This window comes from Euphorbia lathyris, chromosome 2, assembly GCF_963576675.1.
Source record: "Euphorbia lathyris chromosome 2, ddEupLath1.1, whole genome shotgun sequence".
NCBI lineage: Eukaryota > Viridiplantae > Streptophyta > Magnoliopsida > Malpighiales > Euphorbiaceae > Euphorbia > Euphorbia lathyris.
Window position 1 is genome coordinate 134,546,418 of NC_088911.1, and position 72,089 is coordinate 134,618,506.

At 35.7% G+C, this 72,089-nt stretch overlaps 3 protein-coding genes and 1 non-coding gene across 5 annotated transcripts; 3 read left to right on the plus strand and 1 right to left on the minus strand.

The window, feature by feature from the left end:
- Nucleotides 1-6,878: 6,878 nt before the first annotated feature.
- TRNAV-AAC (transfer RNA valine (anticodon AAC)) lies at nucleotides 6,879-6,952 on the plus strand. The gene has a single exon. It is a non-coding gene; the product is annotated as a tRNA-Val (tRNA).
- A 2,943-nt stretch (nucleotides 6,953-9,895) lies between these two features.
- On the minus strand, nucleotides 9,896-11,674 carry LOC136216938 (pathogenesis-related protein STH-2-like). Its single transcript, XM_066003486.1, has 2 exons — nucleotides 11,443-11,674; nucleotides 9,896-10,307 (listed from the first exon to the last, which is right to left on the minus strand). Exons 1-2 carry the CDS (start codon nucleotides 11,627-11,629, stop codon nucleotides 10,009-10,011), a joined length of 486 nt encoding a protein of 161 aa, XP_065859558.1. The 5' UTR covers nucleotides 11,630-11,674; the 3' UTR covers nucleotides 9,896-10,008.
- A 12,169-nt stretch (nucleotides 11,675-23,843) lies between these two features.
- LOC136216939 (major allergen Pru ar 1-like) lies at nucleotides 23,844-25,989 on the plus strand. The gene is made up of 2 exons (XM_066003487.1): nucleotides 23,844-24,087; nucleotides 25,371-25,989. The coding sequence occupies exons 1-2, from the start codon at nucleotides 23,910-23,912 to the stop codon at nucleotides 25,664-25,666; spliced, it is 474 nt and encodes a 157-aa protein (XP_065859559.1). The 5' UTR covers nucleotides 23,844-23,909; the 3' UTR covers nucleotides 25,667-25,989.
- A 4,651-nt stretch (nucleotides 25,990-30,640) lies between these two features.
- Nucleotides 30,641-32,529, plus strand: LOC136216940 (major pollen allergen Bet v 1-L-like). 2 transcript variants are annotated; one of them, XM_066003488.1, is made up of 2 exons: nucleotides 30,641-30,903; nucleotides 32,120-32,529. In XM_066003488.1, exons 1-2 carry the CDS (start codon nucleotides 30,720-30,722, stop codon nucleotides 32,407-32,409), a joined length of 474 nt encoding a protein of 157 aa, XP_065859560.1. In that variant the 5' UTR covers nucleotides 30,641-30,719; the 3' UTR covers nucleotides 32,410-32,529. The 2 variants fall into 2 exon arrangements, with proteins under 2 accessions (XP_065859560.1, XP_065859561.1); XM_066003489.1 differs by having other exon boundaries at nucleotides 32,126-32,529.
- The last annotated feature ends 39,560 nt before the right edge of the window (nucleotides 32,530-72,089 follow it).

Sequence of the window (72,089 nt, forward strand, 5' to 3'; positions counted from 1 at the left end):
GTTGCTTTTGAGCCATCTGACTCACGGTCGCAGATCGGAGTTGCTTTTGAGCCATCTGACTCACGGTCGCAGACCGGAGTTGCTTTTGAGCCATCTGACTCATGGTCGCAGACCGGAGTTGCTTTTTAGCCATCTGACTCTCGGTCGCAGACCGAAGTTGCTTTTGAGCCATTTGACTCTCGGTCGCGGACCGAAGTTGCTTTTGAGCCATTTGACTCTCGGTCGCAGACCGAAGTTGCTTTTGAGCCATTTGACTCTCGATCGCGGACCGAAGTTGCTTTTGAGCCATTTAACTCTCGGTCGTTGACCGGAGTTGCTTTTTAGCCATCTTCACCGTAATCGTAAAATAGGGTAGCTGTTTAGCCATTATCCCCGCAATCTTGAAATGGGGTAGCTGTTTAGCCATTATGCCCGCAATCTTGAAATAGGGTAGCTGTTTAGCCATTATCCCCGTGATCTTGAAATAGGGTAGCTGTTTAGCCATTATCCCCGCAATCTTAAAATGGGGTAGCTGTTTAGCCATTATCCCCGCAATCTTGAAATAGGGTAGCTGTTTAGCCATTATCCCCACAGTCGTAAATCAGGGTAGCTGTTTAGCCATTATCCCCGCGATCTTGAAATAGGGTAGTTGTTTAGCCATTATCCCCGCAATCTTGAAATAGGGTAGCTGTTTAGCCATTATCCCCACAGTCGTAAATCAGGGTAGCTGTTTAGCCATTATCCCTGTGATCTTGAAATAGGGTAGCTGTTTAGCCATTATCCCCGCAATCTTGAAATAGGGTAGCTGTTTAGCCATTATCCCCACAGTCGTAAATCAGGGTAGCTGTTTAGCCATTATCCCCGTGATCTTGAAATAGGGTAGCTGTTTAGCCATTATCCCCGCGATCTTGAAATAGGGTAGCTGTTTAGCCATTATCCCCGCAATCTTGAAATAGGGTAGCTGTTTAGCCATTATCCCCGCAATCTTGAAATGGGGTAGCTGTTTAGCCATTATCCCCGCAGTCGTAAACCAGGGTAGCTGTTTAGCCATCATCCCCGCAGTCGTAAACCAGGGTAGCTGTTTAGCCATCATCCCCGCAATCTTAAAATGGGGTAGCTATTTAGCCATTATCCCCGCAGTCGTAAATCAGGGTAGCTATTTAGCCATTATCCCCGCAATCTTGAAATAGGGTAGCTGTTTAGCCATTATCCCCGCGGTCATAAACTAGGGTAGCTATTTAGCCATTATCCCCGCGGTCGTGAACTAGGGTGCAGCCCGAAGCAGAGTCTGATGCAGACAGAGAGCAACGCCGGAGCGCGCAACGCAAAGGTCAGGTATGTTTCCTCCTACTCGTTACGTGTCTTTTACTTTTATATGTTTTACATTGCATGTGTTACGTTAGCAAAAACGTTTTCGAACCACATACATCACTGTCAAAATAGAAAAGTAGGGGCAACTGTAGACACCGAGTCGGAGGACCTGTGACGAAAACCTGAAACAAGACGGTCGAAGCGATTGATTCCGGAAGTTTTGAAAAATATATAAAGAATAATAAGCTGAGGAAAATTAACGGCACGGCGCGGGCACACAACGGCATCCCGCACGCGGACGACGATGGTCGAACGCCCGCTTGACGGCTCGAGACGTGCGCGCGGCGTCCGTCGGACGCACCGCGAGTGGCACGCTCTCGACGCCCGAGCAATGCCCGGGACCGCTGGCGGTGCGCGCCCTCGTGGGCCGTTGAGCACACGTGCCTGGCAGCGCGAGGCGCGCGTTCGGCGGCCGCGACGTGCGAGCGTCTAGCTGCGCGGAACGCGCGCTCGGCGGCCACGGAGTGCACGCGTCCGACGGCGCGGGGCACGCCCCGAGGGTCGCCGGGCGGGCACCCAACCACGTCGGGCGAACGCCCAACGCGTTGGGCGGACGCCCGACGAGGGTTGGGCGCGGGCGTCCAACCTCGCGTTGGGCGCTCGCCCAACGCCGTTGGGCGGCCGCCCAACAAGGTTGGGCGGTAGCCCAACACTAGGTTGGGCGGCCGCCCAACCACAATGGGCGACGCCCAATTTTTTTTGGGCGTCGCCCATTGTTCCGGGATCCGTTTCCCTATATAAGGGCACGGATCCCAAGGTAAAAAAAAGAAGGGGGCCTTTTTGGGGGAAAAACTTTCTCACTCTAAACATTTTTAGAGAGAGAGAGAGTGGATTTTTTTTGAGAAAAATATTTTTTTTTCTCAAAAATTCCAAATTTCCTAAGTTTAATTTTTACTAAATTTTTATTAAAATCGGGAGCTCGCGGTTCGTGGAATCAATCGACTTCGACTGTCAGATACCGAATCAAAGGTATTATCCGAGGACTAGACTCTTTATTTTATTTAATTTATTTCTTTCCTTCTATTTATTTATTTTTATGCTATAGTTTTTATTCCTTTAGTCATTTATTTATTTTGTCACGTTTTATTTAGTTAGCGTATTTATTTAATTTTCACTTCATATTAAATAAAATTCGGTTTTGTTTTAAAATAAAAACCTCATTTTGGATATCCCAATACGAACCGTGATCCGATAAAAAGGTAGTTCGGGTATCGAAAATGTTGTAATTATAAGTTTCTGATTTAAAAGAGGTTTCCAAATAACGTTTTAAAATAAAAACATCGTTTTAGGAATTTCCGTTTTCGACTATGATCCATTTTTGGTAGTTCGGAAGTCCAAAACGATTGAATTAGATTTAATTTAAAGCTTTTGAATAAATCTGGAAAATATTGGAGTGCTGCTGTAATTTGCCAATTCTGTCACTAAATGCTGTTTACCGACGGATTTTCTGTCGGTAAATCTGCCAAAATGTAAAAAATGCCATTTCGGTCCCTTTTTCTTAACTTTTAGACTTTTAATCCTTGGTATATATATATATAATTATGTAATATATTCTTTTCAAATTGTTTTAAAACTTTAACATATATAATTATTTTAGGAGATTGGTATCCATTTTTATTCTAATTTTTTATATATGTACATATTACTTTCTTTTTTATTATTATTCATTTAAATTACATTAAATTCTATTTTAAATGTTATTTACTTGGGCATTTTGGGAGATAATTAGTAGATATTGGGGGATGAACATATAGTCTTTTTGACATTAGGATTATATTAGTTATGTATATATATAGTTTTGGGGTATATTTGGGTTATCTTAATTATTGTTAAATAAAATTATTTTGAGTGATAAATGCTATTTTCTTATTTATGAATTTTCATTCACTATTTTCTTATGTTTAAAGTATAAATATATTATTTTCATTTTTCTTTCTTATATATGTATTAGATAGTATATTTTCTTTTGCTCTTATTTTATGTCTTTTGGGCTAAAATGTGTAAATATATATCTATATTATTTTCTTTATTTCTTTTGGTCATTTATAAGTCCATGTTTCAAATGGGCTTCACTTGGAAAAATTAATTTTTGGGCCTAAATGTGTTTATTGATGTAATTATAATAGTTAGAGAGTCCATTAAATAAGTGGGGAAAATAAGTCACAAAAAGAGAGTTTTCAATTAAATTATGTAAGCTAATGAGCTTTCTTAGATCTCTAATGTAGATAAATAGAGTCAGTTTGGTTGATATTTCAAATCGTCTTCAAAACACCACGTTTTAAAACCTTAGTCCGTTCCAACGACGGATTAAGCGAACATTGTAATCAAAATCGTTTGCTTCGCTAATAATGGAGATTTTGAATCGCTTTCTTAATGAATTTGTACAAAATAAAATTGACTTGTATGTTTAACCACGTTTTCTTATTAAAAGGCTTTTACTTTAACGTTTTCAATTACTCGAGTCGTTCCAACGGCGATTCGGGTAAGCTTCATCAAACGGGGTTTTAAAACGCACCTAAATCGTTCCAACGGCGATTAAGGTGCGAACCATGTAATAAACATCGTTTTGGGGAAATAAGTTAATGTAGAATAGACACACAACATAAACATTTAAATACGGTTGTAAATAAATCACTTCTTTCTTCCCCCTCTCTGTGTATGTATAAACATAAATGGGTGATTCTTTACTGATGTGGCTTTTCAATATCATATGCTCAAAATGGTTTCCAAAAAGAGAAAGAAAAGGGTTTCAAATGAATTTTAAACTTAAAGAAGTATACGATTAGTCCGTTATCGCCTAACATGCTGAGTAGGAGGCCGGTGGTTCATAACCGGGCGATGTCGGGGTGCCTAGTAGCCTTTCTCCGGAAAGGAGCTAGCCTTCTCGGCTCGTACCTAAGTTTCCCGAACCCACACCGGTCTCCCGCAAGGGATCAGTGTTCATTTTCCCATTCGTAGGTGGCGACTCTTCCATATCTCCGAGCTCCGGTCCTGCCGAGCAGCTTGATTCCACGATTGGTTGCTTTCGGCGCCAATCACCGCTTACGTCGCCATGAGGTTGTCCACCCCCCGGTCCGCCCGGGAGATTAGGCCGCGGCACCTCGTCTAACACCAGCTATATTCTTTGCTGTTTAAGTTTTTGCAACTTACATTCATAAATCGGGTATTATTGTAATTCCGGACTGATGACTCTTGATCAATCTTCTGGTCACCTGAAATTGCAATAGACGTCAGAAAAGGGGCTGGAGTTCCGATGAACCCTCTCCGATGATAAAGTCAGTGATATTGTTGATAATATCGAGCTAACATAATTAGAGAAATGAAGTTATGAGAAGTAGAGTTCAGATCCATGAGATCCTGGAGTACCTTTGTTATTTATAGAAAAAATAAAGTGCATTTGGATACGTGGCAGCTCATGATAGGTATTTGGACCCTATCTTTTCGTGCTATTGTATTTCTGAAAACGAGAGCGTGTGTTTGGAATCCAGTGTGCTGATTGGTCCACATGTTCCCAAACACTTCTCTGAAGACAATCTTCGGTTACTCAAGGTGCTCGAAGCCTTGACTTGGTCAAGCTTCGGCCAAGACTAACCATCATAACATGTCTGAACTGGCTTAAGCCCATCTGAGGTATTCAGGCCATGACAGAGCTTTCTGGCAAAAGTCCAAATGGCTACCGTATCATCGGGCAAGATAAATGGGCAAGCATTCACATTAATAGCATACAAACATTCCACACCAATCACACATAAGAACAAACAACAATAACATAAAAGGAGTACGCCATTTGAATAATGCACTGATGATTTTATTAATACAAAGACATCAATTATGCACCCTCAATGCCCCATTAGTAGTAGTAAGGGGCAGTACTAAAGATGAGAAGAACTAGGTCGATCCTAGTGACAAGTTCCGAGGAGACTAGTCACTCTTCCCTATTGTGTTTTTTTACACCAAGTCGAGACCCAGGATTAGTGGACGTTACAATGTTTCATTCACTACTGACCTGGTTGCCTACACTCTTTCCCACTCTTTCCCCATTACTTATATACACTCTTCTTATTACAAGCTTGACATTACATCGACTTTGCCTCATTGCACTCTCCCTTTTAGTTTACCATTCAAGTTGAAATTCATGTTATCGTATTAAAAATTGTCATTCTTTATGAATAATATGACATAATCTAATAATTGTATAGAGTACTAATAAAGTAATTATTCAATTAACCAATTCAAGGAGGTTTGTTAGATATTTCTTGATATTTTTCTCAATAAGGGGGTATTTTTTTTACTCAATCTTCAATTTTCTTATTCTTAGGTGTTTGGTTAGAAAACTAACATTTACCTTTTATACATAAAAAGGAAGTTCATTTTTCAACAGCAAACAACAATAACAAACATTAGTTAAAACAAACAGGCCCTAAAGAATATTTGGTTTTATAGGTGTTTGATTACTTATTTGAAGCGATTTCAATTTCATAGGAAATATGGTTTATCGACCAATGTGATTATATAATTTAAGGTTAATACACGAGGGGCTTCTTGTGCTTAGCCACAAAAATTTGATTAGTTTTCCGAGCTTTGAAAATATTTTATTAGTACTTTAAATATTTTTTAAAGTAATATATTGATCTTTTGAATTTATTTAAAGTAATACACATTCTCTCACATGTTCAAATCTCCACTGCATAATTCTAAAATATGAAATTGGAACTATGTTACTCTCTTTCATATGATAAATAAAACCGAACTTTTTAAGATTTTTTTTACAAAACATTTTAAGATATTTTAAGATGTTTTTTGGAATGAGTTTGGTCGTTACCGTAACGTCATGGTTTAATATCACGTAGATATTGTCCATTTTGACCCAAATCCAATATCTTGGACCTCACGGTTTTAAAATGTATCGCCATGTATTGAATCTCACCTTATTAATAAACTCCGGTCACTCTTTCTCAATTTTCGATGTGTGATTCACTTCATTCCTGACCCGTCATCACCTCTTAGGGCGCTCCTTGCTCGGACCTTCTATCCTGATGCTACCCACTCCGGACCGGATCGTTTCAGTTACTAACATGATCAACATTTATAAGCATGCTAGGACTGAGTAGATTTCGGCTTTAACTGAAAACTGAATACATACCCGAATTATAATTGTGGTTCGGTGGTTTATATTTTGGTGCAATTTTAGTTATCATTTCATAGAATTTCGATGAGAACTATTGAACTGAAACATAAATTTATTTATAATTTTTACATGTTTATAATTTGATTTACTTATCTACTATATTTAATAACAATATACTACTATTTTCTATTGTTTTCATTTTTGTATACATTTATTTTATTTTTTATGATTTTTATCTATTATAATTTTTAAATTTCAGCTATCAATTAATAGGAAACTAATGGAACCGAACTGATAAATTTCAATTTAGTTTATATCTGGTTATATGATTTGTAAAAAACCTGAACCATTTACAATTGACTATTGCAAAACCTCATTCTCAACAACATTACTATCAATTGGTTTCGTGGTGTAGTCGGTTATCACGTCAGTCTAACACACTGAAGGTCCCCAGTTCGAGCCTGGGCGAAGCCATTATAAGTTATTTTTTTCCTGAAATAAATGACATTATTTTTTTTCCTGAAAAAAATTGTCATTTATTATAATGTATTTTTTTTTATCATATTTTTTTTATAAGAAGTTCAAAGTTTAAGTTTGTTTTTAAAAAAAAAATTGACACTCAACCTTCATCGAGTAGGAATAAAGGTTAAATTTCCTGGTAAATAACACTCATGGCCACTGAATTGTATTCTTTTTAACGTTATGACCACTGAATTTCAATTCTTAATGTTATGTTCACTGAAGTTTACACGTTTTAACACCGATAACCACTGTAACCATTGACCATCGTTTCTTACATTTTTATTGTATAAAAATGGTTCACTGAACTTTACACGTTTTAACACCGGTAACCACCGTAACTATTGACCATCGTTTCTTACATTTTTTATTGTATAAAAATGTTCCAATAGTAAGAAGTTCAAAGTTCAATGTTCCTGAAAAAAATTGTCATTTATTATAATGTATTTTTTTCTATCATATTTTATTTTATAAGAAGTTCAAAGTTTAAGTTTTTTATATAAAAAAAAATGATACTCAACCTTCATCTAGTAGGAATAAAGGTTAAATTTCCGGTTAAATTACACTTATGGCCACTGAACTGTATTCTTTTTAACGTTATGCCCACTGAACTTCAATTTTTAATATTATGTTCATTGAAGTTTACACGTTTTAACACCGGTAACCACTGTAACCATTGGCCATCGTTTCTTACATTTTTATTGTATAAAAATGGTTCACTGAACTTTACCGTTTTAACACCGGTAACCATCGTAACTATTGACCATCGTTTCTTACATTTTTATTATATAAAAATGTTCCAATAGTAACCTCATAATAGATACATTTGTTAAGATAATAAATATTAATTTATTATTGTAAGGATTTAATTGTAATTAAAGAGTTAACTTATATAAGGAGTTAATTGTAAATTCGTGGATTCTACATCCTTCCCTAGCTTCCTTGATTGTATATAAATCAGTCTTGATTATATGTACCTTAATGAGCATGTAGAATTTGCTCATTCACCGTTAGATCTAAGCTTATTAGAATCCTAAGGTGGAGATTCAAAACATCCTGATGCTTAGATTTAATAAGCCTATATCTAACGGTGAATAAGCAAATTCACTTGCTCGTTAAGGTGCATGTGAAAATTCCTGGTGTACAAATAGGGATTATTTTATCAATAAAGTAATTTAAGCTTTACAAATTTTAATTTTATATATGTTGGATAAATTAATAAAATTGTTTTTATCTTTTTTTTAATAGAAAATTGTTTTTATCTTTATTTTAAAAGAAATCGTTTGTAGTATAAGTTTGATTACATCACATTGAAACATATGAAAAGTTGCATCATATAGTATATATTCTTAGTTTTGTATATATATTTTAAGACAGAACAAAAAATAGTTGAGTAAGTTGGAAAAAATTTGAAAAAGTTATATACTACCAGCATCGTTCGCCTAGACTCTAAATGACCAAATGAATTTGATCATTCACTGTTAGATCTAAACTCATTATAATCCTACGATGGAGATTCAAATTTAATGAGCCTAGGGTCCAGGTGAACGTTACTGACTATACTACCATTAGGACTGTCAATTATTTGGGGATTCCCGATCCCCATTTGGGATCCTCATGGGGCGGAGATGGTTTTTATTTTATTTCCGGTAGTCGGGGACTGGGCGGGTATGGTTATAAGTGTCCCATCCCCGTCCCCGTCCCCGAATGTCCCCAACAGATCCCGGACTAAATATCTGAATATAAAAAAAGTAAACTAAAAAAATATATATGTGATTTAGATAAATTAAAAAAAAAAACTAAAAAGATTGAGTTGTAACCTGGTTGCTTTGAAATAGATTCTTAAAAATAAATTAAAATAGATTAAGTAAGAGCTCTAACTAGGTTGGTTTAAAATTAAAACGGAACCTATGCAATTAGGAGTAGAAATTAGAAAATAAAAAATTGAAAGCTAATAAGTAATGTATGCTTCGGGGATCGGGATTCCCCGCGGGGATGAGGATTTTAGATAATCAAAACCTTGGGAACCTTAAAAAAAGAGTAAAGAAATTAAAAATTTAAACAGCGATGGGGATTCCTCGCGGAACGGGGATGGTAGCAAAAACTTTATCCATATGTTATTCGGGAACGGAAAATCCCTGATAGACCAGTGGTTGGGGATGGTTAATGCAATCTCCGCTCAGTTTACAACCCTAACTACCATATTAGTTGCGATTTTGGTTGCAACTTTTTACTTTTATTTATTTTCATTTTGTTCCCTCAATTTTCGTAGTTGTGCTTCTATTCGATATGTGGTCCTATTCCGGTGATAATTTCTACACACGGTTAGAGTTTGTTAATATTCCTATTATATCTTGGAAGACGATAGCCAATATCGCTAAATCTATCTTAAGGAAAGTATTAATACAGAGCTCATAATACTATGTACTTTCGGTTCATCTGGCCAAGTTTTCTATAATTCCATTTGTATTACTGCAATCAGTGGCGAATACAAGATTGTTTGGTGGGAGGGGTGATTTTAAACGTGTTGTGTAATTGTTTTTTTTTTTTGCTAAATCGAATTTGTTCAATTTTTTTAATAAAGTCCATGATTGCTCTATACATAGGCAGAAAAAGAATTATCTACCCATATTTTGGATACAAAAGTCTTTGTTGTTTAGCTAAGTCAATGTATGGTAGATTTTTTTTTAAATTAATTTGGGCTACATGTTTTGATGGAGCTCTTATATATAGAGTCCTTCAGCAATAAAAGTTTGTGTATTTATCATTTTGTTTTTTTTTTATTATATTCGGAAAACTATTAGCCTTTGAAAATTACACACCAAATCCATTCTAAATTACAATTTCGGTCCCTTAAATTTCAACAAAGAATTCAGTCTAATTACCCGATGGTATTGATTGAACGATAAGAGAATAGAATCGAACTTTCTAATTAACGTTACGAGTAAATAAAATAAAAATAATTAGGCATAGAAAAATTGTAAATAAGTATAGTTTGTTTATTTAATAAATTAGGCATAAACTTGAGGATTATCCAAAAGGTAGGCTTCAACAACTTTGTAGATTCCAATAGATTTGTCTTTGCCATCCTTAATTTCATCTTCTGAAATGGTAAAATCACCAATTGTGATATAATTACTAGTGATTTTACAAATGCACCCTCCATCATTTGCTGCCTCAAACTTCACCTCATAAGCAATGGAATCAAGCTTGTCTCCAAGTGGGTACCCCTCAATTAAAGTATACTTGCACATTAGCTTTTCTTTGTCTAACTCTTCTATTCTGTTCCTCACATATTTCAAGTTGCTAGCTGAAACCCAAATCATATTGTTAAAAACAAAGAAAAAATTATAGCATAATCAAAACAAATTGATGTAACAACTTATTCTAAATATATGGGAGTGTCAATCTAGTTGGAATGCTCGGTTGTTTTGGAAACTCAGCTTTTACTTAAAAAAAAACCATTCTAAATACACAAGAATCTAGTCAGTAACAAATTCAGAATTTACAATAGGAGGTGCTTATGGTGGTCTATGGATGCTAAATAGATATTGTTTGATGTTTTTACATAAATCCGTACACAATTTTCATTTAGGGTTTTCCGGTGACTAGTGGGTGCTCGAGCCCCTCAAACCCCCCACTGGATCCATCTCTGAATCTACTTATCTTGATTTGTGTCGCTTCTATGTATAAATACCAATTTTTATTTTATTTTATTTTTGGTGCCGAATTGAATATATTAAACTCGAATAAAAATATATTTCCTGTTTTATATACATCTACAATTACATCTTTTACGGTTTAAAATAAAGTTTTCACGGTTTATATATATATTAGACGTATAATAAATTGTTTTCAAACTATTAAAAATATACTGTGATATCAGTACGGCATGTCAAAGCCCATCTTTAGTAGTTTGGATTGGAACAAGAGAGAATAACATTAAGCCCACCTCTCTCTCTCTCTATATATTTTAATTAGTAAATATAAAAATATATACATCTAAAGTTAAAATTCTAATTTATATTTAACTTAAATAATATATTTAGATTTTATTTTAATTAAAAGACGTTTTTTTCCAAGATAGGTTTATGCAGGATAGGCTTGAAATTTGATTTTCAAGTTCAAACCCGTTTAAATTAACAACGAATTTGGCTGAGTTTAAATTAAGAATTTTAGATGCAAGTTTGGCTCAACCTAACCTATGAGTAGGTCTAGAAAAATAAGTAAAACACATTTTAATCAAGTTCAATATTCACAACGTTTCTTGGTAATTAGTGAGTTAATATGAGTAAATTGTAATTAATCGATAAATTGATGTGTCAAGTTGAACAATTAAGAGATTCTGATACAATATTAAACTTCGCAACTAACTCAAATGGTATTGGATTATCTTACACTTATAAATAATTCATTTTTTTAACGCGGATACTTAAAAAACGTACCTTGAGTGAAATTGAGTTGCTCAATAGTACCAGGAGCACCATCAACACCTTGAATAATTTCAACACTTTGAATGAATTGAGGTAAGAGCTTTGGGATCAAAATGTTAGAATCTAAAATTAAGGCTTTGAACATACGAGATGGAGAAATTGGGGATGAGAATTCTTGTGTAAAGCTACTTACACCCATTATGATTAATTACAATATGGATTCACTAAAATTGGGAATTGAGTTTTTGTGTTTCAATAGCTCTATATAAATCAATAAAATTAGAATTTAAAATCATGAAATTTCAAAGTCCAAGATTAGTTTGGAATGCTTTGTCTTAGGCCTGAAAAATGTTGGGGCACATGGGCGGCTTTTAGGCCACTTTTGAATTGTCAAATTATATGGGCTATACCATATAACTTTAGACTAATTCTGGCCTTCTAATATAATCAACAACATAAATATATTGAAATCTTGGTTAATTAGTGATGGAGTACCTGAGGTAAGGTGATTATTATGTTCATTGAATATGCGTTAGAAATGGTGTAACGATCTGGTTTGGAGTGGATGACACTGAGATAGAACGCTTGAGTAAGGAGTGGCCTTAAGGGATGACGATCGGGGTAGGAATGAATTGCATCCTACATCGGAAATGGAGAAAGAGTGATTGAGGCTTATTAGTAAGTTGAGAATCAAGTACATGCAGACGCGTTTTAAAGATGTGAAACCCAAGGTGTAACAATCCGGTCCGGAGTGGGTAACACTTAGATAGAAGGCCTAAGCCAGGAGTGACCTTAAGGGATGACGATGAAGGTAGAAATGAACTGAATCCCACATCGAAAATGGAGAGAGAGTGATTGAAGTTTAATAGTAAGGTGTGAATCGAATACATGCAAATGCGTTTTAAAATTATAAGGCCTAACAAGGTGTTGGATTTGGACCAAAACAGACAATATATACATAGTAATATAGGGCTAGATTGTTACAAATGGTGTCTTGGGTAAACTCTGATATTGGTTAAGACAAAAGCGTACGCAAGATAAAGTCTCACAGGGCCAAATTTAAAATATTATTTTTATCACATATAATAAAGAGATCAAAATATATTATATTTAATGTATCAAAATAGAGATCATTCACTTTTTAAATCATGAAAATCATCTATAATAATTAAATCTATATTAACACCAATATCGGTTTCTCTCTCAATATACGACATTAAACAATATGAAAGATATTCATTTTTCATTCTGTTTCAAAACTTATTTTTTACTATACTCAATGTTGAAAACGCCGCTTTGTGGTTACCGTAGAAACATGAAAGTAAGAATAAGAATCACCACTTTACAAGCAAATAATGTTTAATAATCTAATATTAAATCTTAATGATTAAGAATCTATAATTCCAAAATCTAATTGGTCATGCAAATCATTAGAACATAAATATGTAATTATAAAATTGTAAGAAGAGTGAAAAACAATGAAAATATCTTAACAGAATTGAAAAGAATATAATGGGGTTGTTGAAAAAATTGAAATTTTGAGAAAAAATGATGACATTGCAGATAGTGAATAAAAAAATGATAAAAAAAAAAATAATAGGAGAAACAATTTAATGAGAAAGCAAGCAAAAAAATTAAAATAAAAGTGAAGTTAGACCATTTTTTTTTTTTTGAAAAGAAAAAGTGAAGTTCGACTTAATAAAGGAAACTATTGGACTGGGATGAGCTGCTAGGAAACTTACGGGGGCAAAAAAAATTCACCAATTATTTCTTTAATATTTGCTTTTCTCAAACTTATTGGGGGGTTTGAGAAACTCATTGTCTAAAGTTTTACAAACTATATTGGGAAACTTACAAATTTAAGCTCCACGAATGCTTAAAAACTAAAAACTTATATTTTTCGAAGGATCTAGTAAGAACTAAAGATCAAACTACACATTTGATCTTTTTATAAATAATTAAACGAAGGATTTTTGAATAGTGTCTAGGCAATCGAGGACAGTGGTGAATGGAACATTGTAATGTCTATATATTGCCCCTGAGCCTCGAGTTAGTGTAGAGAATTAACAGTGATGTAACACTGGATTATAAACTCCAGCCCACTTGTCAAGTTGTTAATTCAGTTAGATAGTATGTTAGATGGTTAGACAGTTTATCTTCTTGTATAAATAGAGAACTAATACACTGAATTCATTAAGTTGTTATAAACAATATACAAAAGTTTAATACAGACTTTTCTTCCCCATTTTCTTTCTTTCATTCATCCTTCTATTTTCTGTACAGTTAGTGTAAGAAACACTATATGGTCTGAAACAAGCTGTCCGCATGTGGAACAAAGAAATGTCCTCTAAATTGCTACATTTTGGATTTGTTAGATCTAAACATGATTATTGTTTGTATACAAAATCCACAGGTAAAGTTTATCTTGCCATTGTGCTTTATGTGGATGATCTTTTAATCAAGACATCTTAGAAGAGGAAATGGCCAGCCTTAAGAAGTTCTTACACTAGGAATTCACTATCAAAGCCATTGGATATGTGAAATACTTCATTGGTATAGAGGTGGCAAAATAAAAAATTGACATGGTAATTTCACAAGTGAAATATGTAAAAGACCTCATAGCAGATGCTAAGTTAGAACTAGCCTTAAGTGCAAGTTCACCTCTACCATCTGGTTTTCAAAATCACACAACTTCCGAACAATTGCAATCACCAGATAGTTACAGAAAATTGATAGGAAGATTATTATATATAAGGCTTCACCAGACCTGATATTTGCTTTTCTACTCAACAACTTAGCCAACATATGGGCGAACCCACTAAAAGTCATATGAAAGCTGCTTTGCATATTCTAAGGTATCTAAAGGGTACTATGGGTAGAGGCATATTCTATCCTACAATCTTCATTGGAAGTTCAAACATACTGTGATGCTGACTGGGCAGTTTGTAGAGGAACTAGAAGATCTACAACTGGTTATTGTGTATTCATTGGGAAGTCAATGGTAGCATGGAAGAGTAAAAAGCAAACTATTGTGAGTACTTCTTGAGCAGAAGCAGAGTACCGAAGTTTGTCAACAACAACAAGAGAGGTCAAATGGATATCTTACTTAATGAAGGAGTTCAAAATTCCTATTAAGTTCCCAATTCCAATTTTCTGCGATAATACATCAGCTATCGCTATTGCGGCCAACCCTATTGATCATGAAAGAACAAAACACTTTGATATTGATATTCATTTCATAAGAGACTATATTGAGCAAGGATTCATTAGAACACCTCATATCTTTACAGGGGAGCAGCTCGTAGACTTAGTCACTAAAACAATGACTAGGGCTCAACTTGATACTTTCTTGTCCAAACTTGGTATTGTTGATCACATACCAGTTTGAGGAGGGAATGTAGAGAATTAACAGTGATGCTGTAACATTGGATTATAAACTCCAGCCCACTTGTCAAGTTGTTAATTCAGTTAGATAGTCTATTAGATGGTTAGGCAGTTTATCTTCTTGTATAAATAGAGAGCTAATACACTGAATTCATTAAGTTGTTATAAACAATATACATAAGTTTAATACAGAGTTTTCTTCCCCATTTTCTTTCTTTTTTTCATCCTTCTATTTTCTGTACAGTTAGTGTAAGAAACACTATAGGGGGGAGTGACTAGTCACCCCGAGACTTGTCACTAGGATTGGCCCCGGATCCTCCCATCTCTAGTAGTGGCCCTCCTACTACTACTAATGATGGAGCATTCTCAATGTATAATTGATGCCTTTACATTAATAAAATCATCTGTGCCCTGTTCCGTGTTGCTTACTTTTATGTATGATTGTCGTGGATTGTCCATATACTATGAATGTGAATGTTTGCCTCTATTTAGCCCAACTATGACCCGTTTCTAACCCATATACTATGTGGCGTTTACTTTTTCTCTGGAAGTAAGCCAGTTAATGATTAAATCTCATAATATCTGCGATAGCTAATTAGTAGAAGAAGAATATAGAAATATGGCACAAACCAGATCTTAGATAAAATGGATAAGTTGTTTGGTTGGAAGAGTTTAGAATTAAATGCCAGTTGCCAATACCATTATACTGCGACAATTCAGTTCCTATATATTGCTATAACCAAGAATATAGTTTTTCACGAGAAAATCAAACACGTGGAATATGATAGTGAGGAATTATGTTTCACTAAGCAAAATGAGTATAAGAGCATCTCCAATAGGCTCTTAGTACACTCTCTAAAAATAATATAAATAATTGACTCTTAGTGATTTAAGAGTGACTAAGACATGTCATTTCTAACAATACTCCTTATATTCACTCTTTATTTATTATTTTATCATTATATTTACCAATATTGAGAGGAAAGAGAATCTTCAATAATAAATTATTAATAAAAAATGAATTAAGAGGCATTAAGAGGTGGAGAGAGACTCTTAGTAATTTGAGGAGCCACTAAGAGACTGTTGGAGTTGATTTTTCATTCTTTCTCCTCAAATTTTAACTTAAGAATCAACTTAAAAGGCTGTTGGAGATGCTTTAATACATGTTAAGAAGCTTCATTTTGAGGGGAGTGTTGGAGTAAGTATCAAAATGAAAATTATTAAGGTAATAATATTACATAATGATTAGTCATCGGAGATAGACAATTATAGTTTTGCTTCTTATTAGCTAATACATTATAAAATATCTACTACTATAAACATGCATTGCTTAGTATGAATAAGAAAGACTATGACCCTGTTTGGTAAAGAGCGTTTTGGGATAAAAAGAGCGGTTTTGACCAATTTTAGAGGTTTGACCACTGAAACCGCTGATTGGAGTGTTTGGTGGAGAGAGGTTTGGGAGAGAGTTTTGAGATGAAAACGCTAATTTAGAAAAAGCTCTTAAAATGAGCTTTTTCAATTAGCGTTTTGGAATATTAAAATTAATGGACTTCTTTAACGAGTAAATTACACCAATGGTACCTGAACTTTACCCTAATTCACACTTTGGTACCTAGATTACATTTTGTCTCAAAAATATACCTGAAGTAATGATGACTGGACAATTAAGTATATTTTACCGGTTAATGGCCGGTCAATGCGATTTTGACGAGTAAATTACACTGATGGTACCTAAACTTTATCCGAATTCACATTTTGGTACCTAGATTTCATTTTGTCCAAAAAATACACTTCAAGTAAAGATGACTCAATATTTTAGTATATTTGAACGATCAGTGATTGATCAACCCGAGTTTGACCATTTTAAATTAAAAATTGAAACCAATCATACACTCAATTAACATAAAATTATAATACTGCCATTTAGCTCATAAATAACAATATTATAATTTTATATTAATTGAGTGTATGGTGAGTCCCAATATTTAGTTTATGTTACCCGGTCACTAACCGATCAAATGAACTAAACCTTTCAGTCACCTTTACTTGTGTTATGTTTTTAGAATAAAATAAAATCCAGGTACCGAAGTGTGAATTATGGTAAAGTTCGGGTACCATTAATGTAATTAACTCATGAAACTCATGTTGACCGGTCATAACCGGTAAAAATATACTAAATTGTCCGGTCATCGTTACTTCAGGTATATTTTTAAGACAAAATGTAATTTAGGTACCAAAGTGTAAACTATGTAAAGTTCAGGTACCATTGGTGTAGTTTACCCCTTCTTTAACCCTAATAGATAGACTCCCTCTTCTCCTGCGCCAAAATTAATGCCCTTATTCGTCTTTTTGCACAAACCGCTATTATCAATCAGCTAATTTTTACCAAACAGGTCTACGCAAACAGCTAGTCAAATCAGCTAATGTAATCAGCTAACAGCTAACAGCTAATGTAATCAGCTAACAGCTAATTCTCAAACAGGGCCTATGACGTTTTCTCTTAGTGCCCTGCAACTTTTCACACATCCAAAAAAAATAAATAGAGTAATCAATGATTACGATAGAAAAGAATGAAAGGACTTTAAATGTAACAACCCGATTCGAAATAGATATTGTCGGAGTAAAAGTTCTAAACAAGGAGCGGTTCAAAAGGATGATGATGAAGGCATGAATGAACTGAATTTCACATCGGAAATGGAGAGACACGGTGACTGAGGTTTATTAGTAAGATGTGTATCTAATATATGTAGATGCGTTTTAAAACCGTGAAGCCCAAAATATTAGATTTGAACCAAAATGGACAATATTTACATGATGTTGGATTAAAGTGTTATAATTGGTATGAGTTCTAACTCTTCACGTACGATGTGTGGTTTGCGAACGAACCAAGTGGAAGTTGATGGGCCTGTATGAACTGAATTCTACTCGAAAATAGAGGAACACTGACATGTATCTAATATATGTAAATGAATTTTTTGGCTCACAGGTCAAAGATATTAGATTTGTGCTAATACAGATCAAATCTACATAATATTGATCAGAATGACATTAAATTATTTAATTTTTTATATAAAAATGTCACATATCAATTAACTTAAAAAGTATAAATACAGTACGAAAATAAAGATGAATAAAACCTTCATTCCATACAGGCTACAACCAATACAAGATCCACAAAGAGAATAAAATAGGGTACAAAGAGCAATAAAAGACTACAAAAAGCAATAAAAACCATAAAAGGTACAAATACAACAAACATAGAAATCATATCATTCTCGTAAGTTGAACCCTATTGAAAAACCGCTGTAATACATACTTCATCATTTAGGCTATTCCGGACGTTCGGATCTAAGTCCTTTCTGTTTGTGCAACCACGCAGATCTATAGATTTATGGACAAGATAAACTTTTTCCGCTCGTTCTAAGACCAAAAAAAGAATAAAAAAAGAAGTATAGCTCACAGGTGTAGATCTGGTGGAAAAAGAAGTTAAAGAAGATATATAGACTTCAAACTAATAAGAACAAGTAAGGCCTTGTTTGATAACCTATTTAATCACTTAAATTAAAATATTAAACACTTATTTCATTTAAGTGTGTTTGATAACAATTGTTTCTTCACCACTTAAATTAGTTAATTAAGTTAAAAATCACTTATTTTGATAAGTCAAAATATTTAACTTAACATTTTAAGTTAAATATTATCAACTAATATTTTTATAAAAATTAAATCATTTAATATTTTCACCACTTATAATATTTAACACTTAAAATTCAGTGCTTATTTTTTCAACACTTAATTTTAAGTTTGATCAAATAATATCTAAATCTAAAATTAAAAACGAAGACTAAAATATAAATAGAATGAGAAAAAAGAAAGATACTTTCTCTATTAAATCTGAAAAAGTGACAGTGACAGTAGTGATAGCAGAAATTATCGGATTTGAAAAGAAAAGCAATGAGAAGAAATGACCGGATCTAAATAATACTCCCCCAGTTTTATATTACATGTGTTTTTAAAGAATTGTATAGAAATTAAGGATACTACAGAAAAGACATTGTTGCCCCTTAAATATTGATTCTAATATTTATTTATTCTATAATAAGTTTATTATTTTAATTAATTTCCATAAACTTGCGTTTTATTACAATAAGAAAGATAACTTAATCATATAAAATGACATATAATATAAAATAAAAAAAATCTTCTAAAAGGATATGTAATATGAAATAGAGATAGTAATAAATAAATTGTTTATTTCTTTATAGACAAGTATATAAATTCATATCGATAGCGAATAAATAAAAAATTATTATTTTGTCTTTATTGATTGTCGACACCTAAACTTTAATTTGGTGAGATATTGGGGCATTGAATGAAATCGACACACTTAACGTCACACGTCGTGAAGTCCACATTCAAAATAAAGAAAGTTTAATGTCCGTTTATTAAGAGTATATTTCCATAAATGTTATGTGTCACGATTCCATCAACTAGGATTTTTATTTGAATGTATTTTTCTATAAAAAAGATATTTATTTGAATTTAATTATTTTGGCTTAAATGACTATTAAAAAAATTGTGTTCCCACCTTTTACCATCTGAATTGGGCTAAAATGAAATGTAAATTAACATCATCTCCAATATATAATTAAAAACTCAATCAATTTCATAGGCTTTTTTTCTAGAAATGAAGAGTCAGATCTATATGAACGTTTACTTTCAGCAGCCCCTCATTCGAAGGAGACCAACGAGTAGCAGACGAGCAATGGGCAGGCGAAGGGAGACCGAGTTAAAGAAATAGTTGACATTGATTGAATCTGCACCTTCAAAATTATGATCGCGGTAGAGCAATAGTTGACGGTACTTGAAGCTGTTGTTTAGCACAACAACAAGAAACACACTCCATCCATAATCAACTTTATAATCTTTTTCTCCAAGAACGAGGAGTCAGATCTATGTGATGATGACAAAAAAACTCTTTTGTTTTTATGCGGGAAAACATGATAACACCCATATAGAGAGATGTACTACAACCAGACATAAAGGGAGAAATGATAAAAAAACTACAAATAAAAAAGAAACTACCAAATCTAACATAGAGATCAATAAAAAATTTACTTAATAAAAAAAAAGCAGAATAAAACAAAGGATGAGCTTATCTTCCGACTAAAAGCTGGAAGAAAACCTTAAAATCTGGATGGAGAAAAGTCTACCGCTTGTGTTATACTACTTTTAAGTATTATTAAAATAGTATATTTATATACTGATAACATTTTACATCTTATTTATTATAAAGAAAACAACAACAAAGAAAAATAGATTCCAATTCCGAATCATATCAAATAGAATGATGATTTCGATTTTGATTCTCTATGATTCTGATTTTAATTTCAATTTTGATTTCAAACTTTAAACAAAACACTTTAGGGTTTGCGAAAAAGAGAGAGTAAAATATAATTATTGAATTGATAAAACAAATAAAGCAAAATAAATAATATATTTTCTTTTTTTATACTTTCTTAAAACTCCAAACCAAATGCCTCATAAGACCCTAATATTGACAAGTTAATCAAATTTCGAACATTATTAACAAAGTTTTCTTCTAGATCATGAATCTCATACCACTCTCTATACATGTCATGTTATTATTCATCGGTAACAGATAAAAAATACGAGTATATTATGGTATTCATTAGATGAACAAACAACAAGGAATAAAATCTTATAAGATCCATAATTAAGAAGACTAAAACGGTTGCAAAGAGAAAAGAAATATATACTTCTCGTAAATCAAAATCCATGGAAAAACAATTGAAGTCAAATCTTCAACACATGTTGAACATTCAGATCTGAATCATTTCTTTTGATGTAACCACATAGATCTATCGATCCACGGACAAGATAAACTATTTCATCTCTTACTAAATCCAAAAAATAGATAAATAAAAATAATAATAGAGATCAGATACAATTTAAATGAATAAAAAGATTTGAAAAAATATATAAACAATGACTAAAAAGAAAATAACAATACCAAAAAAAACATATAAATTTAACTCAGTGGGAAGATAAAAAAAGAAAAATTTCATTCTTTCTTCTAAAATAGATAATCAAAAAAATAAAAAAAAATTGAAATTTGATAGATTATAAATTTTGGATAGAAAAACAGAACTTTCATTCTTCACTTGATGTTCAAAATTTTGGACATACTTTACATTCATAATATTTAAGCCCATTACATTTAATTATTAATTTAGAATAGTAAAAAGTATCACAAACTCTTTAATTTTTTTAATTTCATTATGCGGTTGATGTTTTTTAGAATAGAGCATAAAATTAATCCAATGGTGAAAACCACACCAAGTAACGGTACTTTGTAAAAAACAAAGTAACCATAGCGAATACCATTAAACTATTAATTATTAAAAAAGCGAATTTATCGTTACTTTCTTTTCCCTACAAAAAAAATTAAAAAAACCAAATTTATACATAAAACTTGATTAATGATTTATTTCATATGCATTTAAAATTTATAGTTTTAAAATAATTTTTTATATCTATAATGTAATTATAGAGAACTTATAAATCTTTTAGTTCAAATTATAAAAACTATCATTTTAAATACAAATAAAATGAATAATTCATTTTTAAACTAAACTAAATATTTAAAATTAACTAAGTAATGATTTAAAATATGACTCCAAATAAAAATATTAATGTGAAAAAGAATGAAACATAACAGTGATTTTTAGGATCAAATACATGAATATTATAATTAAGTATAAAATTATAATTAAGTCTTATCACTAAACTTAATTCTTAATATGTTATTATTCTCTATACAATATGATTTTACATTATAATTTAAAAAAATCTAGACTCCAATTCATAAATCACAAACCCTAAAAATATATCCTAGACTTTTAATTTATAAATTATAATCCTTAAAATATATTAAAATTACCGATTTTACTAGTTTGACATAATATAAAATTATAACTTGTAAATAGTTTTTAGAATATGAATTTCTGTGTAATTTTCCCTGATTTTTACCATTTATAATTATAAAAGAGAAGAATTTTATTAAAATCACAAATTTTTTAGGGGATTACCACCATTTCATGGTGTTGTCAAAAAAATAGACATTTAGGATAATGTTGTTTTTTACCGTCAAAATGGACCATCTAGAAACTGCATAAATAAATAATAAAATGCTCTTCTTTTCCACTCACTACCCATGAAATTTGAACCAACAAAATATATAAAAAGAAAAAAAATATTTTCCTCATAATGCCAAGAACTTTTTCTTAATTCTTATTTAATTCACTTTTAATATCCTCCTAATATTAAAATATGTTAGAAGTCTAACAAATGAAGGTCAAATTGATTTGGTTAATTAGCTTAAAATTAATGTAGGTTGTTAATTTTGTCATTAACTTAATATTTTTAATTAAATTAATTTAGATGGACACATCTTAATACTAAAATTAGTATATATTAACTAATTATATAAAAATTATTCCTTACTGACATGTAAATTTACAGAACCAATAAGTCATTCTAAATAAGTTAGACAAGTTCACAAGACTGTTAGAACTTGTTTGGATGAAGTATAATTAAAATAAGGTAATGTAAAGTGAAGTAAGTGACGTGTATAAAATAAATAACTTTTGTTTTTGAATGAAAGGTAAGTTAAGTGAAGTAAGTTACATATAAAATTACTCTCGCATCCTTTCATTTATATAAATAAAAGGGATAAAATACCAAAATGGGCCTATGGTTTTTGGGTTAGTATCAATTTAGGCTCCATGTACAAAATATCACCAATATAAGCTTAACGTTTAAAAATAGGTACCAATTTAGGTCTCGATAACAGAACGAGACACGTCATTGATATTACTCCGTTAAGTTCTGTCAATTTTACGTGGAGGGAGAAATCAGAACTTAACGCAATAATATCAATGACGTGTTTAATCCGTTATCGAGACCTAAATTGGTACATTTTTTAAAATTTAGACATATATTGGTGCTATTGTGTATGAGGAGCCTAAATTGATACTTCCTCAAAAACCATAACCCTATTTTGGTATCTTATCCTTAAATAAAATAAAAGAAAAGGGCAATTTTGGAATAAAAATATATATACTATGATTCATCTCCAATTAGGGGTGTAAGGAAAATAACTCAAAATTCACCCCCACATATCCTCACTTAATATACTCTTCAATTACACCTCAAAACAAACAAGGTTACCTAATTACACTTACCCTTACATATCTTCAAATATCATCATCCAAACAATCTCTTAAAGTATAAGGGAGTGTTTTGGCTGTTCATTTTCATGCTCATGTTTGCATTTTCATTTTGAAAGAGAGAGTTTTTGTTTGGTTATTGATCTCATGTTTGCCTTTTACATCTGACAAGTAAGAGCATCTCCAACACTAACTAGCTATTTGGCTCTCTAAAATAAAATAAAATAAAATATTAGTTTAGTCAAATTTATGTTTTGCTCCAACCATGCTAGCTATTTGACTCTCTATTTAATTATTTTATCATTAAAAGTGATTAAATTAAAAAAAAAAATTAGAAAAAAGATACAAAGAAAAAAGAGAAAGAATGATTAAAAAATAGAAATAGCTAGCCAAAGAGACTAGCCAAATTTAGCTAGTGAAAATGACTAGCTATTTATTTTAGAGAGCCATGTCACATTGTTGGAGTGATCACTCTCTAAATGGCTAGCCAAATTCGACAATTTAGAGAGCCATGTCACCATATTGGAGATGCTCTAACCTTTTATAAAAATAAAGAATCACTGCTTTTTGGAAAAACAGCATTTTTTAACAGCAAACAGCAAACGTAGAATCATAAAACTATTGTCTTCATTTGTGATAAGGTTGGATATTTGGTGTACATGAGTCACTCCAAATTAACTATACATTGTTTGACCTTAATAAATGTAAGTTTCATCCTAATTCTTGCAACATATCATTATCACACACTTTCACCTATAAATACATACCTTAGCTCTTCCATTAATCTCACTCACATAATCTTATTGTCTTCATATATAATTTAGAAAAAGATTAGAAAAAATGGGAAGTAGAGTGAATGAAGTAAGTTCAGCAATTCCTCCACAAAAGCTATTCAAGATCTTCCTCCTTGATTCTCACATCACCATCCCTAAAATTCTACCCCAAACCATTAAAAGCATTGACATCATTGAAGGAGATGGAGGCCCTGGAAGCATTGTTCAGACTAATTTCGTTGAGGGTTAGTTTCTTTTTCTTTCATTTTCAATTTTCAATTATGTTTTTTTTTTTTAAATTAGTTCAAAATTGACATTTGTCGTCATTTGGTCGGTGGTTTTTTTTTATTATTATTGTTAGAACCGACTGGACATCAAATCGAATTATAATTGGATCATGGGTCATTTAGTTCAACCAAATGACTCGAATTGATTGGACTGATGACGTGATAAATAAATAACAGCATATATAATTAATTAATTTAAAATCATTTTTATAAATTATAGGCATAATACCCATTTGAGTCCCAAAACTAAAGATTCAAAATCAATTAGGATTTAAACCATCAAAATCATCAATCAGGTCAGGAACTAAGTAAAAATCATCAATTGAGTATCAATCCTAAGCAAAAACCATCGATTGAGTCCTTATCGAAAATTATTCGATTGAACAGTTTTAGAGTCTTTTCCCCAAATCCATTTTGAGCCAACACAGATATCAGTACAGTCCATATCAAATAGTCACATTTTCTGATTTTAGGATAAGATAATGACTCAATATGGACGGTTCCGGACCCAACCAACTAGTCCAGTTTGTTTGGATGTGAAGATATTGTTTTGGGTAAAATAATTTATTATTTCCTACTTTTTTACATAACACACTGTTTAGTCCCCTATTTTGAAAAATACATTATAAGGTCCATATCTCTTATCATTATTAACCCTTTGGTTCTTTTTATTTTTATTTTTTTATTTCTGACTGAATATAATTTAGCTTTCAAGACAATCATAATACAATACAGAATGACTATGTTGCTCTGTTATTTTCTGTTGTCTATTTATGCCAAATATAAAAGTTAAAAATCTAAAAAAAACAAACAGAAGGACCAGAGCGTTAATAGTGACAAAAATACGAACCTTATAACATATTTTTCAAAATGGAGGGAATAAGTTGTAAATAAATTATTTATCCTATTGTTTTTTTATATATCTCAATTTTTTGTATGTCAACACATACTAATTACTGTAATATCTAAAGTTTATTTTTAAGCAAATTAAATTTGTTAGTCAAATTGAAGGGTATTTATATTTATTTTTATAACTTTATCTATTTTTTTTTTATATATAAAGAATGAGATTTAAGTTTGAATATCAATTTAACCTATAGTTAAAATCAAATTAGTTTTAAATAACACATGGCAGTATATAATTGGTAATTATTTAAGTTGTGACACTTTTTCATATTGACACGTATCATTTTAAACTGAATTTCGGTTATTGAACTAAATGGATCAAAACATTTACGCAGGATCGGATTATAAGTATGTGAAGAACAAGGTAGAGGTAGTAGACACAGAGAAGTTGATCTACCATTACAGCACAATTGGAGGAGATCCATGGATGGAAGGTCTTGACAAAATATCTTATGAAGTTCAGATTGAAGCTCATGGTGATGGAGGATCCATATGCAAGTCTACTATTAAGTACTTCCCAATAGGAGATGCCAAAATTGACATGGACCAAATCAAGGTTGGTGAAGACCAAGCCATGGCTATGTTTAAGGTTGTTGAGTCCCACATCTTGGCTAACCCTGATGCTTACTAATTAACCAACCATGTTAACTTCTTGGGTGCATTTCATGGCCTAATCTATAGTTTTTATTCAAATAAGGATTTGGGCTTTGTGGGTGTGTTTTCTTGTTTTGTAATACTTGATTTTGAGTGAATTAGGGGTGTACGAGGGTCCGTTTGTAACCCTGGACCGTCGGAAATGTGGAAGTGATGGTTCTAGACGGTCCTCCACCTGAAATTAAAGAGGGTTTGTGGGTGCTGTAATTGCATTTTCAGATTCGAGATCCTAGCTCCGCTAACGGAGTTAATGTATAAGCTTATGAAATACGTAATAAAGTTTCTTAGAATTCTGATTAATTTCTCGTTTATTTAGGTGGTTGGTCTTTCCAAGCTTTATTTGGATTTCACACTTTTATGAACGTTTATTCGGTGGATATTTATTATGTGATTCTTATAAATAAAAGATTTATCTCATTGTAAAAAGTACTTTAAATGAAAAGAATTATCTTATGTATCAAATTACACACTACAAGAAAATAATAGATCACAAACGGCAATGTTCGTTGGAGATGCTACCGGTGGATCTCAATCCGCTGGTAAAAGGCTCGTAGGAGCAACATACTGAATACGGTTTTCTATTCCGTCGGAAATTAATACCAACCCAACTTAGTCAAAAAATTCTAAATATCGACCAACTATTTTGACCGAAGTTTGGCCAGTGATTATTTCCGACAAACATTTCTTACCAATGTGTCCGTTTGTGATTAGTTCTGGAAATAAAAAAAATTAGTTAATTTATTTGAATTGAAGGGACCTTTTTGAGAGAACCTGTCCTCATTAAGCGAGTTGACTTATTGTGTTGCTCATAATCTTGTCGAATTTTGTTCGTTTTATTTGGATTTTGCAGTTTTATGAATGTGTATTCAGACTTTCATTATGTAATTATTATAAAAAAGTCTTAACTTATTAAAAAAATATTTCAAATGAAGAGAATTATTTTACAATCCCTTTACATTAATAATAATAAAACAGTAATTTCATTGTAATTAATGGTTTAAATATCAATTTGATCAAAGATGAAAACATAAATTATATCATTTTATAGCATTAGAAATAACATTATTCTTACTCGATAATGATATTTTGTACCTTATTTCAAATATTAATATATCAAATTGTATCATAAAATTAAATAACGAGCCAACTAACCTAATTTAGTTCACAAAGTCGCAAAAAAGTTCAATAGAATTCCTATTCCATGAAATAAAGATATGTATACACATGTACATGGTATCGTATCGTATAGACCTCATTTTTTTTCTCGATTCTTATCATTTATTCTACATATATTGAATGAAAAATATATATATAAAAAAAAACTCAATTTTTTTTGTCGAGTTTAAAGATATTCTATTTTTAAACTTATTTTGAATTGCGAAACATTTATTTTATGAACCAATTGATATGTAACTAATTATAAAATTGCTCTTTAACTCATAACGATAATCCATAATCCTTAAGATTAAGGTTCAAAATGGAGATTTTTTTTTTGAGATTGGACGTGGTTTAATTCTCAGCAGCCCTTCCTAATTGGCAGTTATATATCAGTGGGCTGTGGGCCCATAATACGGCCCAATCCTTTAGAAACTTCAGAAATAATGATCAATATAAATAATAACAATTTATAAAAAAAAATGATAATAATTATATGATAATATTTACTAATTTTGTTTATGCTTATGGAAAAAAATAATTTATTGTGTCAGGTCATCAAATTAAAACATATATATCATATATTTGTTCACGAGAAATATTATTTATATTTTTTAATATTTAAAACTCCAATAAAAAAATTAAGATCTTGAATAATTTAAAAATAAAAAAACACTGATTCATCCTTAAAAATTACATCAGAAAACTAATCAGATATTAATAATGAAATAAAATCACTAATATTAGAATGTGCGTGCTGAGCAACTTAGTGGATTGCACCATTCACTATACGAGGTATATAAAAGAAACTTTAAAATCTGAATGTTATTGAACAATAGATTTGTAATATTGTATTAAAGTTCGAAATTCAGAAAGATCAATAGAATCAGAGTAAATTTTGTCCACTACCGTCTTAATCCGTCACAAGCTCTACTTTCCTGAAATTCTGAGCTACCATCCATAAGAGACTCGTCCTCATAGCCAAAGCTTCAATTATACGCGATTCTTTCATCCCCTCAATCAAACTGCTACTGCACCAAAGAAAAGCGCCCTCCTCATTACAACCCATAGTCCACACTTTCCCTCCTTAATAAATAACGCCCCATCTATATTACATTTGAGGTAACCCCTTCTTGGCGGTCGCTATGAATGCACCGACTGCTCCACCCCTCGTTTGACTTTAGGAACTGCACGGTATGCCACCCAATCCCTAAAAGCATCCCTCGTGTTATTGATTAAACCCTAGTCTTTATAATTTTTATTAACTAAACCCATAATCTTTAATTTTTTACATGCATTTAGCTTTCACCAATAGTTTATTTAACAGAACCGTTAGTGAAGAGCTTAATATGCATGAAATTAAAGTTCAAGGATTTAATATGGAAAAATAAATGATCAAAGGTCCAATCCTTAAAACCATAAAAGTTTAAAAGGTTAATTATGTGTTTAACCTTTTGTAAATTATTTATCAAATATAAATGACATGTTACTTGATATAATACAAAATGACATCATGTTGATGACGCCATGATCACCCTTTTCTGGGATAAAAAGGCCACAAAAAAGAGTGATGTCAAAGCCCATGATTGGATGACGGTCCAAGCCCAGTCGCAAAAAAGCTAGTCCAATCTAGATCTGTCCATGGGTCCAGGTACATGACCGACCCGCCTAGTCCCGTATCTCTTGGACTGGGCTTGGATAATAAAAATTGTTCATAGACCCAGTCCGGTCCAGGCCCGTTAAAGCCCGCCTGCTTTTTGGACGGGCTTAGGATTAATAAAAATAACACGGGCTGGCCCAGCCCGGCCCACCTATTAATATGAATTAATAAATGTATATATTTATATATTAAATATTTATTTTTAAGTATAATATTTATTTTTTATAATTAACAATTTTATATATATATTTACATGTGCTTATATGGGTTGGGCTTGGGATTTGATTTTTAAGCCCGAGCCCAACCCGATCCAAACCCGTCTAAATTAATAGTAGACTGGGCTGTGCTTGGATTGAACATTTTTACCTAAAAACTTGATAGGTCCGGCTCGAGCCCGGCCCAGCCCGGCCTATGGACAGGTCTAGTCCAAGCTCATAGCCAATACGTGCGGTTTTGGGATCCAATACTGAAGAGATGCTTCCAGAATCCTACGAGATAAAAGATTTCTCACAGGATTCAGACTCCTTAAGAAATTAGGAATCCTAAATTCATAAGGATTCCTAATAAGATGACACTCTTAATCTAATCGAAACACTATAAATAGACAGATATAAGTACAAGGTTCGGTACATTAACTACTATCTCAAAACTTATTCTTTTCCTTTTATTTGATCCTAAATTACAATCTGATTTAAGCATCGGAATGAGTTTGCTGAACTCCGATTCCATCTCACCTACTTCTGTTTTGTAGAAGCGACATCAGACCATAGGAGCTAACAAGTTATCACTACTAATTATACATTATCTTCTCAACCGCCACCAAAAAAGTGTATAGATATGAAATTAATTTTATTATATACTATTATGTTCTCAAAAGCCACCACTCTAGAAGTTGTACATTTATGAAATTAATCAATAAATATTTATTTCTAACTATAAATTTTCCCAAAAGGCTTATGAATTCAAACATCTATATCCGGTTTCATAAATCTCTCAAAAAAGAACAAATACCAGAAAGTCAATGTTACACATCAATTTTGGATTACTATGACTAATAAAGGGACCCCTTTTACAGTTTGGGATAAAATAATTAATGGCTCTCAAGAAAATCTTCCAACGTCAATAATTTTTCAATAAATCATATTCAATTCAAGCCTTCTTGACCCAAATACATATTCATTTTGTTGGTCCAAATCCAGGCTAAAAATTATTGAAGGTGATTGAAATTTAGGGTCTGTAAAATCATTTTATTTGGCTAAATTAGGAAGAAAATCTAATGTTTCCGTTTCAGTATCCCTTTCCATGTCAGTCTCATAAAAAGTGGTCCCTTTTTATGGTGTGAGTCCTCCTGGCTTACAAAATATATTATTTTAATTAAATGAGTACTACTTTTTGTGAAAGAGACGTGGAAAAGAACACTGAAATTGGGACAACATATTTTCTTCCGCTAAATTCGTCGAACATGTTTGGTTTTTATAGTTGATGTGATAGTAAAGTGGCAGCCACGTACGTGTCGTACGGAACATCCTAACTACAAAAAAGTTCAAAAACCCACGTAATTATATAACGTGACACTTAGTTCGCATATAATTGATTACCTTTTGTGCTACATGTGCATTCCGGTAAGTTTTAATAAATACATTGTTTAGAATAAGTTTCATAAGAAAATATAAAATTCAATGATTTTATTAAAAAAAAATGAATCTCACTAATGTTTATGAAACAAAATCGACGGTGTAACTTTAAACCCACAGTTATTTATGATAATTTTTTCCACAGCTTAATCATAGCTAAGACTTCATATCTTTCAATGTTGATGCGTTTAGTAGAAACCGAAACTGAAACCGAACTAGAAGGTGAGGATGTTTGGTTGCTCAATTTTCTACTCATATTTATCCTTTCACTGTGAAAAAAAGAGTTTTAGTTATTTGGTTAGAGATCTCCAATTTGCATTTTATACTTGAAAAACAGTTTTTTTTTACAAAAGTAGAAAATCTTTTTAAAAAAACAAGTTTTTTCCAACAGCAAACAAGCAAACAGTAGATAAACCAAACGAACCAAGTTAAGTATGGCATTTTGGTAAAAAACTCAAGTTCATTTGATAATCCAATTCTATAAATACCATCCTTTAACTCTTTCATTTCTCCACAACTACAATTCATTTCCATACCCTCATTTCTTCAATCCTTAACATCAAATCCCATTAATTAGAACCATGGCTGGTGTTTTGACAATTCATAGAGATATTATAACTGCAGTTCCCGTAGCCACCATGTTCAAGGTTTTCGTCCTTGAATCAGATAAATTTATCCCCAAAATTATCCCTCAAATCACCATTGAAGTTCTCGAAGGTAATGGAGGCCCTGGAACCATCAAGAAGACCTCCTTTGCTGCTGAAGGTAATTTCTTATTTTCATTTCTGTCAGTAGAGAAACATCTTTAAAAAAATTATTTAGTGTACTGGTAAGTTTTGTGGTGAAGCGGTTAGCCTGTTGGTTAAGAGCTTACGAGGGGTGTAGATAGGGAGGCTTGGGGTCCGGGTCCCTCCGGCTGCCGGAACCACCTTGACCTCGGGTAGTTTCGGTCCCTCCTGTCTCAAAAAAAAAAAAAAAAAGTCGGGTGTTGAATTAGCCTCCCAAAATGGTCAATTACGTGTTAGGTTTGTCCAAAATTCAAAATTTTAATATTTTTGGGCCTATTAGGTACTCTCTAAATCCAAATTTCTATTTTTTTTTTTGGGTCTATTAAGCATTTATAAATTCAAATTTCTAATTGTTTTTGCATGTTAGACCTTGCTAAATCCAAATGGGTCAAATACATGAATATCATAAGTAGGGATAAAATTAAAAGTAAATCATATCACCAAATTTAATTCTTAATATGTCATTACTTTCTATATATTATGATTTCATACCATAGTTTAAAAATTCTAGACTCTAATTCATAAATCATAAACCCTATAAAATATATTCTACACTTCTAATTTATAAATTATAATCTTTAAAATATATTAGACGTATTGATTTTACTGGTTTGACTTAAGAAAAAATTATGACTTGACATAGTTGTAAATAGTTTTTAAAAGATGAATTTCTGTGTAATTTTCCCAATCCAAATTTCTAATTATTTTTGGTCTTTTAGGCCTTGCTAAATCCAAATTTCTAATTTTTTTTAGCGAAATCCAAATTATTAATTTATTTTGGCCTGGTAGGCCCTGTGAAATCAAATTTTTTAATTTTTTTACCTGTTCAGTCCTTCCAAAATCCAATTTTGAGAAATTATACATTAATACTTAAACATTGGTTCTTGATCATTCAAATTAAAACATGCATATATATAAAATTGAGCAAGTTCGATTTGGCAATTTTTTTTATTGTTTTTTTATTATTTTTTTTGCGAGCGCACGTGTAAAATCGCCCCCCAACCCAGTAATCATGTATTCGCTACTAAAACTTATCTATAACTGTTGAGGTCATGAGTTCGAATCACATTGGATTGAAGTGGTTAAAGATTTTTCTTTATCTTTAACGTAATTTTCCTTTATTTAATGTAAATTCACAATTTTCGTTTTTTTTCTTTAAAAATATGTTTATAAAGTCCTACTTGAAAACGCAGGAGCAGAGTTTAAGTATATAAAGACAAGAATAGAATCAACAGACACAGAGAATTTGAAGCACAGTTATAGTGTGATAGGAGGAGAGCCATGGATGGAAACACTTGATAAGGTTACTCATGAATTTGAAATGGTGAGTTTGGATGGAGAAACCATTGTTAAGTGCAAGAGCTTGTATTTCGCAAAGGATAATTCGGAGGTTGATGAAGACATTATTATGACTGCTGCTGATAAGGCTATGGAAGTTTTCAAGGCCATTGAAGCTTATATCTTGGCTAATCCTGATGTCTGAATTTAATTAAATGAATTTTATGTTTTGATTATGTTTTTGTTTGAATAATGGGGTGTTAAATTATAGGATTAACTGCCTTAGTTTGGTTTTTAAATAAAAGTTTATAGTTTGTGTTGGAAATTGATTATTATATATACCATTTTGTTATAAGAAAGTTGGCCAAATTTAGTGGGTGTTTGTTTAAACTTTTTGGGAAAGCGTTTAGCATTTGGTTAGTTTTATATAACCGCAACGTCTAGCGTTTCATTTTTGGAGCTTTTCCAAAAATGGTTATATTATTCCTCAATTAATTAAAAATTGCGATTTTCGACCCTTAGAGGTACACTACATGGGTAGGCTATCGCGTGATTTCGATATATCAATAGGGGCCTTAGAAAGAGGATCTTAGGTAGACGGCTGGAGTCATCCCAATTGCTTTAGCGGGTGTTGTTTGTATTTATTTGTTATTGACAAAATTATCCTTTTTATTTCCACAAAATATTTTTAAAACATGTCCATATTGAACATTTTAAATACTAACATCAACATTTTAATATAATTTTACCAAACACTAATAATTAAACAGCTAATAACAAACAGCTAACAACAACATCAAATAGCTTACTGTAATCACAAACACAATAACAACTAGTAGCTAACAGTTGAACCAAACATGCAATTAATCTTAGGGGGTGTTTGTTTAGATTAATTTAGACTATGGAATGAGAATATGAATGAATTATTCCCTTTACTAATGTTTGGTTAAACAAATATGACCAGAGAATGAGAATCCCATTACCCAAGTTATGGAAATCATTGTTTCCCCCTCCTTTCCATATTAATCAAATTCCATTCCCATTCCTATTTATTTATAAAAGGAAAAAAAATGGGATAATTACTAATCTGACCCAATCAAGGATCCCAATTTACATATCTAACCCACCTTGCCTCCAAGTTACCAAATTAGACACTTTCACCCATTTTGGACAAAACTACCCTTATTCTTATATAACAACCATCTCCTCTTTCCCTTTCATTTACTTTCACATTCCCACATCAAAATTCATCAACTCAACCCAAGATCTAAGCACATTCATACCCCATTCAAGTTCATGTAAGTATCATTTCTTCATTTTTCATACACATTACTAGAAATACACAGTTGGTATTCGAATGCATTTGCTTGAATCTTGACATTTTCCGATTCCGCCATTGTCGCTCGATGTGTCGCATTCTGGTGCTCAAATGCGACACAGAGAATCAAATGCGACAAGGATTCACATATAGCTTGTCGCATTCAGAGCCATGTCGCATTTGATGTAGCATGTCACATTTAGCGGTCGCATTTTAATATAGCATGTCGCATTTGCGGTCGCATTTGATATAGAATGTCGCATTAGATGTCGTATTTGAGTTGCATTTTGATATAACTTGTCGCATTTGAGTCGCATTTACATATGAATTGGCTTTATTATGTTTTGATCACATGTTCATTTTACTAAATGTAGAAGTATGTCAACCAAAGAGAGGTGTACGTGTTTTTTGTCTTGGAACGGACTGTGGACCACAGAGGGAACTGTGATGACATACGTGGGTGGTAAAGCGAAATTGTTGGTTTTGCCAACAGAGATTGACTTGCAAAAGTTGAAAGAGAAAGTTTATGGTGCACTTCGCGTTGATTCAACTCGTATGATCTCCAAATGTCCATGCAGGTGACATATGGTCCAAATAAACTACGTGGTGGGATAGCACATATTGATGACGATGAAGATGTCATGGGATTCATAGAGTATTGCCGAATGAATCCGACCGATTTGATTCCATTGTATGTTACTCTAAACATGCGAACAATACAAGCTTCAGCATTGCGACCTAACAAGGATGGACATGTTGGTCAAAGCAAACCAACGGAAGTAGTAAGTAATGATCTCACCATCGAAATGGATGCTCCTATACATGGTAAGGATGATAACGATGGTGGAAATGGTATCGATTATCATAACTACAATAATGATGATTATCTGAATAATGATAATCATGATCATTATGATGAGCATTATGATAATGATTATTGTTACGATAATGGTAACAATGTGGAAAATGAAGATATCACTCGGAATGAAATTCCTGTTAAAAGTGTTCATGAAACAGCTAAGCAATCTGAATGCATCCAATGTATCCCATATGAGGATGGTGATGAATATAGAATGAAAAGGATGACTGATCCATTTCGATGGTGTCCAAAGCCATGTGATGCGCCCGTGAATATGATTGCACCTAAGCAATCAAACGGAGGGACTACTTTGAGGGTCAATGATATATTTTCAAACAAAGTTGAATTGCAAGATTCACTTGGAAAATATGCAATTGAAAATTCGTTTGAATGGAAGGTTTACAAATCAAACAATTCTTTGCTTGAAGTGAAATGTAAAGATGTGGACAAATGTAAATGGAGGGCTAGAGGGATCGTCATTCCAGGTTCCAATTTGTTCAGGCTTTCAAGAATGGATGGTATGGACATGCACACTTGTGGGAGAGATCAGATATGTCCGCACCATAGGCAAGCGGGGAAACGTGTTGCAGGGATACTACTCCGAAATAGGTTTGATTTGGAAAATCGGGTGCATCGACCAAAGGATATTGTTTTCGATTTTGAATGAGATTTTTCCGTTAATCTCTCTTATATGCAAGCTTGGAGAGCAAGACACTGGGCATTGGAAGCTCAGAGTGGTTCGTTGGAGGAATCTTTTATGTTGTTACCAGACTACTGTGAGATGTTGAAGAGTACAAACCCGGGAACCGTGACACATATCGAGACAAATGATGATGATCAATTTAGATTTTTCTTTATGACTATTGGTGCTTCATTGAGAGGTTTTAAACAACATATTCGACCTGTCTTAGCCGTTGATGGAACTTTTCTAAAAGGTAAATATCCCGACATATTATACATTGCAGTTGCCATTGATGGGAACAAACAGATCTTTCCTATTGCATTTGGAGTTGGCCCAAAAGAAAGTAATGAATCGTGTCTTTGGTTTATGAATAAATTGAAAGAGTGTATGCACGATGTTGAAGATCTAGCCATTATATCAGATCGAAATCAGAGCATTATACATGCAGTTAATTTGGTTTTTCCTAATGCTGTACATGGGGCATGCGCTCGTCATCTGCAACAAAATGTGAAGGCCAAATTTCATGGAATTCGGAAGATAGATGAGGCGTTTTGGAAATGTGCAAAATCCTATCGGGTATCTGATTTTGAGGAAAACTTTGCGACACTTCGTGCATTACATTCTGGTGCTGCCGACTATTTACTACAAGCTGGAAAAGAGAAATGGTCACGTGCATTCTTCTGTGGTCGTCGGTATAACATTATCACCACGAATGTAGCAGAATCATTCAACGCATTAATGGTGGAGGCTAGACGTCTACCAATCACAATGTTGGTTGAGTTCATATGCATGGCACTACAAAAATGGTTTTACGAGAGACGTACAGAAGCAGGTTATAAACGTGTCTTTTATTTTATTTTATTTTATTTATAATAGCTATTTCTGAGATTAATATGTTTTTGTAGAAGAATGTGTGGGGTATTTGGCCAAGTTGCCCGAAAAAAAGATGACAAAGCGTGTACAGACAGCAATACGTTGTTCGTATTTCCCTGTGGATAATCACACCTTTCAAATCGGTGATCGGGTAAAGGGGGACTTATTGATTTAAATGCAGGAACATGTACGTGCAGGAAATGGAAACTAGCCCAATTTCCATGTGAACACGTATGCAAAGTTGCTTCCAAAGCAAGGATGGATAACGCCTATAGGTGGGTGCACCGTTACTACACCAACGAGTCACTTAAGTTGGCATGGGGTGAGTCGATATATCCACTTGGTCACCAATCGGAATGGAAAGTGAACGAGAATCCTATGAAGGTGCTTCCTTCTAAGAAGGAGGGGCGGTCTGCTGGTCGTCCAAAAGGTCAGAAAAGAAGACCATCCGTGGGTGAAGATGTAATTCGCACAAGGTGTAGCAGATGCGGGAGCATCGGTCATAATCGTTTGAATTGTCCCTCCATGCTTCCAAATACCACACGGTTTCCTAGTGTAATCTCAAGTTTAGCAAGTTGTTCTAACACTACTACCTCGAAGCATTTATGATCGAGTTGATTATTATCATTTGTCCTTAACATTGTGCTTGTTTTAAGACTTTATGGTTCTAAGGGGAAACCAACTTTACAGTGTAGCTTGTATTTTATGATTCTAATGAAGCATTGATGGGTTGTCTTTGTCGCATTTGAGTGTTGAATGCGCTCCAATGCGACAATGTTGTTTAAAAACCTTGTCGCATTAGAGCGCATTCCAGAAAAATGCGACAATGTTGTTTACAAACCTTGTCGCATTTGAGTGTTGAATACGCTCAAATGCGGTTCAGAAACCACCGGTTGAATCAAACTTGTCGCATTAGAGCGCATTCCAGAAAAATGCGACAATGTTGTTTACAAACCTTGTCGCATTTGAGTGTTGAATGCGCTCAAATGTGGTTCAGAAACCACCGGTTGAATCAAACTTGTCGCATTTGAGCGCATTACATCAAAATGCGACAAGGTTTTTAAACAACATTGTCCTTTGAAAAATAACATAGAACACAATAAAATTACATAAATAAAACATAATATATAACAAAAACATACTATTACAATATCATTTGAAATTATCTAACAACCGGCCATGAAACAACTCAACTGCAAGGCACAAACGGAAGAAAGTGCCATCCGTAGAGTTGTATGGATATACATATGAGTCATCATGCGGGAGATCATGTAATCCACTTAAGAATTGTGCGTTTATGCAAGTCCAAATACCACAGTCATTTGAGCCGGACATTTGTTGTGGCACCCTTGGAACTCTACTCCAAGTGATCATCCGTCTCACATTTTCACGTCCATCTACAAAATAGCCGCTCAATTTCATGACTCTAACAATGACTTCTAAGGGTGTTTTGAGGAACGCATCCAAAGGTTGCTCCGACATGTTTGAGGTAAGGCTGTCATATATGTGAAGGTGCATAGACCCCAACTCTAACACTCCTAGGATCCAGTGCTCTTGCTTGTAGTTGATCGGAATAAACACTCTTTTCACTGTGTGCCAAGGGCGAACAAAATTATCTGCATCACCTTTTACCCTTTGTATGAAATAGTGTGCACTATCCCACCCTGGTTCATTGAACCCCTTCACATATATGACTTGGCCCATTAATCCAACAAAATCTGTATCAACTGTAGTCCATTCTGCATCCACCTCAGTTTTAAATGACTGTCGCCTCAGGAAATATAGCCAACCAGTGATATGCTACAACAGTGATTATATAAACCTTTAATACTATAGTAAAAGACAAATAATTACAAATGAAAAGGGAATATTGGATGGATTAATGTTACCTCATTGAAGATATACGACCCTTCAAGACGAAGGGTATTGAACCACACTCCATCAATCTGGTACATATCTAAAGCATCCAAATATATTCCCTCAGTTGATTCAGGGCCATTAATCCATGCTTCTAGCTCCCCTATCAAACATGCATCTATTCGGTGGCGCTGATCATCAACATTACAAATCACTGGTCTTTCCTCAAACCCGTCAATGTATTGGCCACCATATAAGGCTAATGGATCGGTGTACTGTAATGGATCGGTGAACGGTGAATTCAAATACTTTCTCACTTTAGGAACCCGTTTACCTCGTCCACGTGCTCTTCCTCTACCTCTAACTGTGCCTCCACCCCGGGTTGGACCTTTATCTTCACATTTCCCAGTCCCTCTACCTCCTCGGGTTGGACCTTTATCTTCACCTTTCCTAGTCCCTCTACCCCTCATTGGACCTTTATCTTCTTTTATGGCAACCACCTACAAAAGGAAAAACATGGTAATGAGCTTATCTCATTGAAGCTGTAATGTAATAGCCTATCACATTGGAGGTGAATGCGCTCCAATGCGACAAGATTTAAGGTAATAGCTTGTCGCATTGGAGGTGAATGCGCTCCAATGCGACAAGTTATTACCTTAAATATTGTCGCATTGGAGGTGAATGCGCTCCAATGCGACAAGCTTTAAGGTAATAGCTTGTCGCATTGGAGCGCATTCCACAACAAAATGCGATCCAGAGATACAGTTTCATGTATAAATGCACGACTTCTACCTTTTGGACTTCTTGGACTTGCTGCAACTTTGGTTTAACTTCTTTGACTTGTTCTTTTGGCACTTCATGGACAACCTCCCCTACTTGGGCAACTTCCTCAAGAACAGAATCATCAAGATGGATAACTTCCTTGGGCACAGAATCGTCTAATACGACAATAACACTCTCAACCTCCTCTCAATTTCCACCCATATTAACCTCATCGCCCTTGGTCAAATCTTCTTGAACCATATCTACCTCCTTCTGAACGTTTCCATCTTTACTTGGCTCCCCACTTACCATAATAGCTGCCTCTTGCTCCTTTCCATCTTTACTTGGTTCCTCTTGAACCATGTCTACCTCCTCCCGAACAATACTGGCCTCAGCCTCCTCATTCTCCCAAACCTTCTCAACCTCATTCGCATTGTCTTCATCGATCTGATTAGTATTGGGTCGACTAGTCACCTTTAAGTCTTTTATATCCCCCTCAATCAATGATACTCGTTCCTCTAGGCTGCCCAACCTACTACCGACCTTGCTAAATTCTCCCTTGCACCACCTATGATGTCTATCAAGCACATCCATCAGAACTTTCTGGAGTTGATCTATCCCGACCGTTTGTGTTCTTGATGCAATGATATATCTATCAACTTCATCATCCCCTCCCTCATCATCTTCAGCTCCCTCACCACCCTCTTCATCATCACCTCCCTCTTCAGCATCTCCCTCCTCATCACCTCCCTCCTCATCATCACCCTCCTCATCATCTTCCACTTTCTCCTTACCTTTCCCTACTTGGGAAAATATTGCATCTATATCAGCTTCTCGTCCTTCAACATGGTCCACCAAATACGTGTACCAATCGAACTCTTTCTCTTCCTCCTCGACCACAAGACAGACGTCTGGAGGATCAGCAACCTTAAATTGCAAAAAATATCGATGTATTGGTAAACAAATACAAAATAAATAGAAAACACAGAAATCTCATTGAACTTACAGTAAACGTTTCTCTAACTGTTTGGTTTAAGGGGACTATTCTCTAGGTCCATCTCAGCAAATGTGGAAGTGGGTTGCCATTTCTCTTGCTGTAATATGCATGAGTCACCTTCCACAACTCAAGAATCCAACTCTGCAAAGAAGAGGTATGCTTTGATAAGCACTATAACCTTGTCGCATTCTACTTAAATGCGCTCGAATGCGACAAGGTTAGCACCCCAACCTTGTCGCATTCTACTTGAATGCGCTCAAATGCGACAAGGTTATATTGCTAACCTTGTCGCATTTGAGCACATTCAACAATAAATGCGACACAGATGTACACATAATAATCGCATTCGGGTGCATTCATACACCAAACATATATATACACAAATCATACACCAAATCAATACCATATATAAAAATAAAAACCATACCTGGAATACGTGTGCAAATCCAATAAGTTGATATGGAACACGTCCCCTATTTCCCGCTGCATTTTCCTTGACTTTCTTCATTCTTTTCTTAATGGCCCAGTCCAATGTCCTATATGTCTCCTTCCAAGCCAACGTACCCTATGGAAACTCATTAAACAGTTTTGGATAATCTGCAAGATCCAATATCCAATCCCTTGCATGCCTATCATTAGCATTGTCCAGTACATTGCCATGCACAAAGTACAACATGTCAATCATCACATCATCTTGGTCAAATCTGTCAATCGCATCCTCCTTCTTCCAGTTTATACTTTTCAAAACTTCCAAGAAGTTAATTGTCGTTATTGTCTTATATTGCTTGAAGTACTTCTTTCGCAACCTTTGCGGCATCTCTAATTCATTCATCCTTTCTATGAATGCTCCCGTGTTTACCCCAAACCTTAAACCACTAATCAGGCCAAACTCCCAATCTCCAAACCTCATATAAACTCCTCTCACCCTGAACCACATCTCCCTGTGTTTACTTTCTTTATGTTTAATCTCCCGTGATAGGACATGATGAACTATTGCAGAAGAGAAACTAGCAATCTTCATATCCAAATATTGACCAAAACATGTTTTCCTATAGATTTCTAACTGCTTTTCACTCAAGTACTTCTTTATCATGACCCCAGAATCCAAATTAAACCTCACTGTTATTTGAGCATCCGAATCAGACGCCTTGGGATATTTGAAAATGGAACTCTATTTGCCCTTTTTGGCTTCCCTGGGATCATGCTGTAACAATTTTAAACATACACATATTAAATTCACTAACAAATCTGACATATTCTATGTATAATTCCTTGTTTTACTTACAACCTTGTCGCATTCGTCTATGAATGCGCTCAAATGCGACAAGGCTTAAGGTAATAGCTTGTCGCATTTGAGCGCATTTAGGTAACAAATGCGACAGGTTTATATACATGTAAAATGCTCGCATTTGAGCGCATTCACAGACGAATGCGACAAGGTTTCCACGGTTGCGATTAACGTCGCATTCGAGCGCATTCAAGCTTCATTAATGGCGCAAACAACAAAGAAGAAGATGATGCATGCTTACCTTATGTTTCTTCCGTCCTTCCTCTTCGTTTGCCGCCGCCGCCGCCTTCCGTTTTCTCACCATCCTCGCCGCGCCGCAGCAGATGAAAACAGGCCGGAGGTAGGAGATGAAAATACAATGAAAATGCAGAGAAGAACGGACCGGATTATATATAGTGATGAAAATAAAACGTATAATGCAGTTGAAACGAACTGAAACTGAAGAAGATGAACCACAATGAAGTTGAATGGGAAAGGTCATGTGAGGAAGTCGAAGTGGAAGCAGCGGGAGGTAGGAGATGAACCTTCAAACTAGAATAACGGTAATTTTGTCCAAAATGGGTTTAAGTGTCTAATTTGGTAAATTGGAAGCAAGGTGGGTTAGATATGTAAATTGGGGTCTTTGATTGGGTCAGATTAGTAATTATCCCAAAAAAAATTCACACGATTTCCACACAAACCCACCCACGTACTAACCAATCCATCATCCAATGGTGAAAACACACCAAGTAATGGTACTTTGTCAAAAACAAAGTAACCATAGAAGGCACCATTCAAATTATGGTTATTGTATAAAAAATGTTTTTTTTTTCTTATTCTTTCATAAAGTTTTTTTACAATAATAATAAAAAATTATCAAATATGAAACCTTTCATTATATTATACTATATATATTTTTTTGGTATTGTAACATTTAATTTTAAAATAGTTGATTTTTTTATATATTTTTATTATAATAATTATAATTATTTACTAAACTATTTTTTAATAAATATTATATTTATCCCGATTCCGATGATTAAAGAACCAAACGCTTTAAAGAGAATCAGATTTCGATTCTAAATTGAACCAAACATAATAAATAAATAGTCATTCCGATTTTGATTCCGCCACATTTTGATTCCGATTCCGAAATTTAAACCAAAGGCTCCCTTAACATTTTGAGGAAGTGTTTGATAAATTACAGCCCAAGAGTGCAAACATGAGCCCAAGGCTATTATAGGCCCATTATAGTATCATATTCAAATGAAAATTTTGTGGGATGAACCGATAAACTTTAGGCCTCTACTAAATGTTCTTTGTAACCTTGCTTTGCTCATGTGGTACTTTTTAATATACACTTGTCCATGGGCCTGGGTACTTATCCCGGTCCGTCTAGATTCGTGTCCTTTGGACGAGACATGGACCATAAAAATTTGATCTAAGATCCAGTCGGTCCAGACATATTAAAGCCCGTCTATTTTTTGGACGGTTTTAGAATGGATAAAAATAGCATAGGCTGGTCTAGTCTGGCTTGCCTTATTAATATTAGTAAGGGAATTTATATATTTATAATTAAATATTTATTTTTAAGTATAAATTTTATTTTTTATAATTAAAAATCATGTGTATATTTTTTTAGATGAGCTATATGAGTTGGACTTGAGATTTGATTTTTAAGTCTGAGTCCAGCCCGATCTGAGCTCGCCTAAATTAATAGTGGGCTGGACTGGGCTGGGTTTGAGATGATCATTTTTATACTAAAGCTTGTTAGGCCCGGTCTAGCCGACCCATGGACAAGTCTAGCTTAATACATCGTTTGCCCTTTGAACTTGTCCAAGAAGTTCGATTGACACTCTGAACTTTCAAATGTGTTCCGATAGCCTTGTATAAAATGTTCATTTAACACACTAAACTTACAAAATGTAATCAATTAATCACCCAATCATAAAAAAAAATAAGTTAAATGTATAAGATGTATTACATGCATCTTAAATGACATCAACCCAAAAAAATTAAGAATTAAAGTTGATTAAAATTATATCATTTCCACCAGCTTTACAATGGAAGGACACCTATTAATAGAGCGGTAAAAATTAACGGACATTTATACTAGTAAAAAGTAAAGTTTATGATCTTTTATGTTTAAAAAGTAAGATAAATTTAAGGGATCATGAGTATAATTTACCAGAAGAGATATGTTGAAATTTCATAGAGTACAAATTCAATTGAGCTTTCTTGTGACTTTGTGAAGTAATAAATTAAGCTAATCAATACATTATATCATTTCACGGTACAATTTAACATATTTTCGGTTACACCGGAAGGCTTAAAAGCTCAAGAAAAACGAGATTTTTTTTATAACTCATTCGAGATAGTTTGTATCACAAATGTATTCGAACAAAATACTTTATAGCCCTGCAAATGGTTCAACACATTCATGAAGCGTCAACGAATAATTTCTCGTAGCATTTACGATCCAATCAGCTGTCGGGCTACCCTTCCTGATATATAGACTAAACAAAAATCCCAATTACGACTTGAACATAAGGGCTAACATCCAAGCATATGCTTAACAATTTGATATATTAATCCATATCATTAAAAAGAGAAAATGGGACTTAATTCTCAACAGCCCGTTCCAAATTGACAATTCTTATAAGGGAAAATTACACGGAAATGATAGTTTTAAAAAGTATATACAATTTTGTCAATCACATGTTTTAATTGTATCAAGCCTAGCCAAGTTAAAAGAAAACTCCTTTTATGCCGACCATTTTGTAACGTATTTTAAAATTTAATTTGACATTTGTAAAATATAAATTCATATATATTAAAAATTAAATTACTAATATGATAAAACAATAATATTACTATCATTTATGATTTTTATGTAAAGAATCCTTTTTTATAAGTGGGTTGTGGGCTTAAGCCCAACCAGTAGAAACCATATTAAAAAGGGGTATTTACATGAAAATCATATATATGATTATAAACTTACAATTAAATCATATTATAAAACATAATTCTCAATATTTCATTATTTTCTATATTTCACAAATAAACTATGATTTTATGTCGTAATTTATAAATTTTAGACCCCAATTCATAAATTCTAAACCCTAAAAAATATATTTTAGACTCATAATTTATAAAATATAGTTCTTAAAATATATGAAAAACAATGATTTTCTTACTTTTCCATTATTTAAACTATTATTTGACATAGTTGTAAATAATTTTTCAAACTTGAATTTCTGTGTAAATTTCTCTATTAAAAATATAAAGGTAAATAATTATAAGGCCTTTATGATTTTACTTAACACGCTATTAAGTCCATCATATTATTATAAGATTCTTAAATATTATCTTAATCAATTCTTTAATCTTTCTATTTGTTTTTGTAAATGAAAGTCCAAAATTACCCCTAGTTATATACATAAAAAAATTTATCTTTTGTAATATAATATCTTTAAACTAACATTAAATATTATTATAATTTTTTATAATTTTTGAAAAACCATATATATTTTTCTTCATTCGTAAAATTTATTAGAATTGTAAAAACTTTTTTTCTTTCTTTGTATTGCTCATTTTCTGTTGTGGTTCATCATCCCCCCTCAAATTTGGGGTGTAGAGATCTAGCAGACCAAGTTTGGACTTGAAAATCTCAAAAGTGGGTCGATTCTGGGCTTTAGTGAAGAGATCAGCGAGCTGATTTACGGATCGAATGGGAAGAAGATGAACCAATTTTGCCTGAACTTTTTCTCGGACAAGGTGACAGTCAATGTCGATGTGCTTTGTTCGTTCATGGAAGACAGGGTTATGGGCAATGTGTAGCGCTGCTTGGTTGTCACAGAATAAGACAGCGGTGTTTTGAGGTTTGAGATGAAAATCTCGCAACAGGTAAAGGAGCCATTGGATCTCACAAACAGTAGCCGCCATGGCTCTGTATTCTGCTTCAGAAGAGCTACGGGAAACGGTGGATTGCTTCTTGGATTTCCACGAGATTAGGGACTTGCCGAGAAAAATGCAAAAGCCTGTAAGTGATCTTCTGGTTTCGGTACAGGAGGCCCAATCTGCATCGGTGAAGCCTTTAATCTCAATGGTGTTGTCTGATGGAAAGAAAAGACCTTGGCCTGGAGATCCCTTTAGGTATCGCAAGACACGATGCGCTCTAGTAAGATCGTCAGTGGTAGGAGTGTTGAGGTGTTGTGATAATTGTTGTACTATGTAGCAGATTTCTGGGCGAGTGTGAGTTAGGTACAACAATTTTCCTATTAGTTGTCTATAGGCAGGGATGTTGGATAAAAAGGTTGGAGTTTTAGATGGCTGAAAATTTGGTGTGACTGGTGTTTTGGCTGGTTTGGCTTTAAGGAATCCCTGGTCTTGTAAAAGCTCAAGACAATACTTCCGCTGGCAGAGGTGGATCCCTTTTGGGCTTCTTGCCACTTCAAATCCTAGAAAAAATTGAAGCCTGCCCAGATCTTTGATTTTGAATATGTTGTGGAGGTAAGACTTTATGGTTGTAACTGCTTCTCTGCAATTGCTGGTGACCAGCATGTCATCAACATAAACCAAGACAGCAAGGAAAATGTTACCTTCAATTTTGATAAAAAGAGAGGGATCGGAGGATGTCTGGTTGAGACCAAAGTCTTTTAGTGCAGCAGTGAGTCTCAAGTTCCATTGTCTTCCTGCTTGCTTGAGGCCATATAAGGATTTCTTGAGTCTGCATACTGCTTTGCCCGGTATTGTGGGGATGTTGCAACCCTTCGGTATAGCCATGTACACTTCTTCATTGATCTCACCATGTAGGTAAGCATTGTTGATATCCAGTTGGTCAAGTATCCACCCACTCATGCTAGCTAAAGCAATGAACAATCTAATTGTCGTTATTTTTGCTACAGGTGCAAACGTCTCTGTGAAATCGATACCGGCCCGTTGTGTGAATCCCTGGGCCACCAACCTTGCCTTATATCGTTCCACGGTGCCGTCTGATCTTAATTTTACCTTGAAGATCCATCTGTAGCCTATTTCTCTCTTACCCTGAGGTAGAGTCATTATCTTCCATGTTTCATTTGTATGTAATGCTTTCAATTCAGCCTGTATTGCTTCTCTCCAAGGAGAAAATTTAATTGCTTCTTCATAGGTGTTGGGTTCTCTGTGTGTGGATAGGTTTATGGAGAAGGCTCTTTTGGTTGAAGAAAGGTTGTCATAACTCAATTGCTTGGAAAGGAGATGAGGTGATGAACCTTTAGGCTTTTCAATGGTCACAGTTGATCCTGCAAGCTGATGATGATAGTCTTGAAGATAATTAGGTATGTGCCTGATCCTGGTTGATCTCCTCTGCTGGCCCTGTTCTGGTTCTTGTATGGGTAATTCTTCTTCTTCACTGTCATCGGCTGTATTTTCCAGTTCCTGGTCATCATACTGTTCTGTAATGATGGTTTCATCCTCTATGGGCTGGTTAGGACAGTTTGGCATTTGATTTGGTATGTGATTGTTTGTGTTTGGATTGGGTGAGCTGTTGTTCTCTTGGTAAGGAAAAACAGCTTCATAGAAATACATATTTCTGGAGATGTTTATCTTATTTGTTTTGAGGTCCATCACTTTATAGCCCTTCACCCCTGGTTTGTAGCCCAGAAAAACACACTTACTTGCTCTAGGGGTTAGCTTGGTTTTATCTCTGTCCAAAGTGGATGAATAGCATAGACACCCAAAAACCTTAAGGTCGTCCCAGTTAGGGTTGTGTTTATGGAGTATGGAGTAGGGAATGGAATTGTTTGTGGCATTAGTTGGCAGTCTATTGATGAGGTAAACAGCATGCGACACTACTTCTGGCCAGAAAGATTTTGGAATCTTACTTTGATATATCAATGCTCTAGTGATGTTGAGAATGTCTTGGTGTTTTCTCTCTACGACACCATTTTGTTGAGGAGTCTCTACACAACTTGTTTGATGAATGATTCCCTCCTTGGCATAGAACTGTGGCATGTTGAATTCCGCCCCATTGTCTGTTCGAATTACTTTGATGTGTACCTGGAATTGATTAGATACATATGCACAAAATGCCTGTACTGCATCCCTTGTTTCAGATTTGCATTTCATTAAATAAATCCAAACAAACCGACTATGATCATCAACAATGGTCAAGAAATAATGCTTTCCATTAAAGGAATTCAAAATAGGTCCCCAGATATCCATGTGAACTATATCAAAACATCTATCTGCCCTATTTTTACTGAGTGTATAACTCTTCTTTTTCTGTTTAGAAAAATGACATATATCATAAGCTGCATGCCTATTGCTACTTGGAATTTTTGAATGGATATTGTGTAGAACATTGCTCCTCAAACTGGATGGATGTCCAAGGCGCATATGCCACACAGTGATGCTACTGCTGACGGATGCTGTGTTGTTAACATGTTGAGTAAGATGTGGTTCTAGATGATATAGCCCCCCTATCATCTTAGCAGATCCAATCCTCAGGGATTTCTTCATATCCTGGATGATACAACCTTGTGAGGTAAAACACAGGCATAAATCTGATTTTTCAGTAAGTTTACTGATTGAAATCAAATTGTAATTGAATTGTGGTACGTATAGGGCATCATATAGAATGATTTTTTCACCGAGGCACACTGTGCCTATATGAGTGACAGGGACAATTTGATTTGTAGGTAGCTGGACAGAAATGTTGCTTGTACATTTGTAATCCCTGAAGTAACTTAAATTGCAAATGACATGGTCTGTTGCCCCTGTGTCAACTATCCAGCTATCATGGATGGTGTGTGGTTTAGATAAGGAAGAGACTATACCAGAGTATACTGTGTCAACCTTCTGATGAATATTTGCTGTAGCCACATGCTTTCCTTTGGAAGTCTCCCCTTCATTCTTCTGTGGAATCAGGCTCAGGATCTGATTGTACTGAGCTCGAGTAAGGGTGAATGGAGACGTATCATCTTCATTTGAGAAAGTTTCCAGATCTGCTTCATGTGTTGATTGTTGAGTCATAACTTGATTTGCTCTAGGATACCTTTGCTGTGTGTTTCTACTCCCGTATCCAGGCGGGAAACCATGTTTCCTGTAGCATATATCCTCTGTGTGGCCTTCTTTGTCACAATAAGTGCACATAACTCCTTTTTTGTATCCTGATTTTTTATAATTTTGAGAGTTGCTGTGATTTGGAGGATTATGGTTATATTTCCTGTTTGGAGGATTGGAATTGTTCTTTTGGTGGTTGAAAGCAACAAACGCAGTAGGATCGATTGAATTAGAGTTTGAGTTGGTGTTTGGTTGGTTTGCTGAATTGGTTTGCCTCTCATGTTGAGTGGCTAGGTTAAATACACGATTCATGGTTGGTATAGGTTCCATAAGCAAAATCTGAGAACACAAGGTTGTAAAATTGCTATTCAGGCCTCTCAGAAAGGTGATAACCTGATCTGAGTCCTGATAGCTTCCAAACTTTGCTATGGCTCCACATGAACATACAAGATCACAAGTACACTTAGGCAACGGTCTGTAGTTTAGAAGTTCATCCCATAGAATTTTCATCTGTGTATAATAATCAGAAATTGGAAGATTACCTTGCTGAAAGAATTGAATCTCTCTTTGAAGTTCTGCTATGCGGATGTTATCCCCTTGAGCAAATCGATCTTTGAGATCCTCCCAAACCGCACTTGCAGTATCAATCCACATTATGCTCTGGCCGATCTGAGTGGAGATTGAGTGTATATCCAGGACAGAACCATGGTATTACACCTATCCCAAGTTTGAAATTGAGTAGGATTGGTTCGATTTGGTGCAACAATCGAGCCATCTACAAAACCATATTTGTTTTTGGAAATCAATGCGATCCTCATGGATCTAGCCCATTGATAATAATTTGCTCCTGTTAACACAGTGGTTACAAGGACTAAGGCTGGGTTTTCATTTGCAGGGAGGAAGTAGGGGCTGGAAGGTGCGATTGGAAGATTAGCTATTCGAAGAATGAAGGATTTCTGAGAATTTTGGTGAAGGAGATTATGCAGAAAAAGAAAAATAGAAAAGAGGAAGATCTTTCAGATCTGATGCGGAACTTGAAATTTTCTCTGATACCATCACAAATTGTGTGATGTAAAATACTTTTTCATATCATAATTCCTTAATACATCACTGTGCATAGCCCTCCTTATATATACAAAGTCAGGGGTAATATAACAAACTATACAGCTGTAAATCTAAAGTGAAATTAGTTAAATGAAATGGGTAAAGAGGTAAAGTGACATTTCTATTTATGCACAGATTGATGAGCTGTTGATGTGCCTTCTTCTTCTTTCTTTGTATTGCTCATTTTCTGTTGTGGTTCATCAGTCTTACTTCTATTTTAATAATTTTTGAAATATTTTTCATTCATTTTTTAGTTAATAAATTTTACATTATTAAATTAAAATTCTATAATTCTATAAAAATTAATAAATCAATTACTTTATATTGGAATTTATATTGGAGAGATTGTGATTATATGAAAAAAGAGAAAAAATATAAAATAGGAAACATAAATGTTTTATTATTAAAATATAAAATAAAGGGTAATTTTAGTATTTTAAAGTTTTTTTTAGTATAGTTTGACCATTGATCCAAACATAAGAACTAAGGGCTCGTTTGGTTCGCGGAATAGAGGGGAATAGAATAGCCTATTCCTAAAGAATAGCTATTCCCACCTTTGGTTGATTTTTTTTATGGAATAACTATTCCATGGAATCCCTATTCCTTGATTTCATGGAATAGATATTCTTCAATTTAGGTTAGGAATAGCCTATTCCTAATATTATATTTTTATAATTTATAAAATTATCCTCCATTAAATCCTCAATCTTCTCTCTAATCACTTTCCCAAATCTTATAAATTTTGGTCAATCCATAATTTATATCATATAAAACGTGAAAAATGGAAAAATGACGAAAACGTTAAAATACGAAAAATATGAAACACGAAAAATGTGAAAATGTTACAAACACGAGAATATGTAAAAAATAAAATACGCGAAAAACATGAAAACGTGAACAAATGCGAAAAACACGAAGACGCAAAAAAAAGCAAACACACGAAAAACACAAAATAGGAATAGCGCGAAAAAGTGACAAAACACGAAATATTAAAAAACGTGAAAAATAAAAACACGAAAATGCGAAAAAATACGAAAAATGCTAAAACACAAAAACGTGACAATATGTGAAAAACATGAAAATGCGAAAAACGCAAACAAAACACGAAAACGTTAAAAACAAAAAAATATGAAAAAATACGAAAAATATGAAAAAACGTGAATAACACGAAAAAGTAACAAAATACGAAAAATACAAAAACGCGAATAAAAAACAAAAAGGGGAAAAATCGAAAAACTAAAATGTGAAAAATCTAAAAAATGCAAAATAAAACACAACAACATGACAAAACGTGAAAAATACGAAAACGTGAACAAACGGAAAAAATAAGAAAACTTTTTAAAACACAAATTGATTCATTCATCACACCAAAAATAGTAACGGGTAATCCTATGGCAACTTCTAAGGCTACTATATGCTGACACGGCTGATCGCGGGACCTCATAGGACCGCACAAATTCGCCCCTAACGAATGGATGGGGACCCTTTGGCGCCTTACGGCAAGGGGGAACTTACACTAGCCTCTTTCGAGCGACGAATGGACTCTCAATAGAGGTTTCGCGAAAATTACCCAAAAGGTTTGCAATAATGCTTATAGATGCATACGAAAAGAAATAATACGATTCGTCCCCGTTATGGGCTTAATACACGCCTTCCGGAATCAAATTTCTCGCTTCCCCAGCAGAGTCGCCACTTGTAGGTGCCGCGGCCTCGCCCGGAAGACCCGGGGGGTGGACACCGTTGACGAAAGATACTGTGATTGGCGCCGAAAGCAACCAATCGCGGAATCAAGCTGCTCGGCAGGGCCGGAGCTCGGAGTATGGAAGAGTCGCCACCCACGAATGGGAAATGAACACCGATCCCTTGCGGGAGACCGGTGAGGGTTCGGGAAATTTGGGTACGAGCCGAGAAGGCTAGCTCCTTTCCGGAGAAAGGCTACTAGGCACCCCGACATTGCCCGGTTCTGAACCACCAGCCTCCTACTTAGCATGTTAGGCGCTAACGGACTAATCGCATATTTCTTTAAGTTTAAAATTCATTTTGAAACCTTTTCTTTCTCGTTTTGAAAGCCGTTTTGAGCATGTCATTGAAAGCCACTTTAGTAAAGAATCACCCATTTACATGAATTAGGATATATAGAAGAAAGAGGGAATTAGAAGGAAGAATTGGTTTATTTACAACGTGAATTATGCTTTAAGCTATACATTCAATCTAAACTAATCTCACTCCCCGAAAAGAAGGTTTATTTACATGGTTCGTACCTTAATCGCCGTTGGAACGATTTAGATACGTTTCAAAACCCCGTTAATTCACATGCTTTTCACCCAAATCGCCGTTGGAACGACTCGAGTGTTTGAAAACGTGAAGTAAGAAGTTTTAACCCAAAAAAAAATGGTTAAGCATACAAGTCCATTTATTTTTGTACACAACCGTTTAGATAGAAAAACAATTCAAAACTCTATTATTTACAAGAAAAACGATTTTAATTACAAGGTTCGCTTAATCCGTCGTTAGAACGGATTAAGGTTTCAAAACGTGATATTTTGGGAAGTCGTTTGAAAATGATAATGAACTAAAAACCTTTTATTTACATTTGGAACCTCTAGAAACCTTTAGTCTAAATAGGCAAATTGAAATCTCTTTTTGTGGTTTATTTTCCCCTTTATCACTCAATTAATCCACATTTGAGAACAATTACAACCACTTACAAGTTAAGTCCAAATTCACCCAACCAAATACATTTGAAATGGATACATTTTGGCAAAAATGGTATTTACACCTATAGATTAAATATAAGGTAAAACATAATATACAATATGGTCATTGATATGTACTAACAAAAAGGAAAATAGTACTAAGTATAGTATACTTATTATCCTAATTAAAACATGTAAAAATAATGAATAAGGTTCATAAATAAGAAAATAGCATTTGACCCAAAATAGTTTTTACATAAGAAAATAACCTTTAACTCCAAAATAGTCATTATAATAAATATATAGAAAATAATCCCTAATAACCCAAAAGCATTTAGTACTTAATTGTTCCAAAGGTTCAAATCAATAACCTCCCAAAATAATAACTAAACCCAAAAAAAACTATATATATACATGTAATTTTACAAAGAACCAAATTAATACAAATGAAGTTTAAATGGAAAATAGATAGATATATAATACATAATTATTAGTTATAGAATCCCAAAATAATTTTAATCAATATACTATATAATTACATATACCTATATATAAGAATAAATGTCAAAAATGTAAGAAAAAGGTTCAAAAATAGACTTTTTAAAGTTCCAGGAGCTTTAGCGACGGAAAATCCGTCCTAAATAGCTATTAGTGACAGAAATGGCAGAATATCAAAAACGATCCCCAAACTTTCCAGATTTATTAAAAGGCTTTAGATTTAATCTATTCTATCATTTTGGTCCCCGAACTACCCAACTCGGGTCATCGTCTATAACGGAGTCTCCCAAAACGATGTTTCATTTCAAAACGTTAATTTAAAAAACTTTTAAAATTCTATATTTACAACGTTTTAGTCCCGAACTACCCCTAGACAGGATCACGGTTCGTATTGGGACTTAAAAAGAGGTTTTTTATTTTAAAACAAAACTAAAACGTTTATTTGAGACGGGACGGGAATTAAATAAATATGAGAAAATAAATAAACGTGATAAATAAATAACTAACTAAACAAATAAATAAATAAACAAAACTAAAAATAAAATAAACAAACGAAATAAATAATTTAAACGAGTCTAGTCCTTAGATAATACCTCAAGATTGGTATTGACTAGACCTGGCAATTATCGTGTTCGAGTCGTGTTCGTGTCGTGTCATTTTGGGTTCGTGTCAAAAAGAGTAAACCCAAACCCAACCCAAAAACTTTCGTGTCAAAGTCGTGTTAACCTATTCGGGTTAGTGTCGATTTCGTGTCGTGTTTTCGGGTTACATGTAATTTTGTTATGCGTATATATTAATAATAACTCTTAAAAATATAAGAAGATTTGGTACTGTTTTTAAACATTTTATATCATTTTTAGATTAGTATGCTAACAATAATTATCGAAAAGTTCGATAATATCATGTTAGAGGGTTATGTAATGTGTTTATAACAATTTAGGAAATTCAAATTAATATTTGTAATTAATAATTATAATTTTATTATCTTTATTAATAAAGTGACATAAAAAACATGAGAGAATATAACAATAATTTTCAATATCCGTGTCATTTCGTGTCGTTTTCGGGTTCACATATCAACACTAACCCAATCCAAAAATTAGCGTGTCAGTTTCGTGTCAACCCAAAAATGACCCATTACCTATTAAGCTCAACACTAACACTAAAAATCCGTGTCGTGTTCGTGTCGTGTAATCGGGTCGTGTGTCATTTTGCCACCTCTAGTATTGACAGTCGAAGTCAGTTGATTCCACGAGTTGTGATTTTTAGTGTTTTTCGGTGTTTTTTGTAAAATATTTAACTTTTTGGAAATTTTCAATTTTTAGGAAGAAAATGTTTTTCCCCAAAATTTACTTTCTCTCTCTAAAAAAATATTCTAGAAAGAGAAGCTCCCAAAATCATCCTCTCCCAAATGCATGGGGATCCGTGCCTTTTATAGGCACGGATCCCAAAGTTGGGCGTGCGCCCAACGGGTGTTGGGCGGACGCCCAACACCAGGTTGGGCGACGCCCAACCTTGGTTAGGCGCGCGCCCAACTGCCGTCGGGCGTGCGCCCAACGCTGTTGGGCGCTCGCCCAACGATCATTAGGCGCACGTCCGACGTCCGTTGGACGACGCCCCACGTTCGTTGGGCGCCCGCCCAATGGGAGTCGGGTGGCCGCGTCTGGCGTTCGGGGGACGCATACCTGCCAGGGGGCGCCGTTAGTTGCCTACTCACCGATACACAATCCTTCAGGGCCTTTTCGTGATTTTTATTTTTAAACCAATGGAACCAACTGCTTTAACCATCCGTTGTGGGTTTTCGTCACAGGTCCTCCGACTCAGTGTCTATACTAACTTTGAATTACGGAGGAATGTTGAAAACTAATTCAAAATTGACTTGGTACTTGATATTTAGCTGATATTTCTGATGTAGTTACAGATATTTAATTGATATCCTGTTACTGCAGTAGTGGCTAATAAATCTGAAAGTAGTTCAGATTTTTAGGGAGTCAGTTTTTTGTAAGCCTATAAAAGGCACCTTTATCTTTGAATAAATGAAGCAAAAAGTGATCAGCACTTGATTGCTATATTTCTTCTTATTTTTCAGCTTTAAGTCTCTTGTTTTCTGTTTTACCCAACATCTTTGGTATCAGAGCAGGTTTGAGAAAGAGAGTAAAGAGTGTAAACACGTGAGGTGAGTGAAACACTTGAGTGAAAATTCAATGGCCAGTAATGGGACTGTGATGAGAGGTTGTGAAGTACTCATCACAGTCCCATTACTGGCCATTGAATTTTCACTCAAGTGTTTCACTCACCTCACGTGTTTACACTCTCTACTCTCTTTCTCAAACCTGCTCTGATACCAAAGATGTTGGGTAAAACAGAAAACAATAGACTTAAAGCTAAAAAATAAGAAGAAATATAGCAGTCAAGAGCTGATCACTTTTTGCCTCATTTATTCAAAGATAAAGGTGCCTTTTATAGGCTTACAAAAAACTGACTCCCTAAAAATCTGAACTACTTTCAGATTTATTAGCCACTACTGCAGTAACAGAATATCAATTAAATATTTTTAACTACATCAGAAATATCAGCTAAATATCAAGTACCAAGTCAACTTTGAATTAGTTTTCAACATTAAGGCTGTAGCTGGAGCTAAAGAGGAAAAGAAGGGAGAGACCTTCTTTATTGACTTTGAAAAAACTGTGTCTGAATGTGTTTGAATGCGGTAATTAAACTGTGTTTCATACTAAGCAACTCAAAAGTTGAACAATGCAAAAGTCACCTCTATCAATACGTCTTTGTTCTCTATACAACTTATATCTAATCAACAAAGTTTCTCACTAGATCTAAATTTGAAAAACAAACCTAATTAGGCTCTAATCACCATTTGTTCTCTAATGATCATCTTTACTAATTAGATAACATGCATTGAGAACTATGTTGTATGGATTAACTTGCATCTTATACAAGATGGATAATAATTCTTTTGTTTTATGTTAAGTTATCTAAGTAATAATTTATGCATATAACTATCATTTAACTAAAATAATAAATAATTTTAGATTCAATATCAGCAAACTTTATAAAATAAAATGAAATTATATCACAATAATTAATATCTATCCATAAAACAAATCATCTTGTAATATTTGATTTCTTCATCGAATTATTAGCTTGATAATCTGAATATGATAGCGAGTGATGATGGGAACTAGGACAATAATAGTCATAACTGCTAAAGAAATAGAATCGGTATTTAAAGAGTTTTTAAACTTTATCATCAACAATGAATTTTGAACAATTTCATTTGATCCAAAATATTTTTCTGGAACAATTGGAATTTTTCTTCAATATTCCATGATTTTTGGTAAAATGAAGTAATTTTTTAACCTTCTTTAATTCAAAATAAAATATTCTATTTATGGAAAAATTAAATAAAATATCTCAAAAAATCAAAAAATTCATTAAATATGATTTCAAAAAAAAATGGAGGTGAAAATACCTCATGAAGCCACCGCACGCGCCACCTAGGGCGTCGGCGCAAAGCGGTTCCCACGCGTCAGGTGGCACTCGACGATTGGGCCATGTGGCATGTGATGCCCATGCATATAGGCAGTGAGGGCAGCGTGTGTGGCCATGCGCCGTCTTGGTGACTCCGATTGGTCCCTGAATTATGTTCTTCTTAGAGTTTTTAGAGTTTCCAGTCACGTTGGTGAGGTCAGATTTTTGAAATGACAAGCCGCTTTTGAGATATATACACCACATGCCTTGTCTGATACTAGAATAATGTTTTAAAGCATAAAAACAGAGTCCCTATCACATGAACAATGTCTTTTGTGATTTTGTAGTCTATTTTGACGTAAAAATGTCTACTAAATACGTTCAGATCATATAAAAATTAATCTCAACATATTAATTAAACTTTATATGAATAAATTTATCGTTTCGACTATTCATTGTGAATTAATAAACTAGAACACAAATTTTAGAGCTCTGATACCAATGAAGGATTTTACTACCCAAATAATTATAGACTTAAATACATGTTTGAGGTTTACCTTTTGGGGCTTTGATTAAACTTGAGTAATGATCGGAATAATCTCTTTAGAACCACGAACTTGTATCACTAGTCACGCTTTTTCCACGCTAAAATTATTTAAAAGAAAGAACGAATAATCCACGAACTAAAAATGAAGTCTCGCTAAGAGATAGAAAGAGAGCGGCGTGTCAGCCGAGTAAAGGGAGAGGGAGAGAGGGAGAGTGATTTTTCTCTGAGTCAATTGTATGTTGTCTATATGTTTAGGTTAACCCTCTATTTATAGGTTAGACTTTCTTATCCCATAAGGATTAGAAAGTTAATTAATTCTAGTTACATACGTATTCTAATTCTTGAATAGATTAGTATTTTTTATTATTACTTAATTAATTAGCTAGAATGAACTTAACTAGGGTTCCTATTTATTTAATTTCTTATTAATTAAATAAGTAGCCGAATTCAATTATGATTCCACCTGAATTCGACTTTTAATCCGGATGGAATTCCTACATAATGAAAGGATAGGAAGTCACAGAGGATTTGTTCGTACCACGCTTCCTCCAACTGCTGGGACTCTGGGAGAAATGAAAGAAATAAGATTTACTGATGAGAAATTTTGTGTCTAAATATATAAGCTCCATTTGTTTGTCGAAAAATATTGTGTTTCAAGAAATATTAGGTAACAAAAAATTGTGTTGGAAAATAAAATATTTTTCGATGTATAGCTACAACACCAGAAAATGAGAAGAAGTGATGGGTGGCTACTGTTTTCAAAATGGTAAAAAATGAATGAAGTATGGTTCTAAAAGTTTATGAAAATGTTTTACTCCTCATAAAAAAAATTATTAGCTAATCTTAAATTTTCCGTTTACTTATTTTTCGAAACAAATAGATAACGGAAAATTAGAAAATATTTTCTTACATAATATTTTTCGACAAACAAATAAGGAAATAAATAATAATATATTTCTTGCAATTTCATTAGGCAGGCTGCCTCGGGTCTGGATGTTTCTAATAATTCGGGAAGGGTGGGTGTTGTAGGAGTAGCTCATGGGAAGACGGTCTCCCCCAGACCTAGGGTTCAGATGAGCGAGATTGGTAAAAACTCTTGGAAGGACACGGTCATGGGGGTGGCTGAGGAAGAGCCGGTTTTAGAGGAAGTTTTAATGGTGGGAGATTCTGATGATATGTTCTCGGATTCTGATGAGGAAGATAATGGCCAGGAGGATCCTCTCTGTCCGGTCATTAGACTTTCCGCTGCAGAGAAGCGTGAGCTTAGAGAGAAGTGGAAGGTGTCTTTGATTGTTACTGTCCTGGGTAAGCGAATTAGTTTTAACTATTTTGCCCAAAGAATACAAGCGCAGTGGGCAAGGAAAGGTAAAGTCAGTATTACTGACCTGGAAAATGACTACTATGTCATTAAATTTACTAGGGTTGAGGATTATAATTCGGTTATCAAGGGAGGCCCATATATCATTTCCAATCATGTTTTGGCCTTAAGGCCTTGGGTTCCTAATTTTAATCCTCACGACTGTTCGGTTAACAGGATCTTGACTTGGGTAAGATTCCCGGGCCTTCCCATTGAGTACTACAGTGAAAACTTTCTGAGTAAAATAGGAGGTTTGGTTGGTAAGGTCCACCATGTGGACAAGACTACAATTGGGGCCATTAGGGGTAAGTTTGCTAGGGTATGTATAGATGTTGATCTGGCTAAACCTTTACTTTCTAAGTTCTGTGTTCAGGATAAAGTGTTCTTTATTGAGTATGAAGGTTTACATAACATCTGTTATGATTGTGGCATGTATGGTCATTCTCAGGAGGGTTGCCCTAAAAGGGAGAGGGTTGTTATAGAGAGGGTTGAGAGTAGTGTGCAGATTACTGGAGGGAACCAGGGGTATGAGGGGAACTTTGGTCCCTAGATGGTGGCAAAGAGGCCCGCTAGACGTAGGAATCAACCTGCAGTGGTTCACAATCGTCCTCCTGATATCAACACAAATTCTAAGTCCCTTTCTCCTAAAGCTACTGTTATTCCAAATGTCAAGGAGAAGCCTGTCCTCAAAGCTAGAAAGGAGGCTGGGGTTTCTTCAGTAGCCTTGCCTGGGTCCAGATTTGGGGCCCTGATGATTGAGGAAGTTCAAGAGTCAGACCAAGATGAGAATCATATGGATGAGAGTATTCCAGGATTAGAGTCTGTAGATCCAGTCGAGAAGGTGGTTGAATCTGTGAACCCACTTTTTGTCTCTAAGGATGAAGCCCAGGGGGGGACCCTGACCCTTGCAGCTAGAAGGATGAAGAATTCAAATGAGGTTAGTATTCCTGTTCCTGGTATTGATCCTGGGATTGGGAAATCTATGGGAGTTAACAAAACTAATATGAAAAAGCTTAAAGGAAAACAAAAAAGTGGCCTTAACATTTTGGCGTTTCCAGATAAGAGGGGGCCCGGGGGTACCTCGGTAAGGCTCTCAGGAGCCCCTAGTAAATACCTAGCTTAGGGTAGGGGTGTGGTCAGTTGTCCTCCTTTCTATGGATTTGTTATTTTGGAATGTTAGGGGTGCGGCTAGCAAGGCTACCCGTATCCATATTAATGATCTTATTAAGCAGTTTAATCCATCTTGTTTTGCTCTTTTGGAAACTAAGATTAGTGGTGAGAAAGCAGATGAGGTGGTTAAGAAGTTTAAGAACTGGCACTGTGTTAGATCGGAGGCAACTGGCCGGGCTGGGGGGATTTGGCTTTTTTGGAGGCCAGATTGGATTCATTTTGATATTCTTAGCATGGATAAGCAGTTCATTCATTGTAAAGTGAGTATTTCCGGCAATACTCCCTTTTTTATTACCCTTGTGTATGCTGACCCTATCTTGTCTAATCGAAAACGACTCTGGGAGGTTCTCTATTCTATGAGTGTCAGCATTTCGGAGCCCTGGTTTGTGGCGGGTGACTTCAATGATATCGCCTTTATGAGTGATCAGAGAGGGGGATCCAATCATTATGTTAATCGCTGTCTGCATCACAAGAATAGTATGGATTTATGTGGGCTTTCCGATCTGGGGGCTTCTGGTCATAAATTCACTTGGAAGCATAATAATACTTTTGTTCGATTGGACAAAGTCTACGCTAATGTTTTAGCTCTAACTTCCTTCCCCGAGTGCTCTGTGTTGAACCTCCCGTTCCGTCATTCGGATCATTGTCCTATTTTGTTTAGACTTTTGAGAGGTAAGCATCCTAGGGGTAAGAGACCGTTCCGGTATCAGTTGGCGTGGGAGTCCCATCCTAAGTTTAAAGAGTTCGTTCATGAGAGTTGGAGACCTCATTCGTATGTACTGCAAGCTGCTGAAGGGTTCAGGAATAAGGTGCAGGGGTGGAATAGGAATGTGTTTGGGCATATTATCAGAAGGAAGAACAAGTTATTAAAGAGGATGGAGGGCATTCAACGCAGGTTGGAGGGGAGGTTTGATCATAGCCTTGAGGGCCTCCTCAGAACCCTTCAGAAGGAGCTGGAGGCTGTGCTTAGGCAGGAGGAGTTCCTTTGGTTCCAGAAGTCTCGGAAGTCCTGGATTAGAGATGGGGATCGTAATACCAAATACTTCCATCTCTCTACCCTGATCAGAAGGCAGAGAAATAGAATTGAGGCCATTAAGGATTCTAATGGTGATTGGGTTTATGAAGATGAGGTTATTCGGAACTTAGCCCTGGATTTCTACAGAGAGCTGTTCAAAGAGGAACCTGTTCTTTTGGAGAGGGCTCACTCTATTACTACATTTCCTTTAATCAGTGAGGATTGTAGTCAGGAGGCCTTTCAACCTATTTCCCGAAAAGAGATTGACCAAGCTATCTTCAGCATTGGGGCTTCTAAAGCTCCTGGGATTGATGGTCTTCCGGCAGGCTTTTACCATAAGCATTGGGATGTAGTGAAGGAAGGCATCTATAATTTTGTCTTGGGGGTGTTCAGTGGTTCGAAGGATATTGAGCTGGTTAATAGAACCCTCCTGGTTCTGATTCCTAAGATTGATAAGCCTTCTTCCTTTTTGCATATGAGACCTATCAGTCTTTGTAATGTTCTTTACAAAACTGTTACAAAGATTGTGGCTAATAGAATCCGTGGCATTCTTCCTGCGATCATTTGTCAGAATCAGGGTAGCTTTGTGCCTGGTAGACAAATGATGGATAATGTGGTGATCGCCCAAGAGATGGTCCACACGATGAAGATTAGGAAGGGGAGGAAAGGCATTGTGGCTCTGAAGCTGGATTTAGAGAAGGCCTATGATCGAATTAATTGGGATTTCATGATGGAGAGCCTTGAGAGAGCTAGAATCCCGGACAGCTGGAGAAGTTTAATTAAGGTATGTATTTCTTCTCCTGTGTTTCAAGTTATGGTCAATGGGGATATGTCGGAGGAATTTTCCCCGGGCAGAGGAATCCGTCAGGGGGATCCTATGAGCCCTTTCCTTTTTGTTATTGCTATGGAGAGGCTCTCTCACCTGATTCAGGATGCGATTGATAATGGGAGTTTCCACCCTGTGGCGATCAACAGCTTCTGTCCCCAGGTGACTCACTTATTCTTTGCAGATGATGTCCTTATCTTTCTTGAGGGTAATGAGGAGCAGTTGAGAGTCATTATGGATATTCTGGATTGTTTTTGTTCGGCCTCTGGGCAGAAGCTTAATATCCAGAAATCTAGGATGATGTGCTCTAAGAATATGAATCAGAGAGTCTGTAAGAGATTAAGTGATCTCTCAGGTATTCCTCTTACTGATTCTCTTGGGAAGTATCTGGGCGTTCCCCTCCATAGTGAGCGTGTGTCTAAAGGCTCCTTCAAAGAGACTTTGGATAAAGCTAATTCGAAGTGTGCCACTTGGAAAGCCAAGACTCTGTCTCTCGCTGGCCGCCTCACGTTAATTCAATCTGTTAATTGTGCTGCTCCCAATCACATCATGCAGGCTTGTAAGCTTCCGGATCCTGTGCTTAATGATCTTGACAAGATTAACCGTAGGTTCCTGTGGGGGGAAGCTGCGGAGGGCAGGAAGATCCATCTTGTGCCTTGGAGTGAGGTTTTCCAGCCTAAAGATTCTGGGGGTCTGGGTATTAGGAAAGCAAAGGACAATAATAAAGTTTTATTAATGAAACTCCTTTGGCGTATGTGGCAAAACCCCTCCTCTCTTTGGGTTCGCCTCCTTTGTGGTAAGTATCGGAAAGACAAAATCTTCGGGGGCCCGAAAGAGAGAGTTGCTAATTGTTCCTTCCTCTGGAAAGGACTTAGTGCTGTGTTTGATGAGTTCTGCTTGGGAGTTGGCCTGGAGGTGGGGAATGGTAAGTCCATTAGTTTCTGGTTTGATAACTGGATTGGGGATAAACCGTTAATTGAGGTGTGTTCTTCCCCCCCGCCTAGTGATATACGCAACTGGAGGATTGCCGATGTGGTTGACTCGGAAGGGGACTGGATCTGGTCAAAGTTTGATACTTTCTTTAGCCTTGAGACTCTCCTTAGAATGCGGGGAGTGAAGGTGAGTAATCAAGAGGAAGACTTGGATAGGCACTGTTGGGCGCTGACTAACAATGGAGTTTATTCTTGCAAATCGGCCTTTGAAGCTTTCTCTCTCTTTAGATCTGATCCTCCCTCGGATGTGTGGAAGTCGATTTGGACCCTTAAAGTTCCTTTCCGTATTAGGAGTTTCCTGTGGCTGGGCGTTAAGGACAGGCTTCTTACTAATTCGGATAGGCACAGAAGGCACTTGGCTGATTCTGGAGCTTGCAGTAGATGCAGAGGCCATATTGAGACTTTGTGCCATGCTCTTAGGGATTGCTCTAATAGTAAAGAGGTTTGGAGGAAAATTCTCCCACACCATATTTTCTCTTCCTTCATGGCACATTCTGAGGTCGACTGGTTCTCTGATGGTGTTAGAGGAAAGTTGCTTCCATACATGGAGCATGGTGACATTTTCTTTGCTATTATCTGTCACCAAGTTTGGAAATGGAGAAACGAGGAGATTTTTGGAGATAAAACTGTTTTTATGACAAACTTAGCTGATTTCTTCTCGAAAAAACTTTTCTCTATTATCGATAGTTTCAAAGGAGAGTCCCTTGCCAGAGCCTCTCAGTGTTGTGATGTCCATCTCGTGGGATGGAGCAGGTCAAGAGAGGGGGTTGTGAAGCTGAATACTGATGGTTCCTGCCTCAGTAACGGTAAGATTGCGGCTGGAGGTGTGCTTAGAGATGTAGGGGGCGTCTGGCTTTTTGGGTTCTCCCAGAATTTAGGGTTGGGTTCTTCCTTTTCTGCGGAGCTCTGGGCTATTCTTACTGGAATCAATCTTGCTAAAAGGCTGGGTGTTAAGAGGCTCTCTGTGGAGTCTGATAATTTGGAAGCAATCAAAATGATTTCTGAGAATCATTCTATGGGTCTTAACAATCGCAACCTCATCAAAGCTATTATAAGGCTTTGCTCCTCCTTTGAGTTCGTAGAGTTCAGACACATTTTTAGAGAGCAGAATCGTGTTGCTGATCGCTTGGCGGCGGCGGGCCATGAAGGGACGTTAGGCGTTACTACCCTTCCTGTTTCCCCTAGTTTCATCTCTCATCTTCTCTTAGAAGATAGGATTGGGGTTAGCTTCCCTAGGCTAATTCCTGGGTAGTTTGTTGTTATTCGTTTTTCTTTTCCTTTTCTACCAAAAAAAAAAAAAAATATATTCAGAAATTTGATATTAGAGCAGCTTTAGTAAAAACAAAGTCATCATCCAATTGTGGAAAAAAAATAAAATAATGGTTACTTTGTTAAAAAAAACAAAGTAACCATAGTGTCTACCTTAATTTATTTGGTATGTTACTGATATTAATAACAACCTTTTTACTGTTGCATCCATCATATGAAAAGAATTAACAGCAGGAGAGTTGATTCCACGGATGGATAGATGTGCTTCATCTGCCACACACGCACCCGAAGAAGTTTTTCTAGCACCCCAAAACCTATTAAATCAGTGGGACCAGCAGTGTTGAATATAACATTTTATATTCAGTTAATTTCTTTTTTCAATCCTTTATATGTTTAATTATATATTTTTTAACTCCTTCAAATTATGAAGTTACAAGACTTCTAATGGTATCTAATTTTTAGATGTGTTTTGGGTGTAGGTGGCACTATAAATATGTTTCTACCACATCATTGATCCTTGAATATTGGGTAAATTTCATCAATGATGTACAACATTTACCTCATTTCACACTTTGGTAATTTGTCTCACCAATATGTACGACTTGATAGGTGACCTCCCACTTTGGTGTATAGCCGGTAAAACTGACTGGTCAACGTCTGGTCAACACGCCACCTCATCATTTTCATTCAAGTCATTAGTAAAGTGAGACCCATAAATAATAATAAAAAAATCAATTTTTATCTTTTATCTCTTTTACTTTATCCCTCTATCTCTTCTTCTTCCCTCTATTTCTTTCTCTCTTTGAACCACACATAAATGTTTAGCCCAAAACTTTGAACCACACATAAATGTTTAGCCTAAAACTCAATTTGAAACTCTATACACTACTTAGTCCCTGCGTTACGACATGTAACAAAGGAATTGCGTGCTAGGAACCTTAAAATGATAAGTTGGTTTAATTGCCTTAAGTTTATGCAACTCAGGTTAGGTCCTTGATTATATTGTTTATCAAATTGAAATTCATATTATCGTATCATTCTATATTACTCTAAGGTGCCGTTTGGTTCGCGGAATAGAATGGAATGGAATAGAATGGTTATTCCAAAGGAATAGAATAGCAAAGAATGTAATAGAAATTCTTAGGAATTACTATTCCTATGTTTGGTTGGTGGAATAAGGTAGAATGGAATAGATAAAATTTTTATTAAAAAGATAATATTATCCTCAAATGTAATTTCTTATTTATTTTAAAATTTTAATTTTTTACTATAAATTGTTCAAATATTTAATATATATTATTTTAAAAAATAGAACACGGAAAAACATAAAAAACGTTACAAACGCATTTTTCGTGTTTTTAACACTTTTTCATGTTTTCGTGTTTTTCGATTTTTTCACGTTTTTCATTTTTTTTCACATTTTGGTGTTTTCCACTTTTTTCATGTTTTTGTGTTTTTTACGGTTTGTACATTTTTTTTGTGTTTTTTCATATTTTGCGTGTGTGTTTTTTTTTGTGTTAACACGTTTATATGTTTTCGCGTTTTCACCCTTTTCCACTTTTATCTCATTTTTTTCTTTTGTTTTTGTGTTTTTAATGTTTTTTTTTTGCGCTTTTACATTTTGTTTTTTTACCTCTCTTTTTTCGTGTTTTTACAATTTTTCCGTTTTTATGTTCTTATTGTTTTTTCGTTTTTAATGTATTTTTCTTGTTTTTTTCGTCTTTCGTGTTTCCCATGCCATGATACGTGTGTAATCTTAAAATACATAAAGAAAATGAAACGAGACGTTAATATATACTCTTAAACCGATATACAAACTACCTCAAAACATCGAAACGATTTGAACTAAAGACGACTTAATCGCCTCGTATGAATGAACTTGTGCGACCCGCCTGGTCCCTTTTCGTGTCCCGAAAAAGGCACATGTTCAGGAAATACATTGTGACGTAAGCACGTATTAGTAAAGATCGGTTTGGTATTAAGGATAGTTATATCTCGATTCAAAAGACTATATTAACGGTAGCCGTTATTCACATTCTTTAAATTCGTTGGGATAAAGCGAGATTATGACAAAGCGAAAACGAAGAACATTTCTATTTTGAACGACCCCGTTGTAACGTAAAGAGTTTCATGAACGTGGCCCGTCCATTCCGAATAAAAAATGAGCTCTTACGTTACGCTTTGCGTTGTTCTAAAGAGAAATGGACGTGTCCACAAAAGTGACTAAATAAATAAAAGAAAATAAAAACGACCAAAATCATTCCACATCTACGATATATGTCAATCCCGAGGGTAGTTAAAGAAAATGAACCAATGTTGTTAAATACATGCCTCGAACTGGTATATACGCCGCTTAAAAATCACGAAGCCGAATTAAGCTAAACCGCATAATTGCACCATATGGACGAGACTGTGGGTTTGACTAATGGCTCGATCATTTCGACCGTTACCAAAACTACAAGAAATATGGCCCGATCTACGTGTTTGCTTAATTCGTGCCTAAATGAAAAGAACGGTAATATCCCTGCTTCGAATAAGCATGCGATTAAACGAAACATTGATTTTCTATGACCACACTGAGATGATATATCCCGTGAATTGGAAGAAATAAAGAGTTGTTGCTAGCCGAAAGATTATCGTGCGATCGAATAAGACTCACCGTCTTTTCACGTAGCCAAAACGAGCAAGTGGATTTTTGACGCTAGAAACAAACATGTTACCCGATGATTGCATTCCCTAAAATAAAATCCAAAAGTGATATCGTCACTAGATAAACCCGTGGTTACGTCTCTCGATAGATCCAAAAGATCTCGTCGTAATCGAGACACGAACCCACATGAATAAAAGGGGACGAATCATTGTCAATAACAAACGATTGAACCGAAAGAATAACTCGTACCGCGTCTAAATCCGAGATGCGCCCAATGGGTGTCAAAACCCGAACTAGCGCGTCTCGCAAAATAACAAAAGACGAGTTATTTAAGAGGACAATCCAAGTTGGTCGATATCTTAGTCACTAAACGCTGATACGTCAGAACGAATGGTATTGTTCGATAAATGATTTATTTTTTCCGCAATAATCGACGGCATCACGCGTCCCCTGGACCACAATGTGAGCCCCAAACCAAAATCCTAGGAAAGAGACTTGGACCATCGAGTGTGTGGAGGAATAAGGGTGGAAGAGAGATGTTGTGATACGTGTAATTAGACTAACGTTTGTTCTTCTTATCTTATATATCCATAAATAATAAACGCACACACCACGAACCATACATATAAAATCATGCATACATACTAATGGGTACCGCTCGCGCAGACGTCATCATTAAGAGGTCATGGTTCCGTGAGAGTAGTCGGCTAGTCAGACAATTCGATCAGTTACAGATTATCAGTTCCGAACCATCCAGTTAGCAGTTGTGGCTTCTGAATCATCTTCGTCCGAGTCATCTCAGTCATCGATCAGTATGTCTATGACAGAGGAGAAAATAGCTGGTCTAGAGATATGGGTGGACAACATCAATGGTCAACTAGCTGCAATTTCGGTCCAGCTGGCTGAGCTTACAATGAAGGGTAACAAAAGTGGCAGTGAACCAGCTGGGAACATTGTGAACACCGGTCCCCATTTTGGAGGTAACTATCAGGATTGCATAACAAGCAGTTTGGAAAAGAGAAAGCAAAGGGAGGTGAATGGAAGCCACACATCACACCGGAAGTGTGAGACCCACATGGAGTTCAGACTCCCTGACATGAAGAAATTTGATGGAACTGGGGATCCTACCGCCCATGTGAACCAATATGTGGCAACGATGAAGCATATAATTCTGACCGAGGAACAGATCCTAGGGCTGTTCAGTGCTTATCTGGAAGGAGCTGCCCTCGTGTGGTTTCATGCATTGCCGCTAGGAACAAAGAGAGATTGGAAAGAACTGGCGAAGGCATTCATCACCCAATATAGCTTCAACACTATGTTTGAGGTTACTTTGAGGGAGCTAGAGAGCACCAAGAAGCAGGCTGGGGAGTCCTTGTCCGACTTTGTGAGTAGGTGGAGAGCTAAGGCGGTAATTATGAAACAAAAGCCGTTGGAGCAGGATCAGATCCGGGTGGTAATCGATAATACTTTGCCGTATGTTAAGAATAAGCTGCGGTGCATGCCATTCACCGATTTTAATCAGATATATAGCTACGCTTTGATAGTTGAGAGGGATGGAGAGTCGAAAAGAGATTATACTAAGTGGACGAAGTCAGGGTACAGTACCGGAGGGCCAAGTACTAATGTAGAACCTACCGCGATAAAGGTGCTTGAACTCAATGCTATCAAGAAAAGGCAGTTCACCCAGTTTGATCAGACTTATGCAAAGGTTTTCGAACGATTGTAGAAAAAGGAGTTGTTGAAAGCTCTTACTCCCAAGAACAAGACAGGACCCACACCACGGATGATAACCAATGGGTATTACGAGTTCCATAGTAACTACGGGCACACCATTGAAAATTGTGAGAGGCTAAAGCATGAGATCCAGGATCTGATTGATAAAAAGAAAATAGTCGACCCATCGTCAGCAAACCCTCCCCCTAAGCGCAATCCATCGCCTAGTTATAGGGTGAGCACAATCGGATCTGGGTTGGAGGAGAGCTTTGTGGTGGAATCATTCTGTGAATTTAAGGAAGAGCTTTTGAGTTCCGAAGACAAGTTAAATGTGGGAAATGGATTGCATGTATCCGTCTTAGGAGAAGGACTAACAGAGGAAGTGATAAATGACGAAGGAAAATCCGAAGAGGTGTCATCTCAGAGGGCCAGGCCCATGTTGAGTTTGTTTAGTGGGGTAGAAGATCCCGAGGCCCATTTGTTCGGGTATGTGTGCGCTGTGTTTAGAGAGCCATATGAGGTGGAAGATGTCGCTCCATGGTTCTATCTGTCACTGGTAGGCGAACCTTTGAGGTGGTTTCAGTCGGTAGGCCCATGTCAAGCTTGTTTTTGATGAAGTATAGAAAGGCTAAGGCACGGGTGGTGAAATATAGCACGATGCAAATTGGGCCTATCAGACGCCCGTTGCCAACTGTCAGCAAGTATAATGAAGCTAAGGACCCCATGGAGCACCTACATTTTTATATGTCCGCTATGGGTCCCCTGGGCTTCAAAGAGGAGGAAATTACGAGTTTGTTTTGCAACGCGTTGGCAGGAGAATCACTGGTATAGTACATGTCTCTTCCGATGCACGTTAAAGTAAGTTGGGCGGAAATGACTAAGAGGTTCATCAAGAAATACACCGCATGGGGACATCCAGAGGAAATGCCTGAGTCACCCGATGAGGAGACACCTGAGGCAGTATTAACCATGGCCAAGTACAAGGGAGATGAGAACCCCGTCGATCACATAAACCGTGTCCGTGCCTACATGTATGACGTAGGACTCTATCGCAGTGAGTTGATTCAGTATTTTCTAAAGACACTAACAGGGGAAGCTTTGATGTGGCACCAAATGCTCTCGGGGAAGACAAAAGGGGATTGGGGATCCCTTATGGAGGCCTTTGTACGGAGATATGAGACATACATTTCGTGGACAGGGTCGTTGGAGGATCTAGAAAGGATTAAGCAGTTTCCCGAGGAAGCATTCGTGGATTACGCAAGAAAATGGAGGGTCAAATATGCCTCATATCAGGTCACTTTGAGCGATCGGGAGCAACGTATGTGCATTCGAAAGGGTGCTATTCTGCTTGTGGGAAAGAGGTTGAACGGGGTGTTCTTGAGGGATTATGACGAGCTTATAGGCTGGGCTCGGTATGGATCGTCGGACCCTTCTTATGTAAACCCGAACGTCCCTCACATAATGGATCTGATGGTCGTGGATATCTGGGGAAGTTCCTCGGATGAGGAAGGTATCAATCAGAGAGCTCCAATCAATATCTGGGATGAGTCTGATGATGAGCCGGAAATTGCTGTAATGTTGGGGTCGGGCCGTAGCACCGAGGGAAAGATTCTGCCGGGATTTGAGATCTTCAATGATGTTACCGACTGGGGCAAAGGAAAGGCAAGCTGCTTTATAAAGGAGGTCGGGATGCTCGACCTGAATGCTGAGGAGCAGGTTATCACTACATAGGCAACCGCGGGAGCGGTGGATGAGCCAAGCACCTCCAAGGCCCATGAAAAGCCCGAGAACCCCGATGATGACAACTATATTATTGCTTTATTTGAATCTGACGATGTACTCGCCAAAACTATCAATGAAATGAATTCTGATTTTGCTTACTTGCTTGATGTTGATTCTGATCATTCCATGCATTCTCATTCATATAACATGCCTACATTTGAAATCAATGCAATAGAAATGTCAACTTTCAATCTTGGCATGGATGAAAATCCTAAACTTATACAAATTGCTCAAGAATTAACTACTAAAGAGAGGAAAGAATTTGAGAGAATAATAAAAAAATACGAAATAGTGTTTGCTTGGACATACGAGGACATACCAGGAATTGATAAATCCATAGTAACTCACCGTATTCCAACATACCCCGATGCTAAACCCGTAAAGAAAAAGCTCCGACGCATGATGCCAGAATGGGCGGATAAGATCAGAGAAGAGGTGAAGAAACAGTTAGAGGCAGGTTTTATCGAAGTAATCGACTATCCTCCTTGGGTGGCAAATATAGTGCCAATCGCAAAGAAGGACGGTAAAGTGAGAATGTGCGTCGATTATAGAGATCTCAACAAAGCATGCCCCAAAGATGAGTTTGCGCTGCCTCACATCGACGTATTGATTGACAGTGCGGCATCCAGCATCTTACACACAAATGTGGATGGTTTCATGGGCTACATGCAGGTTCAGATGGTCGAGAAGCACAAAGCAAAGACCTCGTTCACTATTGAGTGGGGGACGTACTGCTATAGAGTAATGCCGTTTGGTTTGAAAAACACCGGGGCAACTTATCAGCGAATGGCTACGGCACTGTTCCATGACATGATACACAAAGAGGTGGAGATCTATATGGATGACATGATGGTCAAGTCAGATACGAGAGGAGGGAATTTTGCGGCACTTGAGAAATTTTTGGCTCGAATCGCAGAATTCAAGCTAAGGTTGAACCCGAAGAAGTGCTTCTTTGGTGTTTCATCGGGGAAAATCCTAGGCTATGTAATCAGTAACAAGGGGATAGAAGTGGATCCCGGCAAAGTGAAGGCCATACAGGAAATGCCGGCACCGAAGAATGAGAAAGAAGTGAGAGGGTTCCTGGGGCAGGTTCAGTATATCAGTCGGTTCATAGCACGACTCACCACGATCTGCGAGCCAATCTTTAAATTATTACGGAAAGACCAACCGACGGTTTGGAATGACAAGTGCCAGCAAGCGTTGGAAAGCATCCAGACTTATCTGACTAATCCACCGATTTTGAGATCGCCTAAACTCGGAAAACCACTTCTCCTATATGTAGCGATCGAGGAGCGATCCATTGGAGCAATGTTGGCCCAGGAAGGGGACACCGAGGTGGAGCATGTGGTGTATTATCTGAGTAAAAAGTTCCTGGAATACAAGCTTAAGTACAATATGATTGAAAAGACGTGCGTGGCAGTGGTATGGCTAACGAAGAAGCTGTGGCACTATTTTCAGTCTTACAAAGTGATCATTATTTCCCGGATGGATCCCGTGAAGTATCTGTACCGAACTCCATCCTTAACGGGGAAGCTGGCCCAATGGTTGTTGCTTTTGTCAGAATTCGACATCGAATATGTAACGAAGAAGGTGATCAAGGGGAGATCCGTAGCGGAATTTCTGGCCAATCAGCCCCTAAGTCGGGAAGAAGAGGAGATAAACTATGATTTTCCCGATGAGCACCTGAACGCAATAGAAGTTATACCATGGAAAATTTTCTTTGATGGAGCGGTTAACTCGAATGGAGTCGGGGTAGGAGTGTTACTCATCTCATCGGAAGGGGAAAGGATCCCAATGGCAAAGAAGTTGTTGTTCCCTCTCACTAATAATATGGCCGAGTATGAAGCGTGCATCTACGGGTTAGAATCGTTAGCAGCGCTCGGAGCATCGTATGTTCAAATCTGGGGCGACTCAAAGCTGATTATCGAGCAAGCCCAAGGAAATTGGGAAGTAAAGGAAGAAAGGTTGCACCCGTACCTAGACCAGCTAGGGGGGTTGGCACAGAGGTTCAGTGAGTGCCGCTTTTATCATATTCCTCAAACGCAGAACCAAGCGGCGGATGCTTTGGCCACGTTGGTGTCGGTATGGGATAATCCACGGAACCTTGCCTCAAAACCTCTGGTATTGAGGAGGTCTCACAAACCATGCTACGAAGATGTAATGTTGTTAGGAGTGGATGGAAAGCCTTGGTATTTCGACATCGGGAACTTCATGAAAAGTGGAACTTATCCGGCAGAATCAGAACTTAGGGATCAGGCCGTGATCAAAAGGTTAGCTCAGCAATTTGTCATCCACAACGATTTGCTTTGCAAAAGGAACACTGATGGGTTACAATTGAGATGTTTAGACGAGGGAGAAGCCCATGAACCGATGGAGTCAGTGCACTCGGGAATTTATGGAGCCCATATGGGAGGAGCAGTATTAGCAAAGAAAATCGTAAGGCAAGGCTTCTATTGGCTCACCATGGAAAAAGATTGCAATCGTGGCATTTCCTCGCATATTCATTGCAATCGTGCCAGCTATGGAACTACACGCGTTGGCACCCGTTTGGCCGTTTGCAGCTTGGGGCATTGATATCATCGGCGAGGTGAGGCCTAATGCATCAAACGGACACAAGTTCATCACAGTTGCCATTGATTACTTCACCAAGTGGGTAGAGGCAGAATCGTTTAGTAAGTTGGGATCGAAGCAGATGAGGAAGTTTATTGAAAAGCATCTAATCACCAGGTTTGGGGTGCCTCACCACATGATCACGGACAATGGGGTCTAGTTTCAGGGAGAAGCGAAAAGTCTCTTTCAAGAATATGGTATTGAGCATCATAGATCTTCTCCATACCGCCCACAAGCTAATGGGGCAGTGGAGGTGGCAAATAAGAACCTTAAGAAGATTCTCGTAAAAACCGTGGCGTCACATCGGAATTGGCACGAGCAGCTTCCATTTGCTTTGTGGGCCTATCGCACGACTATTAGAACATCTACTGGGGAAACTCGGTTCTCCTTAGTATATGGGGCAGAAGCAGTTCTGCCGATTGATATTGAGAAGCAATTGCTGAGAATCGCGGTAGAAGCAGAGATTCCTGAAGCGGAATGGGTGAAGAAACGGTATGAACAATTGGCATTG

What these genes read in the sequence shown, in the direction of transcription:
- LOC136216938 (XM_066003486.1), bottom strand. Translation starts at nt 11,629, where the DNA reads ATGGGTGTAAGTAGCTTTACACAAGAATTCTCATCCCCAATTTCTCCA. An exon ending in GCAACTCAATTTCACTCAAG is followed by an intron (nt 10,308 to 11,442) that starts GTACGTTTTTTA and finishes TTTGGGTTTCAG; the next exon opens with CTAGCAACTTGAAATATGTG.
- LOC136216939 (XM_066003487.1), top strand. Translation starts at nt 23,910, where the DNA reads ATGGGAAGTAGAGTGAATGAAGTAAGTTCAGCAATTCCTCCACAAAAG. An exon ending in TCAGACTAATTTCGTTGAGG is followed by an intron (nt 24,088 to 25,370) that starts GTTAGTTTCTTT and finishes ACATTTACGCAG; the next exon opens with GATCGGATTATAAGTATGTG.
- LOC136216940 (XM_066003488.1), top strand. Translation starts at nt 30,720, where the DNA reads ATGGCTGGTGTTTTGACAATTCATAGAGATATTATAACTGCAGTTCCC. An exon ending in GACCTCCTTTGCTGCTGAAG is followed by an intron (nt 30,904 to 32,119) that starts GTAATTTCTTAT and finishes TTGAAAACGCAG; the next exon opens with GAGCAGAGTTTAAGTATATA.